Source organism: Columba livia, chromosome 2 (genome assembly GCF_036013475.1).
Source record: "Columba livia isolate bColLiv1 breed racing homer chromosome 2, bColLiv1.pat.W.v2, whole genome shotgun sequence".
Classification (NCBI taxonomy): Eukaryota; Metazoa; Chordata; class Aves; order Columbiformes; family Columbidae; genus Columba; species Columba livia.
In genome coordinates this window covers 86932752-87004205 of record NC_088603.1, presented here as the reverse complement: position 1 = coordinate 87004205, position 71454 = coordinate 86932752, and the positions used below count along the sequence as shown (strand labels likewise).

The 71454-nt window shown below is 42.8% G+C and overlaps 4 protein-coding genes across 8 annotated transcripts in view; all 4 read right to left on the bottom strand.

The window, feature by feature from the left end:
• Positions 1-5388: 5388 nt before the first annotated feature.
• On the bottom strand, positions 5389-16907 carry LOC102090835 (serine/threonine-protein kinase SBK2). The gene is given in 5 exon segments (XM_005502948.4): positions 5389-7303; positions 7570-7772; positions 8523-8712; positions 16772-16870; positions 16872-16907. Coding segments are annotated over 5 exon segments (1059 nt in total). The 5' UTR covers positions 16884-16907; the 3' UTR covers positions 5389-6748.
• Positions 16908-37080: 20173 nt separating this feature from the next.
• On the bottom strand, positions 37081-47783 carry LOC102089053 (carboxymethylenebutenolidase homolog). Of its 2 annotated transcripts, XM_065052674.1 has the most exons (7): positions 47284-47783; positions 45609-45737; positions 41983-42205; positions 41090-41197; positions 39849-39991; positions 38290-38381; positions 37081-37338 (listed from the first exon to the last, which is right to left on the bottom strand). In XM_065052674.1, exons 3-7 carry the CDS (start codon positions 42195-42197, stop codon positions 37159-37161), a joined length of 738 nt encoding a protein of 245 aa, XP_064908746.1. In that variant the 5' UTR covers positions 42198-42205; positions 45609-45737; positions 47284-47783; the 3' UTR covers positions 37081-37158. The 2 variants fall into 2 exon arrangements, with proteins under 2 accessions (XP_064908746.1, XP_064908745.1); XM_065052673.1 differs by lacking the exon at positions 45609-45737 and having other exon boundaries at positions 47284-47781.
• Positions 47784-49000: 1217 nt separating this feature from the next.
• LOC102088614 (carboxymethylenebutenolidase homolog) lies at positions 49001-63019 on the bottom strand. The gene is made up of 7 exons (XM_005502936.3): positions 62571-63019; positions 59776-59878; positions 58447-58592; positions 56929-57020; positions 55119-56254; positions 50506-50632; positions 49001-49010 (listed from the first exon to the last, which is right to left on the bottom strand). The coding sequence occupies exons 1-5, from the start codon at positions 62761-62763 to the stop codon at positions 56075-56077; spliced, it is 714 nt and encodes a 237-aa protein (XP_005502993.2). The 5' UTR covers positions 62764-63019; the 3' UTR covers positions 49001-49010; positions 50506-50632; positions 55119-56074.
• A 6657-nt stretch (positions 63020-69676) lies between these two features.
• LOC102088428 (carboxymethylenebutenolidase homolog) overlaps positions 69677-71454 on the bottom strand; it is a 9212-nt gene continuing 7434 nt past the window's right edge. For all 4 annotated transcript variants that reach the window (XM_065052671.1, XM_005502935.3, XM_021288224.2 and 1 more), the window contains one exon: positions 69677-70082. In XM_065052671.1, coding sequence (XP_064908743.1) covers positions 69903-70082 — 180 coding nt within the window. In that variant the 3' untranslated portion in view covers positions 69677-69902. The remainder of the gene's footprint in view (positions 70083-71454) is intronic.

Sequence of the window (71454 nt, the reverse complement as noted above, 5' to 3'; positions counted from 1 at the left end):
CTGTGAGACTCATTACAGCACTCTATGGGAAGAGACTAGTGGCAGGTCTCTTATGGAGGAGCTCCGAGGAGGGCTACAGTCTGCTGACTGAGGTGGTGAAACACAGAAAGCCCTATTGAAATTCTTCGTATGTTGCTGAAATCATGGAGTAGTGGAAACAAACAAGAAATATTGGTTCTGACCTCTGGAGACAGTGGGGTGTTGGCATAGACAATGCAAAAGTGATGGCAACTGCAATGCAGGCAGACCAATGAGTCCAGTGAATTGTAAACGGAAAACAAGGTGTAAGGAAGTCAAGGCTTTTGTTTCAAAGAATGCAGTCCCAAACTGAAGTCCAAGGGGTGAAAGCTAATGGTAAGAAGGGAAGGGTGGAAAGGAAAATGAGAACTCAGGGTCAGGGCTTCTGATTCCTTGCCTAATTCTGGGAGAGCCATGATATGTTTGCTGGTTAAGGAGACCTGAAGTCAGGATTACTGAATACTGTTTCCAGCTCCTACCTACTGGGTGACCTGTGTTGCAGCTCAGGACTTTCTGTCCAAATTTGTCATCCATTGAATCAAACTGATTCTTGGTGGTGGGTGGCCGGTTACCTTCCCCTCTTAAGGTCCCATCATTCCTATGGCCACTGACACCTGGTAGCCCCCACATACCACATGACCTAAACTCATCTCTCTCCCACAGTGACAGAAGGAAAGGTAAGGACAGGGGCATCTGCCAGCCCTGTGCAATTCCTGACATGCCCTTGTGCAGCCAGGAACCTAGTGGGAGGGTGGCAGGCTACTCAGGGACAGGGCAGAATCACTGCCTATCATGGTTCCTGCTTAATTCTCAGGTTTCCATTATGGAGCAGTCCAGAAGAGGCCAACTGGTTCAGCAGATCCTGGGGTAGCCCAGCAACAGTAAACTCAGAGACTGGCGATGGCTACTTTCAAAGACATGCAGTGTCACCAGGAGGTCCATCTTCTCTCTGCCCTAACCTCCTCCAGCACTGGGAAGAAGCTGTCCAACCTGCCTGCTGAAGTCAACTCCTACCCTGCTAGCAACAGTATCCAACCAGCAGCTGCTCTTCATGCAAGTGTTTTCTTATCTTTCCAGCTGAGCGATGAGCAGCCCTGGTGAGATAAAGGTGTTACAGTCTTCTCTGAAGTTCTATGAGCAGTATGGATACGAGGGAGGGAAACCTGAGGACATGAGTACATGCTTCTTCTTGCTACAGCTCCCCAAGTTAGCGGTGCAAGGAAATTAAGTTATTCAAATGAGACATGAGTGAAAGAGACTAGCACCACTTGCAGCTGGGTGAAAGGAGATGTTGAGTTGTACATTGAGCATAAAGTCTTCCAGGGTTTTTATCAAGGGATGATTATTTTGCAGCAGCATGACCCCCATGAAGGTGAAATAGTGGATAGGCAAGTGTTAGGGAAACAGGATTGAAGGAGTGAGAAAGATGGAGCAAAGAGCAAGAAAGGGAGGGAAAAAAAACAGTAGCACACAAGGAAGGACCTGAAAGCTCCTTAGGAGCTGACAGAGGAAAGAAGTGCCTTTCTTCAGCATGAAGGATGTGAGTCTATAGCAGCATGAGCACTGTAATGTTACCAAAGCCTCATATACACAGAGCAACTCTCTACTCAGCTAAGGTAACTTATACCTTTGAGCATAGCAAAACTATGACTGTCTTGCCTCCGTTATATATGTATGGCTATATGCAATAACACTGCAGGTCCTGGGCTAGGACAGTCTCGTGTCTGTCTGTGGTCAGATTGATGGCATAAATCTGGTGTATAGTGGAACTCCTGTGTTCAATCTGTTTTTTACTAGTCTAAAGGTATGGAGGTTTACCATCTGCTCATCTAGCTCAGTTTCAGGGGTTCAGGCATGCAAGCACATCCACCACCATAAGCCTCTGGGAACTGACCTATAGGTCACACAGGACTTAGACTGGAGAAGTCTCTGGGGAGACCTTATTGCAGTTTTTCAGTACTTAAAAGGGGCCTGTAAGAAAGATGGGGACAGACTTTTTAGCAGGGTCTGTTATGATAGCAAAGGGGTAATGGTTTTAAACTAAAAGAGGGGAGATTCAGGCTAGATATGAGGAAGAAATTTTTTACAATGAGGGTGGTAAAACACTGGCCCAGGTTGCCCAGAGAGGTGGTAGATGCCCCATCCCTGAAGACATTCAAGGCCAGGTTGGATGGAACTTTGAGCAACCTGATGTGGTTGAAAATGTCCCTGCTCATTGCAGGGGGCTGGACTAGATGACCTTTGAAGGTCCCTTCCAGCGTGAACTATTCTATGATTCTATGACTCCATATCATAAAGGTACAAACAAGTGTTTTGGTTCCTACCATGAGGACCGAGCCACCAGAAGTTATCCGGTAGCTTCATAGAGCGGTTCAAGGTAAAGTGGAGAGAAGCTCTACAGAAGAAAGGGTCAGAAGTTAAACCTGCCCAGGATAACCCTGTGGAAGATGATTGTGTGTTATCTCTGTGTTTACCAGTCTCTGCAAGATTTACTGTCCTGAGAAGGAAGATGAAATAATTTCTCGAGGCAGAGTGTCAGCTGCAACAACTGTTAATGGCAGAACAAGTAGATGTCACTTTTTCCATCTCTGGCTTTGGAGAGACCAGCTGCAGCAGATGTCAGCCAATGCCTGCACATTGCTGTCCTTGCTCTGCTTCCACCTCCCACTCTGTCACTGAGGCAGGCACAGAGCAGCATTGGGGACAAGGATAGGGGACTTGGAGCTGCCTGCTCAAAAAGCTGTTTGCAGACTCCTCAGCAACCTCTAACCATGGTAACAAGACTGCTTTTCCTGAAGCCAGCTCTGTATAGCTACAGACCAGATACACAAAATAAAAACCAAACTATTTTATCACTTACGATAAATTTTATCATAGGCAAATAGATAAATGGTTGGTCAGAGATCATCTTTCTCACTATCCCCTAAGAAATCTGTCAGCAAAGCTCAGGGGGAAGCTGTACACAGTCAGAGTTAGCACACAGAAGGTGACTAGCAGGGCCCAGCATGAGAGCAGGAGCCTTGTGTGATTCCACCCTGAGACACAGGAGCCAGCCAGAGACATGAGTCCTTGGTGGGGGGCAGCTTGTGAACAGCAACGAAGGGTTAGAAGTGCAATTAGTCTGTGTGACAACTGTGACCACCTTCTGTCACCACCCTCAGCTAAGCCAAATCCTCCTTCCTCCCTCTCTTGCACAAAGCTGGAACAAGGCACAGGCCTTATAAACATGCCCAGCTGCTTGTCAGCCCAGGGGAAAAAACAACAAACATAGCCACAGCAACCCGCAGGCCTGTATATGGGCAAGCACAGACTACTGGCAGACATGGCTGGCTCGCATGGGCCCTAAGTAGGGAAATCTAAGATACTGGAGAACCCTTACGGGATTTAGTAGCACTCAGTCTTCTTCTTGTGGTTAATACTAACACAGGTAGCCCAACACAGCACAAAGGAGACTTAAAATTATAGTATGGGTACCAAGGTACTGTGCAATCCAAGCTACAGGATGTGGAAAACACTGAGACAGTTCCTTTGATATTTTTGTGTAAGGCATTTCCGTCTGGTTCACAGATCCCCACTCAGGGATGCATTATATGGGAAAAAAAACGGCTGATGGCTGAAACTTCATGAGCTACTGCATGTCAGGGGCCAGGTATCTTCAGATCCAGCAAGCCTCAATCCTGCACGTCTTGGTCCCTTAACATGGCAATGGGGCTTTATGATTTCTTGTGGCTTCTCAGCTACAGGCAAATCTAGAAGACATCAGCTGGGTTGCAGTTATTGCTGATCTGCCGCTACATAAGTAAGAATGAAAGGTGACAAATTGCCATCATCTGTATCCCTCAGCTATTGTATTTCCACCCCTGTGCTCAGAAGGACACTTGTTCAGAACAGGGTCATATTTTGTGTTTTTTATCAAAGCTCTGGTGTGCTATGTTTTTGAAGTGAAAGTCAAAACTCCAGAACAAGCAGTGTGGGAGGAGGCAGGCACTGACACTATGCAATCTTGCATCTGCCCTACCATATTCCCTGACCTGAAATTATTTCCCCCACTAATTTTTGGCATTTGGTGCTCAGTCCCTCTGCAGTCTCAAGACCTGACATCTCTGTGCAGAATGGGAAGGGTCACACAGGAGACTCAGTATGCACTCTTGCTCAGGAGTCAAGGCTACTAGACAACTCTGGGGAATATGCAGGATTAGTCCTTTACCACTCTTCCTAAGAAATATCAGTCATTATCTTAGCGATGATACTTAGCAGGGTTTAAGTGAGTAACATAGTGTCAGAGTCGACAAGGCAAAAGGAATACTGTATGTTGCAAGCTTCTAGAAACGACACCAGAAGCCTAACTGGAGAGGTCATGAAGGCTGGACCTCTGCCCTGCCTTAGGTCACTGGATCAGCCAGTCTAACAGACTGACTTTCCTTAGTCTTCCTGTAGAAGAAGATGGCACTAACCCGCTGTCCAACCTGGTCCTATCCTCCCTTTTGTGTCCTGAGTCCAGCCAGCTCACAACGTGTTCTATATGTTGGAGGTATTGCTGACCTGTGGTTAGCCCAAATAGTTTGCCTAAGTGCTCTCTTCAATAATCAACATTTTCTTTCTGAGGTGACTCATCTATGGCATTGTTGGACCATTATCCCAACCTAAGGCAATGCATGTCTGCCTGCACTTTCCCATCTCTGCTCTGTTCTAGTAAACAACTTCCACTTCTTCCTGCCAACACTTCCTAGCTGGGAGGATTGTTATGACCAAGGGCTCTGTTCAGCTAACAGATCCAGGCTCAACCCATCTCCCTGCCACTGCAACTCCGAAGTGCTGGCCCATGCCTTCCCACACCCTGCAGCCTCTGGTCTGCATTGCAGTCCCCAGGCTGCTGCTGAGTATGACTATTCAGGAGCCATGATGAGTGTGCAGTGCAGAAGAAGGAGCAGAGTCCATAGTGAGCTGTGTAAGAGGAACCAGCAATATAGACCATGCGTTCTACCACAAGCCATGCGGAGTGTTGCAGGCACCACTAGGGCCTGGATTCACACTTGGACCACAGTCGCTGCAGCCAGACCTCACATAATGCAATGTGTGATTACTTGATTTATCTCTTCATTCCATCCTGAAGAGGAGTGAAGTACTGCGTCTTTCTCTTCCATCTGGGGCCACTTGATGCCCCTTCGGGGATGACATCAGATCCATCCCATACCTCGTGCCTACATGAGCTGAAATGTTGCCCTTTAGGGTGTCAGGCACATGGCCAGCCCCACTGCAGCCCGTGCAAAGCAACAGCATTTCTGCACGCAGCTCCGTTCCATTCAGCCTCTCCCAGCAGCTGCTGTGGGGGTGATGGGGACAAGTGGATCTTTTTTCAGACCCCCTGGGGACAGGTTTCAACAGGTCTGTTTATTCATTGATTTAAGAAATCCAGATGAAATTAAGATTAAGCCACTGAGAAAAGGAGCCCAGGCTGCGCACTTGGCTCAGGGCAGAGCTTTTGTCGCTCTACTCACTGCTGTGCTTGCTTCATTGGAACCCTTTCCATACCACCATCAAGGACACAGTGCAGTCAGAGTGCTGATTTTATCACTTAGCTGCATATCACACAACTTTCCGGCAGCAGACACTCCCTCTGCCTAAGTCTCAAGGCTCTGTGATGAAGGAGATAGAGAAACAATCCTGGCCATTGCCACTGCTCGGTGACAATAGCCTCTGCCACACTGTCTTCTTTGGGCAGCACTGATACTCATCAGCATGATTGGCTCCTGCAAAAGACAACCTTGGCCCTGATGGAATTGGATAGTTTGATCTGTTTTCCCGAAGATGTCGGTGTTCCACCAGTTCAAGTCTGCCTTAGTTTGGAAATAAACCCTAAAATCTTGCTAATCCTTTCTTGTCAAGCCAGTTTTGCATCTTGTGCCCAGCTCTGCTGAGACCACTTCCTGCCATGCTGAACAGTTGCAAACCGGAGAAGCTGGGAGCCCCATACATTTCCAGTTGCAACACAGAGTGTCCTCAAACTAAAAAATGTCGCAGAATCACAGTATGGTTGATGCCGGACAGGACCTCTGGAGGTTGCCTAGTCCAAGCTTCTGCTCGAAACAGACACAGCTAGAGCAGATTGACCAGGGTCTTGTCCAGTCAGCTTTTGAATATCTCCAAAGACAGAGACATGACAACCAATCTTCCCATGTATGTTTGGCCACCATCACTCTAAAGCCATTTTTCTTATGTTTGAATGGAATTCCCTGTCTTTCAGTTTGTGTACATTGCCTCTTGTCCTGTCACCCAGTACCACTACGAAGAGTCTGTCTGTGTCTTTTTTTTTGTACCCACTCATGGGTTGTTTATACAGATTGATAAGAATAGAATAGAATTAGAATAGAATAGAGTAGAGTAGAATAGAATAGAATAGAATAGAATAGAATAGAATAGAATAGAATAGAATAGAATAGAATAGAATAGAATAGAATAGAATAGAATAGAATAGAATAGAACAGAATATATTTCAGTTGGAAGGGACCTACAACGATCATCTAGTCCAATTGCCTGACAAATTCAGGGCTGACCAAGTCAAAGCATGTTATTAAGGGCATTGTCCAAATGCCTCTTAAACACTGACAGGCTTGGGGCATTGACCACCTCTCTACGAAGCCTGTTTCAGTTTCTGACCACCGTCTTGGTAAAGAAATGCTTTCTAATGTCCAGTGAGACCCGCCTTCCCTAATCCCATGGGGAGTAGGGTCTAGGGCTTTGCCATAGCATCTTCGTTGCGCCAAGGGGAATTGACATAGTGCAGCACCCCACTGACAGGGCCTCGCTTGGACGGATCTATGGCCAGCAAGCTCCGCAGCATCAGGGCAGCCTCAGCCGTCAGGCGTTTCCAGTGTCGGGGCAGGTCCTCCTCCAGGCCCGTCTCCTGCCACTGCATGAAGTCCTCAAAGAAAGGATCATCTGGCAGGCTTTGCTCCCAGGGGAAGTAGCCAGTCAGCAGGCAGAAAAGCAGCACGCCGAAGGCCCAGGCGTCTAAGCTGGTGTCGATAGGCACGCCCTGGGCATCAGCAGTGTTACTCAGCTCGGGGGCAGTGTAAGGGATTACCCCAGCCACCAGCTTCAGCTTGGTACCCTTGGGCCGCGTAAGCCCAAAGTCAGTTAGCTTGATGCGTCGGCACTCGGGATCAAAAAGCAGCACATTCTCAGGCTTGACATCACGGTACACGAGCCCCCGGCTGTGGATGAACTCCAGCGCACTCACGAGCTGCTTGGCACACTGCTTAGCGGCTGGCTCGGGGATCCCATCCTGCAGAGGGAGAGAGACAGGCGATACAGAACACGCAGGGCATCTTGGCAGCCCTGCCAGCTGGGCTCTCACCTGCATGCTCTGCATTGGGGAAGACCTCTGCATTACTGGTCTTGCAAGCCTGAAGCTGCTTCAACGCTGTAGACCCCAGAGATGAGAGGCCCACACAGCCCATTACCTTTATCTCCCTTCCCTCCAATCCAACCAGCCTGCACAGGGGCCAAATGCTACCATCCCAGTCCCCATGGCCTTGTAGCAGCACTCACCCGGGGTTTGATGATAGAGATGAGGTCTTTGTGCAGTGCTGGTTCATAGAGGAAGCCATAGTACTGGCTGGACTCAATGGCAATTCCAAACATGCTAATGATGGCGGGGTGGGTGGTGAGGGAGAGCGCCACACAATATTCATACAGGAAGGTGTGCAGCTTGGTACTGGCTTTGGGTAGCAGCTTGAGAGCCATAGGAGTACCTGCAGATGGGGAAAAGTGGGTTAGACTCCTCTGAAAGTCACTCACATCAAGGCAAGACAGAGAGGGCACTGAGCAGCTGTGAGTCCAGACACAGCCACAGGAAGGTCTCTGGCCCAAAGCTTCATGTGGATATGTCCCATGGACACCTGATCTGGGAACAGGCACTGCCACTGGCGTGAGTTTTGAGCCAGTCAGTGCACACAAATGCATAGAGGAATGGAAATTCAGGCTATGTGGGCTCATCAGTCTGAGCTGAGACTACTGGGAAAGAGTAGCGTCAGGGCCCTGTGGGCATTTGTAGGCCTAAATGGCCTTGGCCAACGCCACCTAGAACCTCCACTCACACCCTCTGTCCAGAGGGCATCATTGTAGCTCAGCCTTGGGTGTCCACTCCTTTCCTGAGCTGCATGACGGAAATACTGGTTTCCAGCTGTATCACATCCATGTCAGTGCTTAGCCATGAACTCTATTGATCCTGACTTGTGGATTTACTTCCTAGCTTGACCTTCGACCTGCTTCATCACTATAACCTTGCCTGATGGTCAGAGCTGCCACCTGGCATCACCTGCACCCTGGCTGGGTTCAGTGGGATGGTCCCTGGCTTGGGAGGTCCCTATCCTGCCAGTCTCCCTGGGGACCCCACGTCATGCCTGGTGCAAAGCCCCAAGGAGTCACAAGGCCACCCAGCACCCTGGTGAGTGGAGAGGAAGCAAGGCACAGTAGTTTGTAGAGAGAAGTTGGTTCCTTACCTCTCTGCCTGTGGGTCACTAGCATCACGTGGCCATACTTGCCCCTGCCCAGCTCCCGAATAACCTCGTAGTGCTCGGCCACCTCCGTGCGCACCAGGCTCTGAGCTGTGATCTCCAGGAGCTCCTCTAGCACAGTTGGTGCCACTTTCCCTGTCGCTGTGGCAGCTGAGCTCTCGGCCATTGCTGAGGGCTACAGAAACACCACAGCCCAGGTCAGGAAAATCACAACATGCACAGAGAAAATGAAATTGGACATGCCATGCAAACTGTGCTAGGCAGGGTGTGTTTCTGCCAGTTGGAGCCTGAGCATTTTCACAGCTGTGCTAGAGCTGAGCTTGTGCTTTTTGTACAGTACACCTCCAGGCAAAGCCCCTCATCATATAAAAGATCCCTGTACAGAAAAGAACCTCCCTCAGCCCTCTCATCTTTTCTGGCCTTCAGACAGACGCTTGTCTTTCTCTAATTGTAGTCCCTGGAGCCTCCAACTTCAAAGATCTGGAACACCTTTCTGTGTCTGTACTAAAGCTTGGCCTTCCAGATCCCTTCTTAGTTTACTCTCCAAGGTGTTAGGCAACAAGCAAAACATTAATAGAGCCCCAGATTATCAAGTGTGACCCGGTTCTCTTGCTCTCCCTACTGGAGAAAGACCACATCTCTCTACACAGGAACCCACCCCTACTGCTTATTGAAGAAAGCCCTTGAGGTAGCAGCAGCGACAAACTTCCCCCTTAGGCAGAGGCACAGCTAGCCCATGACAAAAAAGGGATTACTAGTGAGAGTCAGTGTGCTCTGAGCAAGCCAAAGGGAGCTCAGTACCTCACATGCCTGCTGACATTTCTGACCCAAAGTCACTCCTCAGTGCATCTGAGAAACTGAGGCAGGAAGGAAGCTTGGACACCACTGGCGTTTTGAGCTACAGCCAGCTGCTTCAGACCCATTTCAGAGAAGTGCTTTTTTCAGCCCACCCATCCAGATACAAGTTAGCGTTTTAAGGAACCTGTGGCAGCACTCCCTGATTACCTCCCACTGCTCTGAACACAGGCACCTCAGACCTGGGAGTGCCATCTGCCTTCAGAGCAAGGTTGTAGAACCAGAGTCACAGGATGGTCAAGATTAGAAGATCACCAAATGCAACCTCCTGGTCAGAGCAAGGTTAACTAAAACAGGTTGCTCAGAACTGTGTCCAGTCCAGTTTTCAGTATCTCCAAGGCTGGAGACTCCGTAACTGCTCTGGACAACTAGTTCCACTGTTAGATCACCTTTGCAGTAAAAAAGTTTTTTCTTATGCTTAAGTAGAAATTCCATGTTTCAATCCATGCCCATTGCCTCTTGTGTTGTCACTCAATATCACAGAGAAGACTCTGGCTGTGTCTTTTTTACACTTTCCCATCAGGCATTTATACACATCAATAAGATGATCGCCTTGAGCCTTGTCCTCTTGAGGCTAAACAAGTCCTAGCTCTCTGAGTCTCTCCTCATATGAGAGATGCTCCTGTATCTTAATCATCTTCATGGACTTTTCCAGATTTGTTCCAGTATGTCCACATCTCTCTTTTCCTGAGGAGCCCGGAACTGGACCTGCTACTCCAGATGTGGCCTCACCAGTGCTGAGTAGAGGGGAAGGTCGCCTCTTTTGACCTGCCGGTAATGCCTTTACTAATACAGCTCAAGATGCAACTCAAGAGCCTGAGGGTTGCAGCATCCTTGGGTATGTCTTAAAGAGTATGCAGTAAGACAGAGCTGTGGTGTAAAACAAGTGACTCACCTCTGCATATAAAGTCTGGATCTCTTCCCATGAAATATTCTGACTCACATGACACCTTTTGGGAGAGTAAAGTGATTGGTCCTACATTTCTGCAAAGGCTTTGGCTTGGTGTGAGCAGCCAAAGTTAGTATAGTCTGCAGGGAGTTCGACACTGAACAAGTGCGTGCATGGGAGGAGATGAATGGAAGGCTGGGGAGAAACTCATAGGGAAAGTGTTTTAGAGATTTTGCAGATTGCTGCCTGGCTGGCACAGCTTGAAAAATTGCACACAGCAAGGGCATTGCAGAATCCACAAACAGACCCACTCTGCCACTAACTTTTCCAAACTGCTGTTGCCGCTTTTAGGTGTCAAAAAGAATAGCTGCAAGAGTCCTAGCTACAAATAAAATTAAAATGTAGCAGACCGTTGAAAGACATATAACTCTCCTTGATATTAGATAGGTTAAAGCCACACTAAATAGGGAGTGGAACAACTGGAGAGATATCTGCTTGTCTTGTGCGAAACACATTAGATTTATATTTGTGAAAAAAATATCAAAAGATCTCTTTTGTAAGACAGTGTTTCTCTTATATCAAATTCATGGTCACACACAAGTTCTTGTCAGCAAATGGTCCACGATCTTCTCAGATAACTTAATTTCTCAAACTTGAGTTAGATAAAATTTCTTCCCTTCTAGCCCAACCACCTGTTAGTGCTATCTAATCCAAAGGTTAGAATCTTCTCACTGTATCCACTTAACGTATTATTCAATAATGATATGATTTTCAAATATCTATTAATTAATCTGGTTTTGTTTATATTGAATTCTTTATTATATGGCTTATCTGGTTTTTATATGATTCATTATTCCTCTCCTATTTACTGTCTGAAAACTTGATTTATGAATGGGGCAGTATGCTTCTCTGTATATTCCTCGTTCTCACTCCAGCTTTGGGAGTCAAAACACTTCAGTCCATAAGCTTTTTCAATTGAAAAAAAAAAATCAAAAAAACTCTTGTGTCCTTCCACTCCACATTTCAAATGAACTGCAATACAAATGGCAAGGACCTTTACTTCCATGCATAACCCCACCAGTGTGGGAGAACAGATTGTCTGGGTACAGAACAGAGCATCAGACTGAAATAGCCAGCTTGGAAAAACAGATAGCCAGAGAATATGGGTAGGGTGTCTTGAGGAACACTGACAAGCCTGCGTATCTGATCATGGCTCCATATGAAGGAAGCCCCTGCTGCAGTCACTCTAGAAAAGTGTGCAGGCTTTGGCCGTTGCTGCCCTTGAGGAAACTGATTACAAGACACAGTCTATGCTTCAGGAAATAGCCAAAGTTGTCAGGTCTTTCTCTGAGATGCCACCACCATTAGCTAGCAAGCTAAGTGACAGCCAAATCTGAGTCACCACTGAGTAAAATGTGCCTGGGTTCTCTGCAACTACCTCAGTTACCTCTCAGAGTGCCATTTGTCCTTTGCAGAGTGACAAGACTGGGGAGGAGGCCACCAGGACCCTGGCCAGGGTGGACTCACCATTTAGCTGTGCTGTAATGAAGGCAGCAGGCAGGGTCATTTTCAAAACGGTTCTTTCCTCCACTATCCTTCCTATGCTTCATCCCTACTAGAAGTACTTGTTCCAGGCTGTCAACATGTTAGAAACTCTGATTCCCTAAAAGAGTCTCTAATTATAGCAGCAAGAAATTCACATCCTTTCCACCATCAGGAGATGCTTCTCAGCTTTCTGAGGAGTTGAGGGGCAGCTAGCCTATGGAGATACAGCGTCTTAGTCTAGGTAATGTTATTATGGTTCTTCAACCAAAATGATTAATATATTTGGTCCAGAACAGCACTTCATACATGTCAACAGCCAAAGACAGTGCAATCTCTGTATAACAGAGATGGTGCTATGATGACAGAATCACAGAGGTGTTTAAGCTGGAAAGGACCTCTTGAGATCATCTAATCCAATTTCTCTGCTCAAGCAGGGACAGCTAAAGCAGGTTATCTGGGAAGGTGTCCAGTAAGTTTTTTAATACATCCACAGATGGAGCCTCCATAACCTCTCTGGGCAGCCTATCACACTGTTTAGCCACCACAACACCATGATTAAAGAAAAAAAAAAAAAAAGTTTTCTTGTGTTTAGATGGAATTTCTTGTGTTTCAGTTTGTGCACGGTGTCTCTTGTCCTGCCAATGAGCACTGTTGACAAGTCTGGCTCCCTTTTCTTTATTCCCTCTCATCAGGTCTTTATATATACCGATAAGATCCTCTCTGAGCCTTCTCTTTTCCAAGCTGAAGAGATTCAGCTATTGCAACCTCTCCCCATGTCAGAGATGCTCCACTAAAAATGGCCTTGAGCATATGGCATGTAAAGTATGTTTTCTCATCTGCGCTTCTACAGAGCTTTAACCCAAACCAGATAACCAACAACATTTGGGGCATCTGTCACAAAAAGTTGGTCAGACTTGATCCAAAGACAAACTTTGGTCATCTATAAAAGCAGGTGTTAATATTCTTGCTGTTACATATTTGTAAGATATCCTAATCTGAATTTACCTAACCTGCTGCTGAAGTTTCTCAACCAGAGAAAAGAGTTTTTTAGTACCTATTGTATTTCTCCTGACTGTTGCAGGCTTTACATGTACTATGATCAGAGGCATGACTGCAGCCTATGATAACGTATTTTGAACTACTTAGATTGAATAAAACTAGCAGGGTACAGTCTAAAACTCAGGCTTTGTATCCAACCAACATTTTACTCAGGCTTCACAATCCACCTGGTACACTACTTCTGCAGTGCTCACATCAGTTAGTTTTAAAACAGATAGGATGCTTCCAGAAATCGTAGTCACATTTTGAACAAACATCTCCATGCTCTCTGATCAAGACACCTCTTAGTCTTCTTACTGATTAAATGCCTTCATCAACTTCTGTCCAATTCTCAAACCAAAGCCTTTTGTCCAACTCTCGAATCTGTTTTATGGTCCTTTTCTAAAACCTCAGCATTTTTTTCAGTCCCCCAAGTTAAAACAGACTGCTCCTGGGGGAATGCCTCCTGTGAGGCACTGAGCCAGAGTTGCCTTCTGCCTCAGGTTGTGGCCCCAAGATCTCTTTCTGAAAAAACACCACACTGAGAAGCAGCACTACCTTATATATACCCATCATGATTCTAGAGCTTTCACAAATTACTGTTTTTCTGGGGAAAACTCCACTTCTCCATAGGTATTCCTGGGTGCCTTGTTTCTACCTGAATACTCTTCCATTGCTTTTAGTAAAGCACATTTTGTTCAAATGGACTTAGTTTATCAAGTAATTCAGATCACTTAGTGTGTCTGTTGTTACCAAATAATTGGGTTTGTTTTTGTCTAGAGTCTGTGTAAGGATTCTATCTGAAGGGGTTTCCCATCAACCTCTAAATTGTTGACAGGAGTTCAGAGCAATTGCCAGACCAGTATTGGTTTATTCAGCATCTTCCAGAAACATCCCATGCACTGATCGTTCCCTGAAAGCTATCTGTAGAAATTAATCCTGATTTTGGTCAAAATCAATAGGGCATACATTTATAATGGATTGAAAAATAAGTCAGCTATTGTGGAAATCATCATATTTTACTGGTGTCCTCATCCTACACAATTAATTTTGTTAAGTCCTGACTCTGTTATAATACTTTGTCAATGATCTAGAAGACAGCACTGAAATCATCCAGAAAATATTTGCAAATGATACAAAATGGGTTTGGGTAGTGTCACGGTTTAAGCTGAGCTGGGAATTCAAAACCATGATAGCCACTTGCTCACTCACCTCCACCCCCAAATAGGGCAGAGAATCAAAAGGGAAAGGAGAAACTCATGGATTGAGATAAATACAGTTTAATAAAATAAGAAAATAACACTAATATACTACTAATAATACCAATACATATATAAAATGGAGAATAGAAAATAAATTAAGATATTCGATGCAAATCCTCACAAACTCCATCCATGCCGAGCAGCCAGTCGCAGGCAGCAGTACCTGGACCCAACCTCCGATCCCAGAGTGAAGAGAGAAAAAGGCAGGAAGGCCCAGAGGCCTCTGCAAAACGGCAGGATGGCAAAAGGCCCAACTAAAGAAACTCCTAAACCGAAATCCATCAAAACAGAGCAGAAATCAAAACGAGTCTCCTTCTCTGTCTTCCTCCTCCCTCCTAGCTGGAAAATTCTGACTCTCCTTAAATTTGAAGCATGACACTAATGGGATGGAATACTCTTATTGCTCAGTCTGGATGTCAGTCAGAGTCTGCCCCATCTATGCCCCCCTTCCCAGCTGCCTCACACCTGTGGGCTGAATGCTCAGAGGCCTTGGCTCCCAAACAACAACTTAAAAACATTAACTCTGTCCCAGGGTGTTATCTCTTGTTCTCAAACTAAATCCAAACAATAACTGCGTTAGCTATGAAAAAGAAAGGTTTCTAACTGCATGAAAAAAATTAACTCATTTTCAGTCAAAACAGCACAGATACATAACACGTTGCTTGATAAAAGTAGTGCATGCACATACACACATACAAAAGTGTTTCAAATGACCAAAGAAGCCAGGAGTTTAGTCTGGCACTGAGTAACCATAAAAAAAAAAAAGAAAAAAAAAAAAAAAGAAAAAAGAAAATCAGAGGAATCTAAGTTCTTCGTGCTGCTTTGTACATAAAATGTGCATTGTGTGAACCCAGAAATGTAGGTCTGATATAGTCTCAGTCTCACTTCCTTTGCAGACCTTAATATGTAGGATGATACAGAATTGCACTACAAATAATCTACAGTGATGCAGATACACATCTTAGTGATACAGATTGAAGTCTAAGAGAATAACTGTACAAGGGTTACTGATCTTGCAGGTTCAACTCTTGCATTCGTTCTGCTGAAAAGAATGTTCAAAAAGCATCAGATGCAGGAAATATCAGCAATGAGATACAGACTCGCATTTTCCAGATGCTAAATTAGGAAAATAAAATTCACTTTAGAAAAAATAAAACAAAAAAACAAACAAAAAACCCCCCACACAAACAAACAAACAAAAAATCTGCTTTACATAGAGTAACCTAGATAATAATGAGAGATTTGTTCTGAGACAATGTGCTTCTTATAGTTCACTGTAGTTCCTGCCGAGGTTCTTACAAACAGATGCCCTGAGACAGTCTGAAATTTAATCTCCAAAAATCAGCTGAGTTAGTAAAGCTGTATTTCTAAGAGCTGGCCACCTGCTAATGACTTCTGCACAAGAATTGAGAATATCGTGCATCAGTGGAATTTGTATTATTAGAAATGCATTCCTTCCATTTGCTCTGTTTTGCATTCTTATTTATCTAGTTTTATGTTATGGTTTTTAGAACGTTAAGAACCTATTTATGTGAAAGCCTTGTTTCTCTAGGGTAAATTTTCTGAACTCTTTTGGTGGCCAGTTGATGAGTCACCACAATTAGCTATTGGATGTTTTCTGTATTTTTAATGGTGAGACCACAGTTCAGCATGTTAGTGCTGGTTTCCACAATTTGACAGAAAAAGGCGCAGAGAAGAACTACAAGAATGACAACACAGCAGACAGTTACAGGGAAATCTTAGAGGGGAGCAGTCTTTTTAGTTCATCAAATAGACAACGAAGAAGTGACTCTGTCATTTGTATGTATGTTTGTGGGTACTACAAGTTCACTAAAGAGGGCATTATAATAAAGCATTATAATAAAACCAACAGCTGAAGCTGAAATGAGGCAATTTCAGAACTCAGTTGTCATGCAGTTTTTGTGAAGAAGGATATTTGCCCCTAAAAATCTCACCGAACAGTATGGAAAAATACCCTTCCATCTCTGGAACTTTTAGCTCAAGAATGGCACCTTTTCTTTTTCCTCAAAAGGTATACTTTAGTGCAAACCACTTTTAATACAGGCAAGAGATCAGAACAGATTATCGCAGTGGTTGTTTCTGGCCTTATTGCTGATAGATTTATGAGCTTCTTTCTAAAACTGGTCAGCAGGCTAGTACTGAATCTCGCTGCAAAGAACGGCATGACTGTCCCCTTAGCAGAACTGCATATTGATCTTCTGAGGAAAAAGCACCTCGCAACCTCCCCAGAGAGACCCCTGCCAGCCTCTCCCCAGCAAGCAGGACACCACTATCTCCATGCAGCGGTCTCCTCGGATGGAAATCTGCAGCAATCTTGCTGGGACCAAGCCACATCACACCCTCCTCCCAAGCAACCAGCCGGTACCGCGGCACCATCCCACTGGACATAACCGAACACAAGGCGACATTTTGGGGCAGAGCCATCTAACAAGCTCACCATCAACCAGACGTGGAAAATGGGTGCACTCCACGTTGTGCCGGCACACTATGACAGTCTCCAAAAACAGTTTGCAAGGGGTGGGGTCCCAGTCATGCCTTTTTACATGCCTGTCCGCTCTCCTTCATCCTGCCATGCTGTGACCTTTCATCCCACACTCCCTCCCTGTCTGTACCAAGCCTCTCACCTTCTCCAGCAGCGCAGCACTGCCGGCCGGCTGTGGACTGCCTGGCTTCCCCGCGGCAGCCTCTGGGCTGGGTTCAGCCTGTGCCGAGCAGCCGGAGGGGGCTGCCAGGCATTACGGGGACAAGCGTGACGCTCCGCCCCTTCCCCATGTCTCTGGTCCTGGGGGCAGACTGCCTCCCTGCTGAAGGTCACCTCTGGGGGGAGGAAGAAAAGAGGGGGAATGGGAGGAGGTAGAGGGCTATCTATCTGCCCTGTTTGTGGAGGGAGAGGTGTTGCAGGGATCAGGGCGGGGTTGTTGTTTCTGCCCTAGCCATATCATCATACACCCCAGGGACCCTTCAGCAGACCCACCCTGTTCAGCCCTTCCCTCCAGCCTGGGCTGTCACTATATCTGAGGGAGCAAAGCAGCTCCCCAGGCTGTGACAAGTAAGAGCACATCCCTGATGGCAGATCTCAGAACAACTGTTGGCTGCCAACACTTGCTCTTGGCCACCAAAGGGGCTGAAGACATGTCAGCCACAATTGGCTGTGCCAGTGGACACAAGAGACCAGGCACAAGCCATAGCTGGTTGAAAGCCCCTTCAGAGGGCCAGGCTGCTCACACAAACCAGTACTACAGAGCATTACGGTAACTACAATGACTTGCAGTCGTTTCGCCTATTCTCAGTACCTCCACCAAGACTTTATTCCTGTGCCAAAGTCCTCTTTCTTCCACCCAAGTGTGGAGAAGAAAGCAACTTCTGGGGACATAGAGGCCATGCAGGTCTTAGGTCTTGGCTCTGAAGCACTGTTTTTTTCTTTCACAGAGATGGATCAACTTCTGTATCTGAAGAAGTGATGCATGCAGCTGTGATGTAGGAGTGTCACAGCACAGGTCCACCGTTCCCTAGAATTGAGGCCACTCCGTGGACCCGTAAGGCTTCACCTGCCCTGATGAGGCTCTGTGCTCCCTCTGGGGGCACAATATGGTGAGGAAAGCTGAGAGGGGACAGAGGTAAAAAACAGTGTAACAGGAGAGAGCAGAGCAGCCCCCATAATCATAAGTACTCTGGGTCTCTAGCACAGGGCTGAACCTTCTTGCTTGCTCTCTGAAGGGAGGGTAACTACACCAAAGGCTTGTCACTCAGTGCTCTGCCCTCCATAGGCTCAATAAGATGAAATGCACTGGTTCACCATCACAGACCTCTGAAAGCTGGTCTGCTGCCTCTCAGAGATGGTGTGAATCAGAGGGCAGGGGGAGTAGCACAGTCAGGATCCCAGCTGTCCCTGTGCTTCTGGAGGAAAGGTGGGGAGTGAGGTTGTGGTATTGATGACCTAAATGTCTTGTGCCACTCAGGGCTGCTCCATCACACTCATTCTTGAAGGATACTCCAGTGACTGGGAAAGGCCTTCAATGCACAAAGTCTCTTCAGGCAGGAACATTACAGCTGAGTGTGGCGTAAGTTTACAGGAGAAACCTATCCAATATCCAAGAATTCAGCACTAGGATAAATGGTGTAGTCTAACCACTGCTCCCCAGGCATGTGGCCCCTGTATTATCTAGTCTTCTTGGGCACAAGAATGAGTGAGGCTGTTGCCTCTACTTGAGACACAAGTCTGAAGTTGAACCGCAAAGTCTCCCTTAAGACTTGTTTGAAGTCACAGTTACAAGTCAACTCTGGGAAAGGAGCCAAGATTCCCTGACTCCCCAGTCTTTCTCCCCTCCACTGCCATCAGTAACTCAAAGCTGGTTCCAGATCTAGGAACAAAATACAGTAGTCATCCTGTTTTTTCAGATAATTTTTTAAGAGACAGATTCCCAATGTTTTCCATTCCTGCTGAGAGTGAGACATGCTGAGTGGTTTGGCTTAAAGAAGAGACCTGTTTCACAGACTTACCTGCAGTCCAACAAGAAGTAGCAATTTATTCGAGGGCTGGTCCCCTTCCTGGAGTTCATGTGCCATGACATCTGCAGGGCTTGTCATGCATGCCAATGACACAGGGAAAATGTCACATACTGTTTATCACACATGCATGTGAGACTCCCCGCTCTCTATTCCCTGAGGATTCAGCACAGAGCAGCTGTGTTGGAGGTCCTAGGGCCTGCTGTCTTACTAATGAAGTTGGCATTTGTGCATTTCAGGACTTCTTTAATTTAACACCTACAACTATCTCACCCATGCTGCGCACATTTTGTCCTGCTGGCAACCAAGATATTGGTCAAAGTCAACACTGGCAGAGCTGGAAATATGATGTATCCAAGATTGCCTTTGTCTTTCAGAAAGCTGGTCCCAGGCTGTGGGCTTGAGGATACACTGTCTCCAGTCATGCAGAACCATTTGTCTTCAGCACTATAAGCAGACCCACAAAGAATCTTGAAGCAAGTCAAAGTCAGTTGTGGATGTCTACACATCCTTCACGAAAACTCTGTAGGCAACCATTGGAGGTGAAGAGGAAAAGTGGGAGAAATAAGGAATTACAAGTATGTATTATTGTCCACTGCTAAGACTCCTTTCAGATGAACGTTTAAATTTTGTGACACACAAGCATGGGAGATGGCCTATGATATCTAGCAAATAATTAAGAAAATGCATCCTTTTCCTCCTCTGAATTATTGTTGGGTTTAGCATGATAAATATCCTGTCTCTTGCATGCCTGACACAGAATAGGCAATACAAATTAAAATAATGGAACAAGAACATTACCAAGGGCCAGACGTGGCAACCGGTGTCACAAAGTCATCACAGTGACAACCGCATGAGGAACAGCTGGAACTAAAGCAACTGCAGTGAAGGGACCTAGTCAAGGAAGAACTCTCCCACACCTCTTTAGTCCTTGATTTACTTCCCTTATCCCTCTTCCTCACCAAACACACAACAGTCCATTTCACTCTCATCAGAACATCAGCAGTTCTTCAAGTACACGCCATATATAACTCTAAAGTATTGGGGTTGAATTCCTGTTAGTGAGTGCTCTACGTAGGGTAATGCCAGAGGTATGGCTGCAGCTGGAACACTAAGGGGATTGGCTGTTCAAACACACCTTTAACAGGACACTCAGTTTCTCAAGTGTTTGCCTTAGTGTTAACTCTTTTTCACAGTATCCCTGGCTAATGACTCTGGTGATTTCCACAGAAGGTAAGTTGGGTGAGGAGGTCTGTACTCCTGTTTCAGGGTTGCCCAACCCCACATGGCTCTTTAGTTTCTATTTTCTACTTTGAGAGGCAGCAGCAGTGTCTAAGGTGATAGAAGATTTGATGCCATTTGAATCCAAGAGAACACTCTTTGGTGGTATGGAGGCTTATCAGCAGGGATATGTGTGAGAGAAAGCTGCTGAAATATGAACATCTAGCTCCTTTACTTGGACTTAAGGTGGCACTGCTCTTTTAATATTGTAGTCCATGGCAATACTCAAGTTGCCCATATATATTCAAACTGACTATAAGCACTTACCCAGAACATCACTGAAGACAGCTTTTCAGAGCAGTCATGATTCTCTCATTTCCAGCACTCAGTTTTGCTCAGCCCTTTTCAGAACCAGCTTTGTGCATGATGCCAAGTTTGGAGCAAATCTTTGACTTTCCCCATTGCCTTCGTACTTCTTCTATTAATAATGCCGTGAGCTGCCAACATTTTCCTCCCCTCCAGTCTCAGCAGGCAAGTAAGCAAGCCAATCTGCAGGGTGCTACGGGGTGGGGGCTGCCTCCTGGCCAGAGAGCTGGGGCCCTGAGCTTTCCTCTGCACAGGCAGGGTGATCAGAGGAGTCCACCAGCTGCGCAGACCATTTGTGCTCTGAGGTCATTCAGAGCTACCCCATCGCTGAGGAATCCGCTGGCTGCCTTCCTGACAGTGCCGTACAATGTCCCACCTCGCCTGCCAGCTAACACAACATGCTCATGTTGAGACCAGGCCCTGCTCCCCAGGGGTGCTTCCCAGTCATGTTCCCCAGCTTCAACAGAGCGCCTCGCACCCAAAACCTCTTCCTGTCACCCGCTGACTACCATATCTGCTTCAAAATGCCCTGGCCAGTCCCATTTCAGCCTCCTCCCTTCATGTCGCTGTTGGGTGCGTGGGTGCAGAGTGGTTGCAAGAGGCAGTACTAAGCCACTGGGATCCATAAGCACTGATCCCTGTGCCTCAGACAGATGCTGGGATTGTGTTGTTCCCCCCTAGCACAGGGACAGGGACTCAAAATAGCTCTGTGATTGACCTTTTCCATTGTGATCTCCCTCAGCCTCTCCTCCAGGATTTAAAAGGATATACAATATCCAGGATACACATCAGCCTTCTCGCTGAAGCTCAATGGCTTGTTTATCACCACGGGTACAGCTAGGTACTGTCCAGGTGGCAGCACACCTTGGGGCACCCACCCTAGCCTGGTGAGATGGTCGCCATCACTGCAGGCTGAGTTGGCTGGGGCTCTGGATGGCTTAGAAACAGATCCTGGGGAAGGAAGGGTTGTGGTGGGGCTTTGCAGGAGAAAAGGCTGGACTTACGGAGGAAGAGTGGGATCTGGTTGATGGGGCAGGGACAGCATGTTTTGCTGGGAAAGCATTTTTCTGTCAGGGCACTGGGAGGGTCCAGATGCTCCTAAGCAACAGGGAACTGGGAGACAAAGGAGATAACAAGGCTGGCAGCTCAGGGGCTTGCCAGCCAGGGCTTGTCTCACAGTGTCCCACAACATGGGAGCAGGAGAGTCCCATGGATGGGAATTGGGTGAGAGTCCAGATCATCAGGCAAGTTTGTAGTGACAAAGCAGGTCCAAGGTTCACTTGAGAAGTTGATCTGTAGGTCAGGGTCATTCTCAGTGGTGGTAGTCAGTGCTAGACACAGGCCAGTGATTGCCAGGCAGGTCTGAGGTCAAGCCAGGAAAGCAGTCCACATGTCAGTCTCCAGACAAACAACCTCTTTGGCCAGAAACAGCCACAAAAGAGTGGAGACAGACCACAATACAGCTCAGGCAGGGACTGAAAGCCCAGGGCTAAGCTGAAATGGGGTTCTTGGTCCATGGGCAAAGGTTGCAGATGGAGGCCCAGGTGAGGCTGGTGGAGGCCATCCAGTGCCCTCGGGGAAAGGCAAAACAATGGCTCCTGCCTACCTCTCAATTTTTCAGCGGATTCACATCTGCCTTTTGCAATGGACTGGAAATCAAAGGATACTCCCACTCTCTGAGGAAAGCTGATCCCTCCTGTGCTACCTCACCTCATTTCTACAGCTTCATCTGTATGGGGTAGGAGGCCAGCACCCTGCTAATCATCTTCCACCAGACAGCCCCCAGACACCTCTGATGCTGGGACGTTGCCTCCAGTGATGGTGTCTCTCTGCACATGGGTTTCTCCTGGGGTCATCCACAAAAACAGGAGGGAGATGTCCCCCATAGGGCATCAGCAGTGAGCACCTGCTTTCTGACAGGTTTGGGTAGTCGGGGGTTTGGGAGAAGTTGTGGGTGCATGTTTACAGCACACAAGTCACCTGGGCTCTGGTGCTGGCTGGGGGCATTGCACCATCACAGTGCCAGGAGGTCTCTTTCATCACCACTTTGTGTTTCCTGGTGCCCACTCTGGGGCTGCTTCAGCCAAGGTCATCCCTAGAAAAAAGTTGTGTCCAATTTTCTCTGAAACATTTCCACTGATGTGGGGTCCCAACTGCCTGCAACACTGTCTTCTTCTCTAAAGAAAACAGAGGAGGGAAGTTGTAATAGCTATAATAAATAGATATAATAAAACCTTGAAGGGAATAAATAAGATAAAAATAAATTACTTTCCACTGACTCTTAAAAAGACAAGACACAAGAACTAGAAGCAGGTCCAAAATAAACAAAAGGCTTCCTCACAAAGCATGCCTTCAGCCACGGACATCTTCTCCCAGAAGACTGTGGGTAATAAACGTTTATGTGGTTTCATAAAATAACTGGATGGAGACACTGCAGAGGAAAAGCACAATTAAGTACAAAGATTCAACATCTGTCTCAGACTGCTGTAGGCTAGGAGAATATTAGGGGGATTTACTACATACTTCCTTGCTCTTACGTCTTCCACAAGGAAATTGCCACCGGACAGTCTCACAGCCAGGATATAGCATTAAATGTTTTTTTTTTTTATTCTGATTTGTTTCAATGTTGCAATGGACTGGAAAGCAAAGGATACTCCCACTCTCCCACTCCATTCATTCCACTAATGAAATGCTGTGGTGGCAGGAGTATGCTGCAGCACCCCCTGGCAAAGCTAGCAAGGCAATAAGTTTCATGGCCCTGCTCTGCAACCACTCCTCCCAAACAGCCCCATACCTGCTATTTAAGTAGCTGGCAAGTGATTGTCTTTCCTGGGCTAGCTTGTCACCTTTGCAGTCTGTCCCTGCCAGGGTAACAAATTTCAGATGGGTCAAGGAGGTAAGATGAGAGGGAGTTTACTTTGTGCATGTAACAGAGACCTCAGGACAGAGGGTTTCCAGAGAAGGAGTGGATGCCAGCCCTAAGTAGTAGCATCCTGGATTATTCGTCTTTTTCTTAAAGGAACACTTGTGAGACCTCTGTGGGTCAGTGTCGGAGGAATGGCAGTGAGACAGCGTTTTAGAAAATAACTCTTTGGTAACTGAGGTAACCTCTCAGCTTCATGTTGCATAATTTGGTGAAAGATAGATCTGCATTCACATTATCCAATCACCTTTGAGATTTTATAAACCTCACTCATACACTTTGGCTCTTGGCCTTTACTCAGCTTTCATTCCATAAAGAGACCTTTCCTCCAAGCCTATAATAACTTAATTCCTTTAATAACTTCTGTTGAGGAACCTGCCTGTCAATGGCTTTTTGGAAGTTCAAATTTAATATATCCTGCATCCCCTCCCCTGTGCTTATTGAGACCCTTACAAAACCCAGCATGGCAAAGACACAGGCTTTCCCTTTACAGAAGCCTCACCAACTCTTTCTTAACAGACTACTATTCACATACTCATCAGTCTTACTCTTTATTATAGACATCACTCTCTTACCACAGATGGAAGTCAGACTCACCAGTCACTTTTTATAGTGGGGGTGTTACACCGACAATCCACCAGTTCTCAGGCACAGAGACATTAATGACAGGTCATACAGCCTGACCAGCAATTCGCAGTGCCACATTTGAATTCCTTCAGGACTTTCAGGCAAATGGCATGCAGTCCTAAATATTTATTAACACTCAAAGTATCTGTCTAGTCTTACTTCAAACTAAGCTGTCTCCTTTGACCAATCTACTGCAAATATGGCATCAGGAGTGGAAATCTCCCCAACAAACAAGACTCTTCTCTGCTGGAAGGTGGAAGGAGCAGCTGGATCCCAAGGCTTCTCTCCCAGACAGACATGAAAGAAAGGAGCTCTGAAGCTTCTTCAGGTCCCTGGGAGAAACATTTGAAGTCTGATGTCTTGGCAAATACTCTCAAAATCTGAATTCTCATGTTTCTTTCCCAGAAGCATGACCACCAGGGTGGATGTTGCTGCATCTGCAAGGTGATTCTATTGAAGGACAGAGGCAATAAATCAAGACTGGTCTAGGAAAATACACGTGGGAACTGGACCCAAGTGTCACTAGGAAGTGATATTAAACTAAGGAAAAGTGCATTAATTGCATAGATTCATTCAGCTACTTTGAAATTCAGTTCTGCAGAAGCAATCTGTTACATCTAAGTCCTTCATTCCTTCATTTTTTCTGAACCAGGGACCTTCCAGACTCTGAGTTTCAGCATTCCTTGTCACTGGTGTCCAATAATCCATCTCTGGTATGAGGTGACACTACGTGAGTACATGGATGGCTGAGGACCTGGGACAAAAGTGGATAGGGAAGGGACATGTAAATATGCAGATAGAATTCAAAAAAAAAAAAAATAAAAAAAATTTAAAAAAAAGCAGAAAAAACTCCTTAATCTGATGAGATGTTGTTGGATGGACATGCATGGGGTTTTCAACTTCAACATCCCTGCTACCACAATTCTTCTGTCTCCACAGAAAAAGGAGGCAGGAAAATTTTGGCTGTCTTCAGGCAGCCCTTGTTTCCTACTGGCTTGGGTTTACCTTCATGCTATCCTGCCCTGCAGGAGCTGTAGGACCTGTCTACTGCTGTGGACTCTGGAGATTATTTAGTTTGCACAGCCCACCCAGCGAACTTCCTCTGAGGGATGATCTGCAGGCATGACAGAAGGATGCCCAGCTGTGCTCCATTCCTAGGGGAGCTCAGATGCAGCTTGAGTCTTCCAGAGAGGAGATTTCATCAGCCTCTGTGATCACACGAAAAGAGGCTTCACTCATGGGAGGTTCAGAGTCCTTCCTCATCAAAGAGTCTGAGAGAGCTGCTGGTGCAAAGATTTTAGCAGGGATTGTTCCAGAGATGAAAGGAAATGATCCTCCAGATGAACCCTGATCTACCTTCCCTTTATTGCTTCACATATATGGTAAAACACTCACATGCTTTGTGGAAAGGCTTTCCTCTTCTAATCCTCAGTTCCGAATCACAGAACAAGGCAGAAAGCATACATCCAAGATAAACACTTCCATCTTATTGTGTCCTGAAACATTCAGATTGTCATCTTGTTTGTGTTACCATGCAGTGGAAAGTTCTTCTGAGATGATTTTTCCACACCAGGAAGCTCAGATATTAATAATTATTTTTTTTTTCAAAGTCTGTAGTTTTGGCTTCTTGAGTTGGACAACCCGAGCCTAAGCATCCAAGCTGCCAGCATATCATGGTGCACACTAGAGGTGAAGACAGCAAACAGTGCTCAACACTCCCCAAATTCAGGCTCTGGTTGTTCACAGCTGGACTCCAAATCTGTGCTCATATTTAAAGATCTGAACATCAGAGATGTCATGTGAAGCAGTAACATATTACTGTTTCTGCTATGTGGCAGTGCAAACAGAGTTGTGAAAGGATATACTGAACAGGTTTGGAAAAGTCCTGGACTTGTGAAAAGCATTTGGCACTGTCCCACATGATATCCAGAACATGGATTTGACAGATAGACCACTGGGTGGATAAGGAATTGACTGGATGGTCACACTCAAAGAATTGTGGTCAATGGCTCAGTGTTCAAGAGGAGAACAGTGATGAGTGGCATTCCTCAGGGGTCAGTATTGGGACTGGTGTTGTTTAACATCTTTGTCGGCAACCAGGACAGCAGGACTGAGTGCACCCTCAGCAAGTTTATCGACAACATCAAATATAGGCTGGGCAGAGAATGAATGGAGAGCAGCCCTAAGGAGAAAGGACTTGAAGCTGTTGGTTGATGAGAAGTTCAACAACTTGGCAATGTGTGCTTGCAGCCCAGAAAGCCAACTGTATCCTGATCTGCATCAAAAAGAGTGTGACCTGCATGTCAAGGGAGGTGATTCTGATCCTCTGCTCTTGTGAGACCCCACCTGGAGTACTATATCTAGCCCTCAACGTAAGAGGGACATGGACCTGTTAGAGTGAGTCCAAAGGATGGCCATGAAGATGATCAGAGGGCAGGAGCACCTCTCCTATGAAGACAGGCTGAGAGAGTTTGGGTTGTTCAGCCTGGAGAAGAGGAAGGTATGGGGAGACCTTGTAGAAGCCTTCCAGTACCTAAAGTAGACCTACAAGAAAGCTGGAGAGGGACTTTTTCCAGGGAGCATGTAGTGATAGGACAAAGGGTTATGGCTTTAAACTGAAAGAGGGTAGATTTAGATTAGAGATAAGGAAGAAATTCTTCACTACGAGGGTGGTGAGGCACTGGAACAGGCTGCCCAGAGAAGCTGTAGATGCCCCATCCCTGGAAGTGTTCAAGGCCAGGCTGATCAGGGTTTTGAGCAGCCTGGTCTAGTGGAAGGTGTCCTTACCCATGGCAGGGGGTTGGAACTAAATGATCTTTTAGGTCCCTCCCAACCCAAACCATTCTACTGTTCTATGATTCTGTGAATTGGTTTGGCCAGTAGGAGTGGACATTCCAAGATGCTAAATCAAAATGTATTAAAGCACAAGTCTTATGAAGAGTGGCTGGGGGAACTGGGCTTGTTTAGCTTTGAGAAAAGGAGTCTGAGGGGAGACTTTATCACTCTCTACAACTACCTGAAAGGAGGCTGTAGTCTCTCCTCCCAAGTACCAAGTGACAGGACAAGAGCAAGTGGCCTCAAGTTGCACCAGAGGAGGTTTAGGTTGGATATTAGGAAAGATTTCTTCATGGAAAGGGTTGTCAGGCGTGGGAACAGGCTGACTAGGGAAGTGGTGGGGTCACAATTCCTGGAGGTGTTTAAAAGACATATAGATGAGGTTCTTAGTGACAGTTTAGTGCCAGTGCTAGATTAATGGTTAGACTCAATGATATCGAGGGTCTCTTCCAACCAAAATGATTCTATTATTCTGTAATTCTATGATCCAACCCATGCAAAACAGAGAACAGAAAAAGAGTTTTTGGCCTTGAGTCACATCTTTTTCTTTTGTTCCTCCATCAATCTCTAGTAGTAGTTAGTAGCAGTAGTAACTCTACCAACTACAACAGAATTGCTTTGATTTGTAGCATATTTTGTCTCAAATTGCACTTCTATTTCAAAGAAGATATGTTCAGAATTATTCCAACAAAGTTATGTGTAGTATGAACAGAAACTAGACATAGAATTAAAAATAACAACAACAACAACAGCAACAACACACACACAACATACAAGAAAAAAAAAAAAAAAACAAACAGAAAAACTATAACACAAAATAGTAAGAACCTGAATCTGCTGTTCTTTTTTTAAAGGTTTGGGTTTTTCTTTTTTTTCTGGACATGAAGACATTTTTAAAAAAACTTGTCTGGTTGTTGTCCACAGGCTTTCTAAAAACCCAAATGCCAGTAATTTCTGGAGGAATCCTGAGCACTCCAAGTGACTGTGTATCATTACCCAACCATTGAGTTTCCTGAGATAAGTGACATTGCTGCTCTTTACCATTGTGCATGTTTTGTTCAGCAACAGCTCACTTCTACTGCGAAAACCTTGCAGCACAGTTGAACTAGCAGAGATCACAGGCTTGTGCTACAGGAAGCTGGTCTTCCCATGTGGGCATATCTATGTAAGTTCACTTAAGTTGTCACTACCAACATGAGCCTTTTGCTCAGATGAAATTCAAAGTGCTTTTCTCTACTGTCACAGACCGAGACTTGTGAAATTGGCCAGCTGTCAGTGATAAAATCAGGACATTAAGTAGGTATTTTCCTCCATTAGGAAAGACACAGATCAAAGTATCTCAATATTTGCCATATAAGATATTTAAAAGCTATCCATTTATTGAGGTCCCTGCACTGTATTCCACTATTCCTTCAGAGGAGGAAATGGCTGGGTTGTTTGTGATGATATGCTGGAGCACGAATTAGGTGCTTCTGTCTAATGTTGCCTAATGTTGTCTAATGTGGCTCTCAGCCACAGCTTGGAAAGCTGAAAGCTCTCCAGCTAATGCATTATTTTCTTTCAGTGATCTCATGTTTAAAGCATCATTTCCTTTAGTCTTAGGCTCTCCCAAGGGGTCAGTAAATTCCGTATTCAAATAAGATTTTAATTCCTTCTTGAGTGACAAGCTGGAATTGCAATTTGAGTCCTAATCCCTCTCTTGAGTGGTGAATGGAGTATCTCATCATTAGTACATCAGACAGATGCTATCAAAGATACCATGGGAACAGCAAACACCAGCAATATGAGCCAGCTGGAAAATGACAGAACTTGAGATGGTCCCCTCTGCACCCCATCAGCCTCCAGAGGTTTTTGGTGAGCCCTCCCTGCCTCTCTTCTGCTGGTATAGCATGATACAGTGTAGGCATCTTTATTTTCCTTTCTCTTCCAGATCTTTTCCTTCCTTCAGACTCACCATTCCCCAATGTGCTTGAGAGAAAGTAGGAATTAATACTCAAAACTTGTTCTTCTTTATTCAGTCCTGGTTTATTTCCTTCTCCTTTGAATTGCTTTCCAGTTCCTTGTCTTTCTGCCAAAGCATCCGGACATGTTCCTCTTCAACCCCCTTTGTATGTACCACCTGGCATCAGCCCAGCAGAATAAGTATATTTGAGGACACAGTGAGCTTAGGGTTCAGCAGGGGAAAGGAGTGGGTGAGATCCCAGAAAAATCGCAGATGCCTATTTATCCCCAAATTGCTTTTATCTGACTGAAAACTAACTTTCATCACGGGACTGACTGTGCTGTCTACTTCCTACCGTTATCCTGGGTTCAGCAATTCCTGTGAATTTAACTTTGCACTTTGGCATAAGATCTACAAATCACCCAGCAACAGCCATGAAGCAACACAAGGCCACCTGTCTCTTACAGTGACATTGCTGGCAGTGTGATGGAGAAAGGCTTAGGGACAGTGAGAGTGTTTGTCTCCTCAAATCTCTAGGGCACCTGGAAATAGAAATGTTCCCTGCTTTGCCTCTCCAGTGCTGACCCACTGCCTCTTCTTCGAAGCAGATCTCCCTTTATCTCTAGCCACAGAGGGGCTTTACCTGCACTTTGTCCCACTGGCTTTCTGCTCCTCTCTATCTGAGGTACCTCTGCTAACATTAGCTAGTGTTCAGCCAGAGCTGATTTTTGGCCCATGAAGTCAGGGAGATGGAGGGGACATGTGGGATACCTGTGACTTTCAGGAAGAACCATCACTGCCAACTTCTTTCCCTACCCAGATACCCCACTTCAGCCTGTCCTGCCTTACTATCTGCCTCCTACACCTTCTACTTGCCTATTTGTTTTTTCACCCCTCTGGCCTCGCGGGCAGACAAGACCTCTTCAAAAGATTCTTGTCAAGCAAAACCGATCACACAGGTGAGATGCATGTGGACTAGTGAAAGTGGACCCCAAGGGTCATCCCCAGGTCTCTCTTCCTCTTGTTCACAGTGTTTCTTCCTTCTCTCTGAGGTCCTTGAATCCTATGATTTTCCCACAAGTCTCTGATTTTCAGCAACCAGCACCACTTTCTGCTTCCTTCAGTGCCCAATTCCCACACCTTTCCCTTTCACAGCCAACCATGTGTTCTGTCTTCATCACACTTGGTAACGCTTCGCTCTTTGCCTGTTCCAGTTTCAGCACTTCCCTGCTCTACTGGAAAGACCCTGAAGCTGTGCCATCTCTTCCTGTTCTATGGCCTCTGCTGCTCTCCCTGTAACCACCTGCCATAGGTAGCTGCTTGCAGACATTTAGTTGGGCAAAAGAAAAAAGTGAGAAAAGTGCAAGAGTGAGGTGTTATACAGATAGATAATTAGGGCTGGGCCTCAGCAGTATTTTGCAGAGGCAAAAAAGATGGGATTAAATGCACACTAGCCATGTTGCCAGCCACCACAGTACAAGCCCAGTCCCAGCTGTAAACCCTTCAGCTGTGATTAACGATTTCAATCTGATATAGCCTGGTAAGATTCTCTAAACAAAGCAGCCTACTAGCAATGCTGCGCAGCTTTAGCCTGGCTCAGGCTGCAAATGGAACAAGTTGATCACTGCTTGCAACAGCCTTGACAAAGCCAAACACAACAGTGTTGCTCTCTGCCTTGATGTTATGTAGCAAAGTGACACCAACAAAGAGGGAGCTGAAAAGGACCTGCAAGAAATAACATTGATGCAGGGCATTGTTGCTTTTGTTTTTCTGTCTTGAAGTGATTTTACAGTTGCACTAGCTAGGGAAGTTCATACCACCATTTTATTTATTTAATTTTCCTACCACTGTTTATTGCATTCTACATTTCTCTGATTATCACATCTGAAAATACAGATGTGACATACATCCGGTGTATATCAGGCATACACCTGAGCAGGAGGTGAGCTCTGCTTTACCTTGCCCCGTGGAGCCAGAAGTTGATTTCCCCTGTAGTGGATAAGAGACAGGAGTGAGCCTGCACCTTTCATCCTGATCCAGGATATCTGTGTCTGTCCAAAAGAAAAAATCTGAGCAAAGCCAAAGTTAAATCAGCTGGCTGAGCAAAACAGGGAAAACCAGGGCCATAGCAAGCACTCGCCTTGTTCAAAACATTTGATGGGATCACCTTATCTTGCACTGCTAACCTACCCTGAACTCTAGCTGCTGCACACAGCGATTCACAGCAACAGCAACAGTCCCAGTGACAGGGAGAGTTACAGTTGCTCACTACTCTCTAAAGCAACATCACAAAGCACTACAAGTACAGTGTTTGCAGATATATACACCAACATGTAAATTACCTCTTCCCCTGCATCTCTTTCCCCTTGCAAACACCAGTTCCTAAAAATTACCTTCAGCTTTTTGCTCAAAGGAGTCAGAGGAAGCAATAATGTTTTCTCTCACCTTGTTTTGCTGAAGGACATGGGGTTTTTACTTGTAGCTGGCCACCTGTCTAAGGTATCTTGGCTACTTCCTTAATTTTTTAAGTACTCTGGAAAAAATAAAGACCTTAAAGAAATCTTCAACAATCTGTAAGCTCAACACCTGGAAGAAAAGCTAAAGAACAGTTTTATAGTCCAGTTGGAAAGATTTCCAATCCCCTTAACAAATAACATTATCATAGCTTTGCTGAAGTTCATGGCAAACTACCAGGCCAGATGCAAAATTTCCCAACCAGCATTTAATAAAGCAGTGGCAGGAAGGAAAGGAAATGTGTTGCCACAGGTGCTCCCATCTGCTCCACAGCCTGATAGGGGAACTTTGTTTTGGAGCTTTATTAGCCTATTCCACTCCCCACTTTCTAAAATCAAGCATTCTGTTATGTGCTGGACTTTGATATACTTCAGTGCCAAAGACGAGAAGCAGGCAAGTAAGTAAAACGTGCTGAGGGAGGTTTCTGAAGGCATACAGAGGAGACAGGCACCAAACTCCCATCACTGTTCTCAGAGAGCTCTGCAACAAAGTACTCTTTGTGAGTCTGCCTTTAGTTTTTCTTATCTTCCATGAAATAAAGCTAGATTGCTTTGTGTCCCTGTGACAAACCTGTTTCCCTGAAAAACAGTCTCCTCACTGCATCTTTCTAGAGGCTAAGCTACCACTCACTGCCTGTGGTGAAACACATTGAAATATCATTAGCTAAAGAAATTAAGTCCAGTTTGATTAAAACCTATGCTAGGTAGGCAACTACAATCCTAAATAACAAGTTTAGTATGCCTGTGGATGTGGCAAAAATGAGTTACAATAAGACCTTCAGATGAATCTATGGGTGTTGTCACTTCTACCACATCTTCCATCAATTCCCCAAATTTCATCAAGTTCAAATTCTGGTTAGTCCTCTACCCCCGAAGCCTCACTAATCCAGCAGAGCAATCATTCAGCTCCTTCTCTAAAGCCTCCTCTGAAGAAGGCTAAGTCAAAAAAACCCTCCAAGACCTAGCAGCAATGTTCCTTGGAGACAGAGGTTGCAGCTGAGGAAGGAGAGCTGCTTCTCACACTAGTAAAGCTGGCACAGTGCAGAGGGACGTATTTTCAAAGTAAGTGCCCAGTCCTTTATAATCTAGCAAAAAGCACATATGCCATCCTGCCTGCAGCCCAGAACCTATGAGGTATATTTATACTGATTGAGTGCACATTATTTTATGGGAATATTGGCACTGCTGTGTACACATGCACGTGTGTGGGGGGGCGGGGTGGGGGAGTGCTTTTCTTTGTTCTTGCTGATTATGGACTGTACGTTGAAAAGCCATTTCTGTTCGGAGTTTAGGAGTCAGATGAGAAAAAATATTAAGACACCACAGTAAAAAACAAACAAACAAAAAACAAAACCCCACCCCAAAACAAAACAAAACACCAAAAAACAACAACAAAGAAAACCCACTAACTCGACAGAGAGGAATACAGAAAATGGAACAGAGTTTAAGAATCACCTTGATCTTGTGATCTTGTTGGTTGCCATAAAGATTAAACTGAAAATCCATCAAAGAGCTCCCCCACTCAATGTGTAAAAAATATATATATTAATTAAAAAAAAAAGTAAGCAAATGAAAAAGAACTAGAAGTCTGTTTAGTATTAAACTGGTGAAAGATATCAGATGCTTCCAAAATACTTGTGCCATAGAGCAGAAATCAGAACCTGGATTTCAGCTTCCAAGAATACAGAGGATCCAGTGGTCCATATTCAAACTGTGGTTTCAGCAGCGGACAGGATATTTGCTCTTGTTCTTCAGGACTCTTATCTCACCATGTTTTATTGCCCTATCTATCTCCAGTCTCTGAGGGTTTTCCTCTGAAAGACCTCTTTCACTACAGTCCATACAACTTTCTTCACTCAAGCATCAAGAATTCATTGCATGCAGGCCATGACCCCTCCTCAGTACAACGCTTTCTTAGTGACCAAAATCCCACTCAGTCTACATACAGTGAGATTCAGGCTCTTCCAAGTTCCCTCTTCTATTTTGTCCACGTACCATGTGATGGCTCCCAAATAAGGTCTCAGTTCCCCGTATCCCATGGGTTACCATCAGCCCGTTCCCTCTGCCCTACTGCTCCCCTGCATCTCAGTTTCCCCCTACATTTCCTTAGTCTGCTTCCCCCTCTGTCCTTTGACAACCCCTATGCTAGCAGTTCAGGCTTTCTGTGTGCTGACTGGCCAGTTGACAGCTGGTCAATGAGACAAATGAGACAAATGAGACAAAGAACTGATGAATCCACACCACGCTGTTTTGCTCAGTGCAGTGAGTCTGTCTCCTCTCTGCTGGATTTTCTAAAAGTGCAGAAGAACTACATAGCACCAAGGACCTCACTGTTTTGTCAAATTTGTTAGGAATTGATCAAAGGGCTCTGAAGTTACTATGAAGGAACTGACAAGGCAGCACAATGCCCAGGGGAACAAAAGCAGCTGCATGAGGTTCCCTGAACAAGCTTTCCATATGACTGCTCTGTTTATCCTGGTGTTTTTTCTACAGCTAATTTACCTTGTCTCAAGTCTGCTAGGTTTGGTAGGATCAAACATTACAAACCTGAATTCGTAATGTCTAACCTATACACCCATATGTCAGTGTTCTCTAGACACAAAGGATATTCTCAAATGCAAATTTCGATAAGGAGTGGGGGGGGGGGATTTAGTAAAATAAATGTTAACACTGGCAAAATTCTGAGATTAACATTTTAAATGCCATATTTCTACAAAACATATAGACATATTTCGACAAAAACAAATACATAATGAAAGGCAATACCTGTCCTACAGCAAGCCACTCTGAGTTCTCCAAGGACAATGAATTTTGACAAAATACTCCTCAGTTTCACAGTCTTCGTCTGTCTCAGGGGAAATTTGGCAAAGCTTACCCCAGTTCCCTGAGATATCTGTTCATTCACATGAAAAAAAAAAAAAAAAAGAAACAAGCTGTAATGGTATGCCAGCCAAGATATTACCTTTTGAGAAACCAAGGCTCTTTTATTTAAAATCCATGTGAGACAATAGTTACAGGGAGTTCAGTGTCATCATTTGTGTTTGTTCTCATAGCAACCCTGATAAATTGGGTGTGAATGCATAGCTGGGAAATGAATTCACACTTCACAGTCTATCTGATCCACATACCCACGTTGTTTTCTTCTGGGAAGGTTTGTGCATTGTTATCCTCCTGTTACCCCAAACTGCTCAGGCACACACACCAGATGTTCCTGCACCAGCGACAGGAGGTGTCTGGAGTTCTCCCATGTCAAAACTCTTTCTGCTTTATGTGCTGAGTCCAGAACCATGCCAGGACTGGCAGGAAGCACAGAAGTCACTGTCCGGCCCTTCACCCTCTCTGTGCATCACAAGGAAGCCACACAGACCCAGCCCAAGCACAGAATTGTAGAGGGCATCAGGAAACTGCTCACCTCCAATGTAGAGTGTTAGGGAATAGACTGCCTTAACTTACTGAATTATTTGGTGTACTGCTTCTTATAGAACTTGGTTAGAAAATGATTATATAGATTTCATTTGGCATAACTAAGTTTTCTTGGCATAACTTCTGCAAGCTGTGAACTTTTGAGCCTTCTGCTTCATTAAGCAAAAAAGGCCTCTGAATCTTCAGGCTGGAAGATCAGGGGAGCTATGACCCTGGAAATAAGAAAAAGTACCAAACAGTGCCTAGCAGAAGAACGTTTTGGCTATTACTGAGAACTTATTACCTCCAACTGTGGGTGAAAAATAGCAATTGAAGGTAAGAACTTTAATTGACAGCCTATCTAACAAAAATAAAGATATCCAATGAAGAACAGGGAGAACTCGGACTCTAATTTTGCAATTGGCCTGGAGTGACATACAGGGTGGCTGTGGGCTTGGATTGTGAGGGTATAATTGTCCAAGTTTTTTTCTGCTGAGGTTCCCTCTTCAGAAGGCACCAAGGTCAAGCTGCTCTACTACAGTACCATGCAAATAAATTATTTATTTAAGAAGAATCTCTGGAATCTATGTCTGAGTCTCTGGTGTGGGAAATCTAGGGAAAAGGACATTCCCTAACACAGAGCGACTGTTTCAACCAGCATGACCAGCATGACTCATGGCAGTGAGTCCTCCAAGGCAAAGGCAACAATGTCCTGCACACCTGAAGAAGATTTCTCTCAGCTGGCTAGACCCACTAAGAACAGGCTCATCTTTCCTGAAATCAAACAGCAAGGGGACGGGAACACGATGTGCAGAGCCTCAAACAGAGAACAGCATTAATCGCTGACTGAGGGCGTAAGCCAAGGAGCAAAGGAAGCTTTTGCACTTTCACCTCAGAGGTCTGTATGCAATAGTTTTGAAAGACAGGAGAGTTTCTTCAATGTCAACTCTGTGGTGCAGGGAGAGCTGTTTTCTCATGGGAGATACACAATGAATTGCAGGAGGAAGGGGAAAGAGCGGCATGAAGGAGGAGTTTGAGATGGAGGGATGGCTGAAGAACTGCTGAGAATGTGGGACCCACCTGGTGGCAGACTCTGAAGAAGAGGCACTATGGAGTTCAAAGACACTTGTGAGGCTGCAGCTCCATCACAGACCACTTAGGCCTGGCCTGGCATGTGCTCCTGGTTTGCAGGGGAGCCAGAGGGAAGGTGACTGAGTGAGGGAGCTGCCAGGCACGGCTGGCAGAGGTGACCGTGAAAAGAAATATATTGTGGGGGCAATGGAAACATCTGAGGGGCTGCACCTCGAAGGATAATATTCTGTGAAAGCTGAAGGGAGTCCCTGGGCTCACAAGCATTTCACTGAGGGGAAACTGGGTTGGGCTCAGTACAAAATTTTAGCTATTCCTTCAACATCACAGATGCAGGAAAGGACTCACCACCTGATTACAATGAAACACACTGAGAGGCACTGAAGGAGGATAACTGCAGTGATGTTCCCCTAGTCACTAGGGATGGGCTGTACCTTACCAATCCTGGTACCTCATTAAATCACAGCATAGAGAATCCTGAGATGATACTGTAAGGATTGTGGAGGTGAGGAGACAATGTTGTCATCCACATCGGTTTAGATTCAACTCTGAATGAGGATGGGGGGTAGGGCAACTGCCTGAGTCCATGAGAGTTAACAGAGGATTTGCATTGAGCTGGTTGTGAAATGATGTGATGCATTTTCCTGAAAAAAGAAGAAGGGGCAGCATCAGAAAGTCATCTGGTGCTAGGGCTTCTGATGAAGATAATGTGAGGGAGAAAGGAATGAAGGACACTGGTGCTTAGCAAAAGAGACATTATTAAATGTCAGAGGATTCTGATGCGGGTGAAGGTCAGACAGCCTAGCAAGAGGCCATTGCAGCTTTGTCCAGAGGTCTGTGAGTGTTTCAGAATCCAAAAGGAGGCTTAGAAATGGGGGAAACACAGGCATGTGCCTGAAGACAAGCATAAAGGAACAACACACCCCACAGACAGGCTAAGGCAGCAACATAGCTTACTGCCATCAAGTGACACTGAACTAGGAATAAAAATATTTGTAAATGCATCAAAAACGAGAGAAGGGTCCCTTTACAGTCTGCATACATTTCTTCTCATTGTCCTGCTTCCCTTCCCACTTTCCGGCATTATGTTGGGCTGGTTTTATGAATTCTGACTAGGATGTTCTGTTTCCAAGAAAATGTCTCGGCCTTCCAACCAGAACTGTATTTTCCCCAAAGCTGAAAATCTCAGAGGTCTTTATAAGAGCATTTCTAAAGTGTAGGGAGAGTTCCAATGATTTTTTATCATATTGACATTAATATAAAAAAGTGAAAATTTCAGATTCTGTTTTAGAAATTATCACACATGAGATTCTCACAATATTAAGATAGACAATATTAAATTCAAATATCCTTTTTACATTAAGATAAACAAGGTGAAATTTAAAAATGCTTTTTACATATATGGCTTTTAGCACTTGAAAAGCCATTTCTAAGCATCGCCTTAGAAAATAAGTGCAAGTAAGTAGTGTTATTGCAGAAGAGTTCTACAAAATATTTTGATTCTTTAAGAACTTTTTAATCAATATAGTATTTATTATTTTCTGATGTCCCACAACACTTGGCTTCTTTTATGGGCATTTCTTTATGCTAAAGGTATTTATTCAGCCAGTTGATCATATCCTTTCTTGCTTCTTCAATGAAAGGCTTATCTTGAGGATTGATATCTTCTCTTTTGCGATGTACAAACCCATGAGTCTGTCCAGGGTAGATTTTAACTTCATAATCAACTTTGCAGTTTTGTTTAAGTTTCTGCTCCAGTAGGGTGACCTGTAACAGAGAACGTTCCATGTTGGCTGAGTACATACTTAAAGCGTTTTATATTTACAGTCCACAAATTGTCCTGGTTTTTTGCTGTATGGGAGATAGAGTATGTCCTTGACATAATTTTCTCTTCTACTAATTTTGTACCCAAATGCATTCCTGTTACTTGGGATACTGTAATGATACCTGATAAAGATAACAGCACTTCTCAGTGTCATAAGAAGGACAGCACTGCACAAGTTACTGTTGACAGACTTCACAAAAAAATAGGGTAAGATGTTGTATTAATTAGAAATTTGAATTAATATGAAAATGAGGGAGGAGAGGCACAGATACAAAAATGGCTCTTCCAAGCTAGTGGCGTTTTTGGCAGGAAAATTAAAGCAAACAACACTCAGCGAAAGCATGCCGCCTTCTTTGATCCCTTCGGTAGATAATCGTCTTTATCCAGGCATTCTCTGCCCATGTTCCCCAAGAGCTCTTGGCAAGTGTACCAGGAAGGAGAAGGTCTGCAGCACAGCGGGGGAAGGAAAAGGATAGTCATAAGATTTTTTCAGTCTCCTGAAAGTACTGATTGCACTGGTACAGTTGGTGTCTTTAAGCTGATTTTTTGTAATATCAGTACGATTAAAGAGTCTGTCCTGTCTTAAACCTAACTGAAGTCTTCCTTTGACTGCCATATGATTCTCGATAGTTTTCTCCTTGGAACTCCCATACATAAATCATCCATCTTTTGCAACAGAAACAAAAAAAACCCAACATTTTTGGTGTCACTGTAAATATTTTTGGTTTGGAGATAAACAACATAAATTTGAATAGAGTTACATTTGTTGTTAGGCTTAGTGGAAGAGGAAGAAAAGGTAAATGAATATTTTAGTTTATCTTAACTAAATGCCAAATTACAAAACAAGCATGAAAAGAATAAAAACCTTCAAACACTTCTGATGGGAAACTCACCTCTTCCAATGGCACATGATCATCCTTTTCAGCAAAAATGAAAAAGGTGGGATGAAGCAAATTGGATCTGCTTTCAAAGTACCTGATCACTCCTAGGGAAGCGAGAAACATATGAAACGTGTTGTGCTTCATAAGGTGGTTAAATCGCTACTAAAGCTATACAGTCAAAATAAAAGATATTCTGATCAGTTAGAGATGATCGTTTTGTAATAAAATTAAACACATTTTGCTTCAAAGTCCCCTTTGTTATGAGAACTTTCTGTCTTTTGGGATGTCACTGAAGATAGAAAGACCAGTTCTGTCCAAAAAGTAAGAGAATTATTATTATACATTTACCCCATTGTCATTTCTCTTTGGGTGTCTCCTTCTGACCACTGTCAGAATCAGGGTCCTGTGAAAGACGGACACTTCAGAGCTGCTGCCTCTAGCCCGGTATGGCCATTTTTCAGATAATTGTAAATATTCATCATTTCAGATACCTGGCTAGGATTTCACTGTGCATATATTTACACTGACAAAAATTCAGAACAAATTCTGTTTTAATTTTGACTATTCAAATATGTTTGAATTTAAATCTCAAGAAAATGAAGTAGCTACTGCCCTGGCCACTCTTTTCATTATTGGAATTCATACAACAGAAAAGTAAAAATATAGCAAGTATTATAGCATTGATGAATTGACTCAACTGATCAGCAAATCATGCAGCAAAACATTCCCCATAATCTTTCTGGGAAAATACCTTCAACCTCCTTTCACCTCAAATGTATATAACTTGCTTTGGGTTATACAGAAGTACAGAGGTTTATGACAAAAATATTAAAGGTCACATAAATACATTAAGAATGGAAGAGTAAGAGTGCGATGGTTAAAACGCAGAGTTAAAAAATGGTTCATACTAATAATGAGGGACCCCTGCCAGCAGTAACATTGAGAAAAAAAGGGGTTCATGTCATGACCTGAAGCTCTGCGGTCTGTGCAGACCCCAGCTCCGGCGACTCCTTGGCAAAAGCCCTTGTACTCTAACAGCAGCAGAGCAGAAAGGCTACAGTGTGTCAATGCTGCCATGTCTCTTCCTGCAGGTTAAACAGGGCAACAGGGTACAGACAGGTTCTCCAAACAATGAAAAGTAGACAGTGGGCGGGAACCTGTCCTAAGACTTGTGCAGGCAGAGCAAGACACTGAGGCAAAGATTCACCTCAGAGTTACTGGTGGCTCCTAAAAGAAATAAAAGTTAGGTCCAGAAACCATTTTTATATCACGAGCCAGGAGGAACCTGACTTACAGTGAGGCCTTGGCAATTGTCCCTTCTGTGCTATGTTGCACTGAAGTGATCCTGACTGTGCCAAATGATCACATAGATGTTACTGGCTATGGTTATCTCAGTGCAAGAATGTGAGCGTGTAAAATCAAATTGCTTGAAGAGTTTGTATTACTCTCCTGTATTACACCTCCTTCTTCCATAAGATGTCTCACTGAGTTTTGTTACAGTAATACTTCTACAGAGTAAGTTCCTGCCCTGGTCCCATCTGCTCACATCATAATGGGCATTTGAGACTCACCATAGAGGGACACTCCAGTCTTCATATGAGGATTTTTCAGCATCAGATGTTGTACTGCTGCTCCACCCCAGCAAAACCCAATGACACCAATCTCCTTTGCACCACATTGTTCCCTCAGATACTTCAGGACGACAGCAACTTCCCTGAGACATGTGAATGAAAGTGAATTAAGACCCCATCTCTGTTCCCCTGGCCTCCTTTTCCTCCCTTGCTGCTGCCCAGAGACTGGCTGGACATTGTTCTGCTTGTGGGAAGTGATGACTGACTGCACTTGCATCACTCGTGTTTTTTCTCTTGCCTTCACTTGTTAAACTGTGTTAACCTCAATCCATGAGTTTTCTTGCTTTTGTTCCTCCTGTTCTCTTTCTTCCCTGTCCCTCTTGGGGGAGCAAATGAGAAGATGCATGAGTGTTGGCTGCTGGCTGGAGTCAACCCACAACTCTAATTTACTATTATTGAGCTTTAAAATATAAAGGAAAATCCAGGGGACAAGATCAGTCTTCCAAATCACTGTTACGAGAAACTGAGGGGATTTATAAAGACCAGTCCAAGTAACTTTATAAATGGCAACAGTTGTCTTAAAGGTTAACATAAATAAAAGTTTGAGACATGTGGCCAGTGAAGAACATCCCATTCTCACAGATGTGTCTATAGGTAAACTGTCTCTCATAGGGAAGACCAATGCTTTATGCAAATGTGGAAGCAAATTTGAAATTGTTTCAAAATCAGCAGTAACGTAATGCAATTAAGTTACATGTCAGATAATAATGGGGAAAAATACAGTGAGAAGAATGACAAAGTAGTAAGCTTTGAACTAGCTGTAATCTGATAGGGAGTAGGACTAATTTGCCTTGGCTAAACAGTATTTGGTGGCTACGTTTGCAACCTCGTTAAAACCCCTAGATGTTGTGCCTGCCTGCAGGAACTGAATCAAACTGAAGTGGGAGGAGTGAGTTCAATCTTCTAGCCTTTGCCTGTTCTTTTCTTTTGAGTCATTCACCTCACTTCTACTCTCTGCACAGGGAAACAGTGGTCATTTATTCTTGTTCAAAGTTCTACTTTTCTCCAAAAAGCACCTCTCATAACCATGAGCTTAACTCAGGAACTGCATGCAATTTCTGTGGACACCCAGCTGTATTTGACCCATTAATAACTTAGAATCTAATTTTGCATGTTTACTGAAACAATAACTCCTGCTACAGAAGGATGACCACTCTCTGGACAAGGAACAACAGTTGTACTTGTCTATTTTGCTGGCCTCTCGAGTTTTCAGCCAATCCTTGAAAATTGCCCAGTCATTAGAAGGTTTCCAAGCTTCTTGGCCCACAAAAAAGTCTGGGCAGATCGCTCTGCAAGAAAAACAAAAATATTTTATGCCTATTAAATCATACTGAGAATGGATTAAAGGAAAGTCCATCTGCACTATACAACAAATTTTATCTGTTGAATATGCACAGAATTCAATCTACATCAAAGCACTGTACAAGCCACCCTTATTCTTTTCTGTGGCTAATAAGGAGACTTAGCATAACTTCCAGATACATTTTGCCATGTTTCGTACATTAGCAGTTTCGTACTGGTTAAAAAAAATACAGCCCTACAGTTTACATGGTAGATGTTTTTGGTGAGAGGGAATGCTAGCCCAGTAACACAGTAAAGAGAATACCCAATTGTTTTTCATGTATTTGAGAACTTGTTTCTTTCCTTGACACAACCTGGTACATGGTACCTTCAAGGAATCACTTTGTCTTCTCTGGAATTTTTACCGTACCAGCAAAGTTACAGAGACACTACATCAGGAGGGGAAAGCAGGCTGCTTCAGGCTATGGAGGCACTCCAATAACCCAATGAACAATACAAGATAAGATTTTTCTATATCTCCCCTCTTTTCTTTTGTACTTGCCTATTGTCGTGTTATGGTAGGACTACTCAGCTATGTTAAACTTCTGACACTGTTTTAACAAACAGGAACCACGTTAGAGAAACCTGTATGTGAAGCCTATGAAATTATTCTCACTTGTATGGTTTATATATATGTATTTAAAAAAAAAAAAAAAAAGAAAAAAAAAAGTAAATAATTGGTTCAACAATCTTTCTTATAAAAAATACGTTTGAAAAAAGTAGAATTTCTTACATGTATCCATTAGTTGTCAGCATATCAGCTATGTATCTGGTGTTTGGGAGTTCCCATCCAAATATATCATGAATCACAATCACAGCTTTTTCCGTGCTGGCAGGTGGTTTGCAAACATAGGCCTTGATGTGCTCAACTTGCACTTCCTGCCCACGGCCTCCGTAGTCAAACCTGTCTCCAATATCACATGGACAGGGCCTCAATTCGTTCGCCATGTGTGAGACTGAAGGACAAAAATCATTCAGTTGAGAATATTCCAGCATACCATCATGAAAAAGATCCAAACACAGAGGTATCATATAATAGACTGCTGAATTTTTGAATCACTACAGTAATATTGTGAACATGCTGATTACTGTTAGAACTAAGATGAAGAAGTCCATAAGCCCCCTGGGTGATATTTTATAAATAATAATCTTGTTAGAGTTTCTTATGTTACGAACTCTTCAGAGGGGACCTGGTACATAACCAGGATTTCCCTGCCCTACAGTAAGAAACAGAGCTGTGACCAACTAGCTGGGAGTCACCACAAACTATTTAAATAATGATGAACCCAGTTCTTTCACTCTTCATCATACAGAATCATAGAATCATTTCAGTTGGAAGACACCCTCAAGATCATCGAGTCTAACTATAACTTAACTCCAGCACTAAACCATTTCCCTAAGAACCTCATCTAAATGCCTATTAAACACCTCCAGGAATGGTGACTCCACCAATTCCTTGAGCAGCCTGTTCCCATGCCTGACAACCCTTTCTGTGAATAATTTTTTTCCTAATATCCAATCTAAACCTCCCCTGTCACAACATGAGGCCATTTCCTCTTGTCCCATCACCTGCTGCTAGGAAGAAGAGGCCAACACCCTCCATGCTACAACCTCCTTTCTGGTAGTTATAGAGAGCAAAAAAGTCTTCCTCAGCCTCCTTTTCTCCAGACTAAACAGCCCCAGTTCCCCCAGCTGCTCCTCATCACACTTGTGCTCCTGGCCCCTCACCAGCTTCATCACCCTCCTCTGCACTCTCTCTAGTATTTCAATGTTGTTCTTGTGATGTAGAGCCCAAAACTGAATGCAGTATTCAAGGTGTGGCCTCACCAGTGCTGAGTACAGTAGCACATTCACTTCTTTAGTCCTGCTGGCCACACTGTTTCTGATACAAACCAGGATGTTGTTGGCCTTTTTGGCCGCTTGGACACTCTGCCTGCTCATATTCAACCGGCTGTCAGTCAACACCCTCAGATCCCTCTCTGCCAAGCAGCTTTCCAGCCACTCTTCCCTGAGCCTGTACTGCTGCCTGGGGTTGTTGTAACCCAAGTGCAGGACCCGGCACTTGGCCTTGTTGAACCTCATGCAATTGACCTCAACCTAATGATCCAGCCGGTCCACATCCATCTGTATGGCCTTCCTACCCTCCAGCAGATCAAAACTCCCACCCAATTTGGTGTTGTCTGCAAACTTACTAAGGGTGCACTCAATCCTGAGCATCCAGATCATTGATAAAGAGATTAAACAGGACTAACCTCACTACTGAGCCCTGGGGCACACCACTCGTGACCAGCAGCCAATTGGATTTGGTTCCATTCACTAGAACTTTTTGGGCCCGGCCTTTGCCAGGAATGCGTAGCTTTCTTTACTATAGACTGTAAAGACTTAATATAGGACTCTGTGTTCTGAAGAAAAAAAAATGCTACTGTGTAGAAACAAATAATCACACTTAGATTAAATGTGATATTTTCCTGCAGAGATTTAAAATGTTTCATAATAGACTTTTTGAGTGTCAAGATATCTTTTTTGAAAACCAGTTTTACCCTCAGATGTTACAGACTTTTGAAGGAGGATACTTAAGGAAGGTGCCAGGAAAAATACAACAGTGAAAGCCAGAGTAGAAAATTATATTTATTTAATAAGGAAAGCATCTGAACTCCAAGATAGGAAAAAGAAAATCTGAGCATAAGGAAAAATTTATTGAGTTAAATGCTTTATGAACAAGCTAACAGTATGGTACGATTAATGTTTTACAAACTATTATTTAAATGAAAATAAACAAGTAAATCACAAAGGTCAAAAAATACTGGCTGAATCTAACACAGATACATGTAGCTCCTCGTCCTCAAGTTAAAAATTTTATGCCACAGGCCGCAGGTTAACCAACTGGGTAAACCGACTTCCTATTGCTGCAGAATGATCCAAGTAACTTATTTGAATATGCATAGAGCATCTCCAAATTATTAAAGAATGTGGAGAGAATTTAGATAAATCTTTACATAAACTCTCTGCAGATAAATTGCTTGCACTGTCTAAGAAACCTTCATTAGTATAGAAATAAGGACATTCAATCTTGACTATGCCAAATGCTCTCACAGAGAGAAACGGGGAAAAGCAGGTTACTGAACAGCCCCTGAACTAGTGGGATTTCAATAGCTGTGGCACTAAAGGGACACCTTTAGGAAAACAAACAAGCAAACAAGCCTGCAGCCAGGGGATTTGCACAGACTTCCAGGGACCAAGATGTTCTGGACTGTAAAATTCAGCATATCCCCAGCAGCATTAGCAGGGCTAGTGTTGAACCTCCTGAGGTATTTCATTTTCACAGACCAATTCAAGACAAGCTGTATCTTATTTCGAAGCTATATTAACTTTAGGAACACATTTATATAATACTAGTCCTCTATGTTGTAGGTTTTGTTATTTTTTTTTAATAAGCCATACCAACCCATATGAGTTTGTTTGGGTTTTTTATGTGTGTGGGGGGTTTTTTGTTTTGGTTTTGGTTAGTTTTTGTTTTGGTTTGTTTTTTTGTTTTTTGTTTTTTGTTTTTTTTTCACATGTTGTGGTCAAACATATAGGACTTGTAATTTAAAACAAGTCTACCAGGAAAAAATGAATTATTAGGTCAACATACAAGACAAAAAACAGCTTAAATATATAGTGATAAAGAGCTGATAACTGATTTTCCATTCACAAACTGTTTTCTTTTGATTACACGAAAAACACAAAATAGAATAAAACCCAGCACTTGAATATTAAATAAACATATATTTCAGAGCTCCAGAATCACAAACACAGTGCCCTCACCAGTCAGTATATCCTTGAAGTTTTTAATTGCAAACATTTCACATTATCTGATAAAATGTAAAGTAAAATGTAAAACATGAAATATTTAAAGATGCAGATACAGCAGCTGATGAAATGATATCCAGACACAAGCCTGTGAACAGCAGCATTGGCTTGAGTGTTTTATAGCCATATAAACTCGCAAGCTTTTCATGTAGTCAAAATGTGACAGTGTTTCTACATTTGCTGTAGAACGTGTTTCATACTAAGTGTTCTGTGGCTCTTTCACTTTCAACAGATTCTCCTGAGTCCTCCTGCTGAGAGGTCTTCCTCACCTCGAAGGGAAAATAAAAGAATTCTGAACTATTATCTCAAACAATTTGGGAAAAGGGTAGAACCCTGGTGGCATTTGAATGAGCATGCACTCTTTAAGAAAGCATGAAGGTAAAACGAAAGTCCCCCAAACACACCAGTCGGATCTCAGCATCCACTTGTTTAAAAACAAACAAACAATCAAACAAAAAACAAAACAAACCAGACAACAATGAAAAAAACACCACCCACCACACATACCTGTAGCACAGCAAGAGTGTGAGACAGCAGAGACAAGTTGCAAGAGCTCAGCGCAGATTGTTACCACTGAACGAGATCCCAAAAGCGCCGACTCATGAAACGCAATGAGTGCGTGCAAGGATCAGGTTTCTACAGATAAGAGTTACGTAAGTTACTGCCTTTACCTTTGCATATCTCGGAGTCACAAAGTTAAAAGTTCACTCTTTCTGTAACTGTTATTTTTATTGCCAGTGTCAGCAGGGTGTGCTACTGTGAGGAGTACTGCTATAGCTGAGTACCAACCTTCTTTTTAAGTTACACAAAATGGTATTAAGCATAGAAGGTCTTTCCTTTTCACCTTAAGAAACACATTCATGTAGATGAACACGAACATGAACATTTAGTCAAAACATTTTTTTTAAAAAAAAAAAAAAAAAAAGGGGCGTTCCTAGTACTAGGGTGTGGTATCGCTTTTCAACATTACATTGGCATTATTTTATTTCCTTAGACTATTCATCCATTGGTAAAAAACACATCTGAAGTCATCAGCAGGGTGAGGTACTGAAGTAGAGACACAATTTCAAAGATCTACGCAAGACAGAACTTTGGATCCAAGTGACTGCCTGATCCTTGTATCCCTCCCATTCTTCTGATTTTCTTTTTATTGGATTATTAGGATTATCCTTTGAATAGCATTTTTTAAGGATATTAGCAATCAAAACTATTTCACTGTTTCCTCAGAGGCACATCTGAAAAGTAGCACTAAATCTACATTAGTTCTACCACACTTTTGTGTTGGGAAGGCTACCTTAAGATTTTGTCCTGATGTATAAGCTGTATCCCTGTATTGTAAGTAACTTTGTCAATGCTATTTATTTACAATTCCTAAAAGGAAGTCAAACAAATGAAAAATAAGTGTACCAAAGGATTCCAGTATGAAATCATGGTGTTCAAAATGGGTTCTTGGCTTTTCTCACTCACGTACTGCAAAGAATAAATTATACCACACAGGGAGCTTAGATACTCCACAGCTCCTTCAAAGAAGAGCAGAAAATTTGTACTTTAAATTTTGTTTTCCTTTTTGCTTAGTTATGGTGTTAGAGTCACAGCACACATGCCATTTCAGTATTTTGGACGACTGCTGTTCTCTCTAAATATATGACCTGATCATCCTCTTGCACACCAGCTAACCTTCTGATACTAATGGAACTCCAGGAAAGCAGAGTCATCCAGGCTTCACACTGGGGTAATCAAGGTACAGGAAACTTCCAGACCTCGACATTCTTCTCCCAGAAAAGATCTGTTGTGAGGGCTGTATCACCCAGATAACAGCTGGATTCATACTTTACATATAGATGGTATCATGAAAAGTAACAACTAATTAGCAGTCACAGGCCAGAATTCTCTGAAGACCTCCCCCCGGGAAAGATGAAGGTCCATTAGCAGCATGTAAAGAAGGAAAACACGGATGGGAAAAAGAAAAAGAAATTAAGATCCCATCAGAAGAGAGATGGTTAATACATACTGCTGACTATTTTTAAACGATACATCACAATGTGTGTTTCTCTGATAGGATACAAGTCCAATTTGAGAGATTGTCATTAGTAATATTAAGCCTTTCCAAAATTGCACTTTCTTCCCATTAAATCACATAGCAATCTTTTCAGTAGCACTGAGAAGGTGAAAAGGGACATACCTTCTTTTCTCTCTGGAAGCACCAGCCCTCAGTGAAGATCCATGGCAGTTGCTTTCAAACTACAGAACACAGACCTTTCTCCCCAGGAAATGTAATTAACCCATGGCAGTCACTGTCACAGGCTGCACCGGAGGCCAAAACTGCCAGCAGGTTCAGAAACAGACTGGCAAATCCACAGCAGCTCAGTCCATCAGATGCCGTGTGACACAACGTGCCAGCAGCCACATGCAGCTCAGGGCTCCCCAGAGTCACTAGGACATGGGGTGAGAGGGAAAACTCCCCAGGCAGCTGCCGACTGAGACTGGGTGCTGAAGGCAGATGCAACCTTGAGTTGTTGCGATGCAGAGATTTGTGTCATATGATCAATGGAAATATTATGTAATGACATACATTATGCAAAACCACATGGCATTTCTTATTTAAGCAGTAACCATGGTTTAATATTTTCTTTTAAAAACAGGGGACATTTCTTTTATATACAAGGGCTGCACCTTGAAGGATAATATTCTGTGAAAGCTGAAGGGATGCCCTGGGCTCACAAGCATTTCACTGAGGGGAAACTGGGTTGGGCTCAGTACAAGATTTTAGCTGCAGCTATTCCTTTCAGCATCAGAGATGCAGAAAAGGACTCATCACGTGATTACTGTGAATCACACTGAGAGGCACTGAAGGAGGAGAACTGCAAGAAAAACAAAAATATTTTATGCCTATTAAATCATACTGAGAATGGATTAAAGGGAAGTCTATCTGCACTATACAAAAAATTTATTCTGTTGAATATGCACAGAACTCAGTCTACATCAAAGCACTGTACAAGCCACCCTTATTCTTTTTCTGTGTCTAATAAAGAGACTTAGCATAACTTCCAGATATATTTTGCCCTGTTAAAATCCATTATTTAATTTAACAAATTGTTAACCACAAATAAAAATATTAGCGGTTACCTTCTGGTTAAAAAAAAAGCACCCTATAGTTTACTTGGTACGTGTATTTGCATCAGAAGGAATGCTGGCCCAGCAACACAGGAAAGAGGATACCCGGTATGCTTTTCATATATTTGAGGAAATATGTCTTTCTTTGGCACGAGCTCGTACATGGTACCTTCACAGAATCACTTTTATCTTTTCTGGAATTTTTACTGTACCAGCAAAGTTACAGAGACACTACATCAGGAGGGGAAAGCAGGCTGCTTCAGGCTATGGAGGCACTCCAATAACCCAATGAACAATACAGGATAAGATTTTGCTATATCTCCCCTCTTTTCTTTTGTACTTGCCTATTGTCGTGTTATGGTAGGACTACTCAACTATGTTAAACTTCTGGCACTGTTCTAACAGACAGGAACCACTTTAAAGAAATCTGTAAGTGAAGCCTACGAAATTATTCCCGCTTGTATGGTTTATACATATACATATTTAAAAAACCAAACAAACAACTCTATGAAATAATTGGTTCAACAATCTTTCTTATAAAAAATACGCTTGAAAAAAGTAGAATTTCTTACATGTATCCATTAGTTGTCAGCATATCAGCTATGTATCTGGTGTTTGGGAGTTCCCATCCAAATATATCATGAATCACAATTACAGCTTTTTCCGTGCTGGCAGGTGGTTTGCAAACATAGGCCTTGATGTGCTCAACTTGCACTTCCTGCCCACGGCCTCCGTAGTCAAACCTGTCTCCAATATCACATGGACAGGGCCTCGATTCGTTCGCCATGTGTGAGACTAAAGGACAAAAATCATTCAGTTGAGAATATTCCAGCATACCATTATGAAAGAGATCCAAATACAGAGGTATCATAGACTGCTGAATTTTTGAATCACTACAGTAATATTGTGAACATGCTGATTACTGTTAGAACTAAGATGAAGAAGGCCATAAGCCCCCTGGGTGATATTTTATAAATAATAATCTTGTTAGAGTTTCTTATGTTACGAACTCTTCAGAGGGGACCTGGTACATAACCAGGATTTCCCTGCCCTACTGTAAGAAACAGAGTAAAAATAAAGCTGTGACCAACTAGCTGGGAGTCACCACCAATTATTTAAATAATGATGAAGCCAGTTCTTTCACTCTTCATCATACAGAATCATAGAATCATTTCATTTGGAAGGGACCCTCAAGATCATCGAGTCTAACTATAACTTAACTCCAGCACTAAACCATGTCCCTAAGAACCTCATCTGAATGCCTGTTAAACACCTCCAGGAATGGTGACTCCACCAATTCCTTGAGCAGCCTGTTCCCATGCCTGACAACCCTTTCTGTGAATAATTTTTTTCCTAATATCCAATCTAAACCTCCCCTGTCACAACATGAGGCCATTTCCTCTTGTCCCATCACCTGCTGCTTGGAAGAAGAGACCAACATCCTCCATGCTATTAATACTACTACATGATACTAATGTTCTACATTATTTTTATTTTTATTATTAAGCCACATCTATCCATTAGTGTTTTTTTTGTTTCACATGTTGTAGTCAAAGACATAGAACTTTAAGATAAGTCTACCAGGATAAAATGAATTATTAGATGAACACATAAGACACAATACAGTTTAAATATATAATGGGAAAGAGCTGATATCTGATTTTCCATTCAGAAGCTGTTTTCATTTGATTAGATTAAAATCAGACAATAGTACAAAAGCCAGCACTTGAATATTAAATAAACATATATTTCAGAACTCCAGAAACACAAACACAATTACCTTGCCAGACAGTACATCCTTGAAGGGTTTTATTACCAATATTTTACTTTATTGGGTAAAATGTAAAGTAAAATGTAAAACATGAAATATTTATAAATGCAGATACTGAAGCTGAGGAAATCAGCTCTAGACAAAAGCCAGTGAACGGTAGCATTGGCTTTTGAAGTTCATAAGCCATATAGACTTACAAGCTTCATAGTGTAGTCAAAATGTACCAGTTTCTACATATGCTGTAGAATGCATTTCATACTAAGTGTTCTGTGATTCTTTCCTCATCTCAGAAGGGAAAATAAAATTTTCTGCATGATCATCTCAAACAATTGGGGGAAAAGGTAGCACCATGGTGGCATTTAAATGAGCATGCACTCTTTAACAAAGCATGAAGGTAAAATGAAATTCCCCCGAACATGCCAAGTCAGACCTCAGAATGCACTTGTTTTACATTTCTCAGGAGGAAAAGCCAAGAAAACAAACAAACAAACAAACAAACAAACAAACCACCACACATACCTGAAGCACAGCAAGTGTGAGACAGCAGAGACAAGTTGCAAGAGCTCAGAGCAGATTATGACCACTGAATGCAATCCCAAAAGTGCCGACTCATGAAACTGAAGGGGTGCGTTCAAGGATCAGATTTCTACAAATAAGAAATATGAGTTAATGCCTTTACCTTTGCATATCTCGGAATCACAAAGTTAAAAGTTTTCTCTTTCTAAAATTGTTGATTTTATTGCTAGTGTAGGCAGACTGTGCTACTGTGAGGAGTACTGTTATACCTGAGTACCAGCCTTCTTTTTAACCTACACAAAATGGTATAAAGCATTGAAGGTCTTTTCTTTTCACCTTAGGAAACATGTTGACTTAGCTGAGCAATTAATTTAGAGAGAACTTTTTTTTTAAAGGGCGTTCCTAGTTCCCATAGGGTTGGGACTGGTCTACAGATCCAAAAAGCAGACCTCCACCTAATTCTGTAGTGTTCTAGGTTTGATACATGGTGCCTTCAATGCACTCAGGCTATGGAGTGTGAGGGAAGTCAGATGCCAGCAGGCAATTGCCATGTGACTGAGATCTGACTGTGGAGCTGAAAGGAGGTCTGTGTCTCTGTGAGATAAAAACACTAACTTTGTGAGGATTATGGTTTTCTGATGCTCTGGAACAATTAATTGGTCTACAGTCTGCTCCTTACTACTGTGTTTTCTGAGGACTTGACATCCCCTATTCTGCTCCATGATTGGAAGTATGGTGTTCTTGTGACTGAATGCAATAATTCTCAACACGAGATTGGACGTACACCTTTCATGCTGTGCAGGATATGGGCAAAGCACTAGTATGGCAGGGTGCTCCCTTATTACAGGAAGAATTGCTCAATCACAAGTACTCAGTGTCTGATGAACTGGTATTTCTCCATAATTCCTGTAATTTTTCCTTGTGATTCATTCCATGTCACACTTCTTTTTGTAACACCTTCTTTCCCTCCACCCGTAGTGCTAATAAATCAGTGGTGAAGGGAAGAAGGTTGGGGTTTTGTCCTGGTTTTGTTAAAAACAAGTTTCTCTTTCAGTGAATTTTGCATGTCAGCTAAAGCCTTCATATTAACTGCATTTTCCTGGAGAACCAGACACATGTTTTGGTAAACATAGCAATGGAATGCAAACTTATTGATAAGCATGAATGGACATCTCGGGAGAGGGGCAACGAGAAACAAGTGACCAAGAAACTGACCAACTGTGTATAACATCCCATTCACTTCATATAAAAGTGGGAGATCACGAGGATCTCGTCCCTTTTCCCTTTTGCCTTTGCTTTTTCCCTTCTGCTTTATGGCCGACATTAGGAGAGGACCTTGCTAGTCGTCCCTGTGAACTGAGGCCTAGTGAGAGACTGAATCCAGCTCTCTTTGGCTGCAGAGTCCAATCCAGGACTTTGGGTGCCGGTTCTGCAGTTGCTGAGACTTTCAAGATTGGTTTTGTATATTTTGTATTATTTTCTCTATTCTTATTAGTAGCATTAGTAAAACATTGTTAATTTTTCCAACTCTCTTCTCTCTGTCCTTCTTTCCCTCCCGATCGCCTGTCCTGAGCGGGAAGGGGGGAGAGGGAGGGACAAAAAGGGGGAAGTGGGGGGGAGAGGGGGTTAACAATACATCTGCCAGGGTTTTATTGTCACCCCGCAATCTTAACCCTCGACAGGTTTCCATTGCTCTAGGCAGGAGGAGAGCTGAGAGTTTTCAGGCAGCTGTGTCTGAATGAAGAGGGTCTGTCTGTGTCTTCCCTGATTGCTTCAAGATGCTTCTGCACTGTAGCACCAATATTTTTTGAGAGGAAAATAGCAGGATTTTTTTTCTTAGTGCAGTATGGGATGAGGAGCTGTAAGACCTGTATTTCAGAGACCACATGAAGACTGCTGGCTTGTAGCATCTAATCAGGCTAGCATGAGTGGGGAAGAACCTGTTCTTCTGCATGAGCTTGGGAAGGTTCCTTTTCAAAGCAATATGTAACCTTTCTAATGGGTACTTAACCAAAGGCAGTGTAATTTTGCCCATATCTTTCCAAACACAATAATGTTGTAATGTCAGTGTTTTTTCACAGAAATAATCAAACAAAGTAAAAGAAAAAACAAAACTTGCAACATACTTTGGTCTGCTTTAAGCCGAACTGATCGAGCCATATCACCATGTTCACAGAGATACACAGTATGTGTCTGAGAAGGGAGAGATCAAAGGCATTTAATAAGTGAAAGAGGAAAGCAGATTGCCAGGGAACCCATTGCTGCCCTGTGGGCTGATCTTGGGAGAACACACAGCAGCACCTGGGGGTCACCTCGTGATGGCAGCTTCCTGAGTCTCTGCTTGTTTCCTTCTGCTTGAGGAGACTGTATTATCTTCTAGTGATTGCACCATCACAATTCTGCTGCTGGTTGTGCAACACATTTCAGCCGAGGTCACCCCAAGCCAGGGTTTGCACACCCCCTTTAGTGCTGAGTGGACTCTTACAAAAAAAACGACAACAGCCAAATTGGAACACAGCATTAGAGTCCAAAGTGCAACCAACAGTATGTACCGTACAGAGATCGTGAATGTGCTGAAGTAAGTCTGGACTTCTAAGTAGGAAAGCTGAACAACTTGTTCAGCAAGGAAGGGGGAATCAATACAAAATTAAATTAAAACCTGTTTAATTTATGAAGTTTGATGTTAATATTAAGGTTATGGGGAACAGTCTTATGGATAAGGAAGAATTTCCAGAGCCACAGTCCTGTGACTAAGGGAGTGGAAATGTGGTTAAGCAGCTCTAGTGGAGATAAGGTTCTGCAAGCATTGCTGTAATTTCCTAGGAATTGTCTAGAAATGCTTCAAACTGCCAGTTTTTCTTGCATTAATTTTACTACTGTTCTTTGAAGGAGCTGTGGAGTATTTAAGCTCCCTGTGTGGTATAATGTATTATTTGAAGTATGCGAGAGGGAAAAGCCAAAGCCCAAATCAAAACAAAAGGGCTGGGTTTTGAATATTATGACTGCATTCTGGAAATCTTTGGTAGAGTTTTTTTCATTTGTTTGACTTCATTTTAGGAATTGTAAATAAATAGCATTGACAAAGTTACTTAGAATACAGGGAAACAGCTTATACATGAGGACAACATCTTAAGATCACTTTCCCAAGACAAAAGTCTAATGTGCATTTGGTACTACTTTTTAGATGTGCCTCTGAGGAAATAGTGTTCTGATTGCTAATATCCTTAAATAAAGCTCTTTAAAGGATAATCCTGATAGTCCAATAAAAAGAAAATTAAAGAATGGGAAGGATACAAGGATCAGGCGGTCACTTTAATCCAAAAGGAAAAAAATGTATTAAATGTCCTGTGTTATCATAAAAATGTATCAACATAATAAACATTTATTACAATGGTATGTACAACAATATACAGAACTCTTAGCTTTTTACACATTTTATTTTCATTCTGAAAGAGAAAATATTTTTCCTATGATTTATAAACTCTGTTTTGCGTAGAGCTTTGAAATTATGTCTCTACTTCAGTACCTCGACCCACTGATGACTTTAGATATGTCTTTTACCAATGGATGGTCTAAGGCAGTAATAACAATGGCAATGTAATGTTGAAAAGTGATACTACACCCTGTGTGAACTAGGAACACCCTTTAAAAAAAGTTTTGTCTAAATGAATTGTTCAGCTACATCAACGTGTTTCTTAAGGTGAAAAGACCTCCAATGTCTAATACCATTTCGTGTAGCTTAAAGAGAAGGTTGGTACTCAGCTTTAGTAGTACTCCTCACAATAACACACCCTGCATACACTGTCAATAAAAATAAAAGTTATAGAAAGAGTGAACTTTGTGACTCTGAGATATACAAAGTTAAAGGCAGTAACTTACATAACTGTTATCTGTAGAAATAATCTGTGAAATCTGATCCTTGCACACACTCATTACATTTTATGAGTTAACACTTTCCTGATCTCATTCAGTTTACTTGTTTGTTTTTGTTTTGTTTTGTTTTCCTTTTTGCTTAGTCACGGTATTAACGTTACAGCACACATGCCATTTCAGTATTTCGGATGACTGCTGTTCTCTAAATATATGACCTGATCGTCCTCTTGTACACCAGCTAACCTTCTGATACTAATGGAACTCCAGGAAAGCGGAGTTATCATAGTTTTACACTGGCATAATCAAGGCACAGGAAACTTCCAGACCTCAACATTCTTGTCCCAGAAAAAATGTGTTGTGAGAGCTGTATCACCAGATAATAACTGGATTCATACTTTACATATAGATGGTATCATGAAAAGTAACAGCTAATTAGCAGTCGCAGGCCAGAATTCTCTGAAGACCTCCCCCCGGGAAAGATGAAGGTCCATTAGCAGCATGTAAAGAAGGAAAACACGGATGGGAAAAAGCAAAAGAAATTAAAATCCCATCAGAAAAGAGATCACTAATATATACTGCTGACTATTTTTAAATGATACATCACAATGTATATTTCTCAGTATACAAGTCCAATTTGAGAGATTGTCATTAGTAATATTAAGCCTTTCCAAAATTGCACTTTCTTCCCATTAAATCACATAGCAATCTTTTCAGTAGCACTGAGAAGGTGAAAAGGGACATACCTTCATTTCTCTCTGGAAGTACCAGCCCTCAGTGAAGATCCATGGCAGTTGCTTTCAAACTACAGAACACAGACCTTTCTCCCCAGGAAATGTAATTAACCCATGGCAGTCACTGTCACAGGCTGCACCGGAGGCCAAAACTGCCAGCAGATTCAGAAACAGACCGGCAAATCCACAGCAGCTCGGTCCATCAGCTGCCGTGTGACACACCATTGCAGTGGCCATATCAAGCACAGGACTCCCTCAAACCGCTGGAAAGTGGGTTGAGAGGGGAAAATCTCTGGGCAGTTGTCATTCGAGACTGGGTGCTGAGGTAGATGCAACCTTGAGCTGATGCAACACAGAGATTTGTGTCATAAGATCAATGTAAGAACTACGGAACAACATACATTATGCAAAAACACGTAACATTTCTTCTTTAAGCGGTAACTTCGGTTTGTAAGCCGTGCATTAAAACGCCAGGTTTGCACATTGCATTGTACTTTTGAATTCCTAAACTGACCAGGTGATCATCTATCGAGTTTCACAGAATAGGGTACACATCAAAAAAAAAATAGTTTCTCAAAATGTGCTTCACCAAATAATGTATTTGCATCCTTAAACTTTGGGCTTGTGATTTGTTTAGAACTTAGATGAACATGGGCCATAATACACACATACATTAATGTACCATTAGTCTAACTTGTTTCAAGCCTTAAGATAAACCTCAAGGAAATTGAGTATATTTCACAGCATATTAAAACCTGACACTGCTAGGTGCAATCTGAGGCTTCTTCAAAAGAAAGCAATATGGAAGTACCAATTAGAATCTACTGACAAAATATATCTAAAATACTCTGTTTGCTTTTTTTTATTTAATTTCAACAAACTCTCCCCTCCAATTTTCTAAAATGTGTTAGTGAAAAACTTCAATGTATTATATAATTGTATTACAAATTAAGTTTCTTGTTCTTCTATTAAATGTATTTATTCAGCCAGTTGATCATATCCTTTCTTCCTTCCTCAATGAAAGGCTTATCTTGAGAATTGATATTCTCTCTTCTGCGATGTACAAAACCATGAGTTTGTCCAGGATAAATTTTAACTTCAAAATGGACTTTGCAATTTTTCTTTAGCTTCTGCTTCAGCAGGGTGGCCTGTAATATAGACCACAGTAGTAGCTATATTAATATAGCCATATTCCATTATGCCAGTCCTCATCTTATTCATAATTCAACTCCCTAATTTATCATTCAGGCTAAGCACTAATAATGAAGCTCCATATGGGCAAACCAAAAAGCAAAAACCAAAAGAAAAGACACCTTTACAGTAAGTGTCTAGAAAAATTGTTAGAATATAAACGCAGGACCAACAATCTGCACCGATTCGGATATAACAAAAGTATTTCCTGCCTGTGAAATACATTACAATGCTAAATACACTACAACTGAATAAAAAGCTTCTAACAGACATCTATGGATGCAATTTGGCATATCCTACACCATTCGTGGGTTCCTAGGATCAATAAAAAACAAATCCATACAGCAAATAGTAGCTCCCAGATGAGAGTACTCCCAAATAGCAATGGGATTTTCATAGAACTTTGTTACCTGCCTTACTAGTCATGCTGTTTACAAAAGAAATAGACTAAATTTTTTAAAATCTAGTTTTCATTCTTTGCCTAGGTTACATTTGCCCTTCTATGTCTTCTATGTCTTTTCTGCTTATTTGTTGAACTTCAAGCACTACTATGAGGCTGGGGTTTTACTCCAAATTCAGGATGGAAATTTAAAGATAAAGAAATGAAAGAACATGGAGGTTATCAGCACACTTGATGCAAGGGAATGAAGTCATCTTTTTCAGCAAAAATGAAAAATGTAGGGTTCAGGAGATTGGATATATCATCAGAATCATTGATTAATCCTAGAAAACGTTAAAGAAACAAAAAACTCTTCAGCTGACTCTTAAGGTGAAATTCAGATTCAAATAGAGCACTCTGCTTCTGCAGTGAAAAGCTTTAATGTCTCAGGCAATATGCAACCATAAATATCAGCTTTACTTTCAACCTACTGTAACCATGGCTCCTAGAACACTGTCCTAGATTAAAACTCTATTTAAGCCAGTTTATTAAGATACATCGAATATCTGAATAAATAAGACTTGAAAGATGTTTTTGTGCATATGAGCTTGTGTTCTTTTTAATTGACTGGGAAAGTCAATGATTTAGTAAGTAAACCAAAATTTACGTTCTGAGAATGTCAGCAAAGGGCAGCTTTAGCTATCCCAGCTTCTTGAGCAGAGCGTAAATAGAAAGCTGGTGTTAAAATAACCACAATCTAACTTTAGAGAGCAGCTAGATCAAAAATAACACAGTCTGCTCCCAGGTGAAGTTCTAGCTCTGCAGCATGCAAAGCAGTACCAAACAGGAAAAGGGAGCTATTAATAAGTTGGAGAAGGTGACCAAAGGACAACATGTGTGTCTGTCCAGACCTGAAAAAAAGACATGGCTGCTGTGATCTATTCTGAAACTAGGAATAAATATCCTCACCACCATCTTCTTTGCATAATACCCTTCCTACTCTGCTGAAAATGAAGGGGAGAGGAGAGGAGGGGAGAGGAGGGGAGGGGAGAGGAGAGGAGGGGAGAGGAGGGGAGAGGAGGGGAAGGGAAGGGAAGGGAAGGGAAGGGAAGGGAAGGGAAGGGAAGGGAAGGGAAGGGAAGGGAAGGGAAGGGAAGGGAAGGGAAGGGAAGGGAAGGGAAGGGAAGGGAAGGGAAGGGAAGGGAAGGGAAGGGAAGGGAAGGGAAGGGAAGGGAAGGGAAGGGAAGGGAAGGGAAGGGAAGGGAAGGGAAGGGAAGGGAAGGGAAGGGAAGGGAAGGGAAGGGAAGGGAAGGGAAGGGAAGGGAAGGGAAGGGAAGGGAAGGGAAGGGAAGGGAAGGGAAGGGAAGGGAAGGGAAGGGAAGGGAAGGGAAGGGAAAAGAAAATATTTCAGTTGGAAGTGACCTACAACAATCATCTAGTCCAACCTCTTCATCTATTCAGGGCTGACCAAGTTAAATCATGTTGTGAAGGGCAGTGTCCAAATGCCTCTTAAACACTGACAGGCTTGGAGTATCAACCACATCCCTAGGAAGCCTGTTCCAGTGTTTGGCCACCCTCGCAGCAAAGAAGTGCTTCTTAATGCCCAGTCGAGACCTCCCCTGGCACAGCTTTGATGTATTCCAAGGCAAAATATCTCTCCTTATCAGCTGACAACCTGATTTGAAGAAATAATGCTATATCAAGTACCTAAGCTACACAATATAGATATGCATATGTACCTGCTTGTATTACATCCTTGTATTTACCTACCATAGAGAGATACACCAGCCTTCAGTTCTGAGTAGGTCATCATCAGGTGACGTACAGCAACACCACCCCAGCAAAAACCAATGACCCCTAATTTCTTTACACTACACCGTTCCTTTAGATATTTCAGGACAGTATCAGCTTCTTTGAAACATACAAACAAATGCAAATTTAGCAGGTACAGTAATACCAGTACTTGAAAATATGAAAAGAAAATGCAGAGATGCATATAAGGCTCCCCATATCATTTTGCTACTACATTTTCTTTCACATACTTTGAATAAATCATTAGTTCAGGCAAATATTAGGGGCTGCTAATCTGAACAGACTATATGACAAGTGAAACCTCAGAGACAGGAGGTCTCTGGGAATGATTCAGTTACATCTCCCATAACCTTCTCATCAAATACAGAGAGTGTTGTGGGGCAACCACAACAAGTCTGACAACCCGTCTCCTGTGTGAGATGCTTTAAGGCTGAGGCTCTGCCACTCAGCTTTGCTTGCCCTACAGCTCCTGCTCTGTCACAGCTGTGCCTGTGCCTGGCCACAGGCCCTGTAGATCTGTACCTTTGTCCAGATCATGGAACCACAGACCAACCTCCTGACCCGGCTTTGGCCCTGCCACATCACTACAGACCTGCCTGGAGATCACTGGACTGTGTCTGATGCTGGTTAATGTGTCTGGACCTGCCTCAGACCCCGACTGCCTCATTCCCAGCTTGAGCTCAGACCAGCCTCCATTGGCCCTGGCTGACACCCAGATCCCTGCCCTGCCCATCTTTGTGGAGGACCCTGGGATGGGGCCCTGGCAGTTCTCTTGGCTCCCAGCACTCTGCCCCCCAGAGAGCCACCAGCCCTCACTGTGCCCTGACAAAAGACCTGGCCATCAGCTACCTGGGGCCACTTACACCATGCTGAGCAAGTTACTATGACACTATCAAAAACTCTTTTCTTCTTTCCGTAGAACATCTTAAAGGATCAGTCTGTTGCACTCATTGAGACTCAATATGTGAATTATGCTTTCTCACTGCTTGTGTCACCAGTCATTTTTAAACCATGCTTTTTGAGGCAGAGGAAGGAATTAGCAGTCTATGGTATCAACATCAGATGACAAAACACTAAGCCACTACTGAAAGAGTTGTCCTTGAACTCTGTTCAAGGCAAAATAAAAAGGTCACCGATTGCATCCACTTCTAAGGAGTCATTTTAAAAGTCCCCCTTCACTGATAGATTAGCTGCATCCAAACTCAGAGAAAATAAAAAGGTGGAGGCAGGAATCAATATCTGACAGCAGCAGGCAATGCCGTATCCAGCTCCCTGACATCTTACTTGTTTATTTTCCTGGCATCTTGAGTTTCCAGGCAATTATCAAACTTGGAGCAGTCATCAGAAGACTTCCAAGTTTCTCTTCCTGCAAAGAAGTCTGGGCAGATGCCTCTGCACACCCAGACACACACACACAGACAAATGAAAAAATAATAAATTAATCAAACACTGAATGTGTTTTTTTTGTAATTCGTAACATGGAAAGTTCCTATGCAGGTGTAATTTTGTTTTGATTTCTTTTTTCCTGAGAAAGTAATATTGTTAAGTATCACTGTTAACTATTCCACAGAAATGCCTACAAGCATTAGAAAATATTTATAGGTTTCCATACAGGCTATTTTCAATTACTAAACCATATAATACAATTCGTGATACAAATCTAGAAAATATAAATATTTTTTATCCCTAGTATTTTACCTGCTTTGAGTATTTAATTTGAAGTTATACACAGCAAAACAATACACTATCTTGTAAAAGATGACCAAACTAGGTCCTGATTACAACCATTTTAGATTTTGCATACAACATAATACTGTTTAACATAAATCCATCATTAATGCATCCCATTTAAACAAAGACAATTACGTAAAACAGTTATTTTCTACAGAACGCGTCATGAGACTTACTTATGAGACAGAAAAAACAAACAAACAAACATACAAACACCTGGTGGACTGAAGTCAGAAAAGAACAAGTGAAGGTATCACATGTGGGAAGAAAGGGAAGAGACATAATTTGGTGACTAGAGAAAGGGAAGCACAGTAAGAGTCCACTCAGCACTAAAGGGGGTGTGCAAACCCTGGCTTGGGGTGACCTCGGCTGAAATGTGTTGCACAACCAGCAGCAGAATTGTGATGGTGCAATCACTAGAAGATAATACAGTCTCCTCAAGCAGAAGGAAACAAGCAGAGACTCAGGAAGCTGCCATCACGAGGTGACCCCCAGGTGCTGCTGTGTGTTCTCCCAAGACCAGCCCACAGGGCAGCAATGGGTTCCCTGGCAATCTGCTTTCCTCTTTCACTTATTAAATGCCTTTGATCTCTCCCTTCTCAGACACACACTGTGTATCTCAGTGATCATGGTGATATGACTCAATCAGTTCGGCTTAAAGCCGAAATTATGTTGCAAGTTTTGGGTTTTTTATACTGTGTTTGATTATTTCTGTGAAAAATACACTGACTTTCAACATGCTTATGTTTGGAAATATACAGGCAAAATTACACTGCCTTTGGTTAAGTACCCATTAGAAAGGTTACATATTGCTTTGAAAAGGAACCTTCCCAAGCTCATGCAGAAGAACAGGTTCTTCCCCACTCATGCTAGCCTGATTAGATGCTACAAGCCAGCAGTCTTCATGTGGTCTCTGAAATACAGGTCTTACAGCTCCTCATCCCATACTGCACTAAGAAAAAAAATCCTGCTATTTTCCTCTCAAAAAATATTGGTGCTACAGTGCAGAAGCATCTTGAAGCAATCAGGGAAGACACAGACAGACCCTCTTCATTCAGACACAGCTGCCTGAAAACTCTCAGCTCTCCTCCTGCCTAGAGCAATGGAAACCCCAACCTTCTTCCCTTCACCACTGATTTATTAGCACTACGGGTGGAGGGAAAGAAGGTGTTACAAAAAGAAGTGTGACATGGAATGAATCACAAGGAAAAATTACAGGAAGTGTGGAGAAATACCAATTCATCAGACACTGAGTACTTGTGATTGAGCAGATTCTTCCTGTAATAAGGAAGCACCCTGCCATACTAGTGCTTTGCCCATATCCTGCACAGCATGAAAGGTGTACGTCCAATCTCGTGTTAAGAATTATTACATTCAGTCACAAGAACACCATACTTCCAATCATGGAGCAGAATAGGGGATGTCAAGTCCTCAGAAAACACAGTAGTAAGGAGCAGACTGTAGACCAATTAATTGTTCCAGAGCATCAGAAAACCATAATCCTCACAAAGTTAGTGTTTTTATCTCACAGAGACACAGACCTCCTTTCAGCTCCACAGTCAGATCTCAGTCACATGGCAATTGCCTGCTGGCATCTGACTTGCCTCACACTCCATAGCCTGAGTGCATTAAAGGCACCATGTATCAAACCTAGAACACTACAGAATTAGGTGGAGGTCTGCTTTTTGGATCTGTAGACCGGTCCCAACCCTATATGGATATTTGCAATGTATACTGCAAATGGAGTACCTTGCAGCATATACAGTTATTGCAAAATGTTGCTGCATTTTGGAATATAACTGCTCTACAGCACGGAAAATGAATGTGAAAGATTTGCAGGGGGGAAGAGATTGTATTTAACACCCCATGTGTGTATATGAGTCATTCCTATGCACATATTTAACGTTCATATTCAATATCATATTCAAAATATATGACATTCATTCATATTTCTGCTGATAACTTTTTTAAACGTGATTATAAAATTTAGCCTTAATGGCTGCTTATTTTAAAAGACTTCTAAAAACAGAATGTTTCAGAATACACTATTTTTTAAAGCCATTGCACATTGTTAGGAAATTTAGCAGAATCACTTTTTACAGCATTGTGTTTTCAATATTCTATGAGGTCTATGTGTGCCATTGTTTCTTCCGTAAACAGCACAGTATGGAGGAAGCATGTTGTAATCTGCAACATTTCACAGCAATGTTCCTTTGTGCTTTTTTATTATGAAGACATATAACTCAAACTGCCCTTGTAATAGTTTCCTCTCATGTAGGGGAATAACTGTTCTAACATAAGGCTATAAATCATAAAAAGTGGGATTTCTTGAAGAATAAAATCTTTCTTACATGTATCCATGTGTCTGGTGTTTGGGAGCTGCCATGCAAATATATCATGAATCACAACCACAGCTTTGTCTGTGCTGGCAGGTGGTTTGCAAACATACGCCTTGAAGTGCTCAACTTGCACTTCTTTCCCACAGCCGTCACAATCAAACCTGTTTCCAATACCACATGGGCAGGGCGCCGATTCATGCGCCATCTAGGAATCTGCAAGAGAGCAGAAAGGACAAAGAGTAATATAATTTATTTATTTACAGCAACAACTGTGATCATGAGTCATTTTCATGCAGTCCCCACAGTTCCTCCAGACAGCTAGTAATACCCGCTTGGTACTGCAAGGTTAGAAGTGAAAGCTCCAGGTGTTTATTATAAACAGGCGGCTCTTGACACCTAGTCCTGTCTGGTGCCATAAATATTCATGAATTCCAGGTCAGTCAGCAGAACCCAGGAGTGCAGTGAGGCCAGAAGAAGGGTTTATGTCAGTCCACCATTCCTGGCTTTGTGCCTGGAGCAATCCAGCATGTGATAACTACATTTCCATGTGATGTCCCCACACACTGTGCTTCATGACTACTCCTCTCATCTGTTCTTACAGCTCCTCCTCACAGGCTGGCACCTGGTAGCTCCTGCTGTTACTCCTGTGAGACCTCTCCAAGTTTTCATTGTGCATGTCCCCCTTCCCTTCCTCTATGGGGAATCCAAGGCTGCTGCATACCTGTACTTTGCTGGTCCCCTTGTATCCCCTGCTGCCTACAGCCCTTTACCAAGGGACCCATCATTAATTGACATCTCTAAAAGTTCTAATAAATCAGCTAGAAGATGGCAAATCAGCAGAGGGTTTTCTCTGAGTTACTCTCGATGTAATCTGAACTGAGAATGGTCAGAGGAACACAGACATACACCAGATCACAGACATGTGACTTCTCTAGAGGTAAGCAGTTTAAGGGACAAATTAGAAGCTACTTTATTTCTCAACTCAAGAGGTTTCTGAAGCATTTATGACCAAAGAGGTCTCCTCAGAAGGATCCCTCAGCTCAGTTTAATTTCCTATTCCTTTGACCTGGGGATAGGCCACTTTAGGATCTTTTTTAAACTCAACTAACTTTTGGTACCTCCTACTCCTCCTCCCCACCAAGCACTAGGTGGTCATAATATAGCCTTTTTTCCACCCCAGTTTGAGAAGCTGTTTAACCTACTAATAGCTCTGCAGCCACTCTTAACCAATCTAAATGGCACTGTTAGCTTACTAAAAAGAACTAGTTTTTCTTCCCAAGTAAATACATGTACTGGAATGACATTCCTTGGTCTGGCTGGTCCCCTTGCTAAAGTGAAACACAGCATGTTGGCAATAAAAAATGAATGCACCCTTCAATGCTTTACTGTTTTTTGTTAGGAGTATATATTAACCATTTAACCCCTTCTAGATTTTCTAACTAATTCAAACAGACCTTTAATGCACTTCCAGTACTCCCTCCCTTCTTCAATTTCTCTGCTACAAATGTGTGTATCAGGGTAAATGGTATTAAAAACAAAACAGGAAATTACAGTGAACAACAAAATACTCAAAATCCTGCCTCTTTATAGCAGTTATGCTCTTTTCACAGGACAGCACACTTTGGGGCGATACACAGAGGTGTTCCCAGCACTGAGAACTGTCTCTCTCTAAGGATGCCTCTCAACAGTACCTTCTGTGAACAAATTTGGCCTTTTGAAATCAATCACCACCCAACCTCCAAAAGACGCAGCTGGAGTTCAACCTCCCAGACTTGACTCCAGCTTTGCCAGCATTACAATGAAGCCGAAGTACCGTTTCTGAATCCCATGCAAAGTAAAGGCATGAGACTTCAAATGCACTCTGTATAACTGGCTTGACTTAGAACAACTCTCATACGATTGTGCTCGCCAAGTGTTTTTCTTTATGAGCAGTTCATCTGAGCAGTAAGCTGACAATAATTGATTTCTATTTAAGTAAAAGACTTGTTTCTTTAAAATAAATCTGTTTAAAAATACATGTTAAAACACAAGCTGTGTATAAACAAAGCAGCAGCATTGCCAAGGTTTATTAAACACAAACAACACACTGCATCAGTAAGTTCTTTTAAAAACACAATGACTTGAAGAATGTTTATGAATTATCCACAGAAAGGGGTAAATTGTCTTGCATTGCTGAGGCTATCCTTAAAAACAGGTCAAAATTCACAGCATAACCTTTTAACAGAGTGATGGTGGTGAAAAATACTAATTAACCTGTCAAGGATGCAGATTTTCACTAGTATGTAAGAACAGTTCACCGAAGGGATTAATAGAGATGTTGAGCAGACCATGAACAAAACACTTCTTTTCCCCCCACACCCTGCAGAATTTATCTAGTACAGCTGAAATAGATTAAATAAAAATTGCAGGAACTTAAGATTTTAAAAGTTGTTTATTAATTGAATTCTAATTTTCACCTATATGTAATTCAATAACCACAAATTTAATGAGCAGAAGATTGCTAGTTTAGGAATCTGACTGTATTTGTAGTTTAGATCAGTTCTTCGCACTTGCATTTGTGAAACTTCGTCTGAGGCTGCGACACATGAAAAATTTTTACATATCAACTAGTCAGGTTTGTTCTCCACTTCAGAAATCAGCTGCATTGCCATCTCTTTTGACTGTTCTTTCATAGCTTTCTGAAAAGTGATTTTCATCATGACTTTAAAGAGCTGCATGGCTTGCCTTTTTTCAAAAAATTACTCACTAAATGTTACAGTCTCACAGTTTTAGAAGCTTTGTCACATTTAATCAAGCCCTCACACAGCATATTTACAGCCCAGATCTGGCATTTCCATTGCCTTGATTTACCTTTCCCAGTTTCAAGATTTAGGCTACCACATAAGCCTCTTCTATAAAATAAAACCAAACAGTAAAACAATTTTGGTAAGACCCAGTTTAAGCAAAGAGTCTGATCTGTGAACTTCTAATATTGTGGCCATAGCACAACAGCATCTGTGCCCTTGTCCCACCCACAGCAGTGAGCCTGGGGCTACAGCATCAACACAGAAACAGGTAACAAGACTCAAACCAGCTTCAGTTTGAAACACTTCTGTGCCTTCTCCTTCACCCCTCTATTTATTCTTTCCATTGCTCAGAAAACCTCAGCAGCCTTTTTCCTGCTTCCTTATGGCATGTCATCAAGGTTGTAACTCTTGTCTTCTCATCCAGCGAGCTCTGATCTTCAGGTGACAGGAGCAACAGACATGAAACTGGAAAAAATGGTCTCCAGAACAGTCCACACTATAGCAGAGGCTTCTCCTACCTTTATTGATTGCTGGTGATGCTTGGATAGCAGAAGTTCAGATTTACTAGTTGTTAATCTTTGAATGCTTTGAATGCTACTTCTTCTGTGATATATATTTGAGTTGTCTAAGGTCCATCCCCCTCCAATTGTGCTTTAGTTTGCTGAGTAATTTTAATGTGACTTTGCACTATTTAGCCAATGAAGTTTAAATAACAGAGAATTACACAGAGATTAACTCAGCATTCTGGAACTAATACTGTTTGTCATGTGTAAAATGCTCTTATACAGCTCAGTATACCTCTACTTACATTTGTTTTTCAAAAAACAAAATCTCACTCATGATGAGCAAGCATAAACAGAATACCCTCAGGGTGCAATTCAAATCGTGCTTCTTCCAACTCATTGGCTTATCAAGTTTTAATGATGTCCCAAGGCAATCTGATTTTGCCATGTACAGGAGATAAATCGATAAACATTCAGCAGTGCAAACAAAATGTAGGGTGTGACAACATTGTATCACAACCAGGGCTCCCTCTGAATAGCTAGAGAGTCCTAAGGAGGAGGTGACATTCTACATTTTATCATAGTGCAGCAGGCTACACTGCCTTGCTGCACGGAGACAACATTCAGCAGCTTTGCTCGCTGCAGCTTCCCACTCACTGAGAAACCTGGTTCCCCCGCTAGTGGTGTGCACTTACTGCAGGATTTGACAGGAACTGTTCAGAGTGTCGATTATTCCACTTAGAGACAAACCCCCTAAAAGTCTTCATGGTGACAGTCAAGGAGATGGGCCCCATCTTGTGGACATTTACTTGGGCAAGTACGGCTGGGAAGCTGTTGAACACAGTGCTTTTAATGTGGTGCGGAAAAGCCAGCTCTGATAGCGAGCTGCGACAGGTCCTGCCTAAATTAGAGTTAAGGCCGGGCTGAGTGGCATTATGTGCAGAAAACATCCGCTTTCTTTCTCCCGAGGGAAACCATCCTCCCCTTTCTGCAGGTGCAAGGAATCTGGTCTCAATATGTCTTTTAAAGACCTGGAGGAAAGTTTATGCTCTGCCTTGCAAACTCCTTACCTATGCACTGAGGGTCGACAGCAGAGGGGAATGAACTGGTATGAGGTCAGGGCAACCACCACTGCTGAGGTCAACCAAGCAAACCTGGGAACAATTTAGCAGGAGCCCCAGAGGCTGTGGCACTCGTGGCCATGTGCTGTGAATGGCAGGAGAGTCTGGATCCCCAAGCACAGCTAGAGACACCCTGTGCCACTCATGACAACCCAGGCTCAATGCATTCGAAAGAAGAGTACAGGCAGGCTCTCATACCTCTTTTCCACAGAGCTGTTTACACAACCTGCAGCTGCTTCCCACACGCGTCATCCCACAGATACAACACCCACCTCATTAGCTTAATCTAAGGAGGCTCCCCACTGGATACTTATTTTTAAGAAGCTGTGTAGTATGTGGGAAAACAAACAGGAGAAAGCTGCTGCACCTGTGATGTGTGTTTCTAGCCTACTTTGAACAGGTTTTTAATGTCAAAAATGCAACTGACATTTATCAATTTGGGCCAAGCTAAAGCAGATATTTCTTTACCAACTCCCTCAAATTTGTATTTTTCTGATTAGCAAAAGCTTCATTGCATTCACCTCCTACAAAAAAAAAAATGATATTATGTATGGTGCTGCCTTCACAAACAATACTTGGAGGATTTTTCTGAGGTCACGAAGGCATAGAGGGACAGGAGTGGTGCCAAGGGCCTGGAGCTCTCCTTGTGGTATGCAGGAATGCTGCAGGGTTAAGGATCTGGATGTCTGGCTACGTGAGACCTCATACATTCCTTTGGGGACCCAGGCTAACACAGGCTCGAGTCATAATGCAGAAAGCACCAGGTTGGTATGGAGATGCTGGGGGGGGTGTCAGAGGAGCTTTGGAGTTGAAGGTGTCCCTGGAAACCACCACGTCCAACCTCCCACCATAGGCCAGGATGGCTTTTAAGCCAGACAGAATCACTCAAAGTTTTACCCCAAGGGGTTTTGAAACTCTCTGAAGGCGGAGATCCTATCACTCCTCTGGGCAGCTTGCTCCAGAGCTTGGGTGTGGAACAGTCGACCTCTTGCTCGGGAGTGCAAAGGGTGGTGTCAGCGACTGGGATCCGGGGTGGGGAGGTCTCTGGGCAGCAGCCAGTGTCGGGTCACAGGTGCCTCACCCCAGTGGGGTGCAGAGTGGTCTGGTGCTCCCCAGGCACGATGGGACCACCTGGGGGGAGCCACTGGAGCGATCCAGCTGGGAGGGTCACTGGTATTCAAGAAAAGCCTGGACAACACCCTCAGACACACAGTGTGAACTGTGGCGTTGTCCTGTGCCGGGACAAGAATCATACGGAATCACAGAATCTTAGGGATTGGGAGGGACCTCAAAAGATCATCTAGTCCAATCCCCCTGCCGGAGCAGGAACGCCTGGATGAGGTTACACAGGAAGGCATCCAGGCAGGTCTTGAATGTCTGCAGAGTAGGAGACTCCACAGCCTCCCTGGGCAGCCTGTTCCAGTGCTCTGTCACCTTCATTGAGAAGAAGTTTCTTCTCAAATTTAAGTGGAACCTTTTGTGTTCCAGTTTGTACCCATTACCCCTTGTCCTATCATTGGTTTTCACCAAGAAGAGCCTGGCTCCATCCTCGTGACACTCACCCTTTATATATTTGTAAACATTAATGAGGTCACCGAGTTGGACTCAATGATCCTTGTGGGTCTCTTCCAACTCAGGACATTCTATGATTCTGTGATATATTTTTATTTTATCCCTCTATCTCGATGTCAGAGGAAATGTTGCTGAGCAGCATATGGTTTGTACAGTGTCTTTAAGCTTGTGACTTCTCACAGCCATAGTTCAAAATCCTCAGTCTGTTGAGGTGAGCAGACAACCAGCAGACTGTGACCAATTAGTTGCGCTGACAGGATAGCGATGTGCAAAACTGCCAAATGTTCCTGATATGGAAGGGAAAGCAGGGTCCGTGCAGTAGCCTTGATTTATGGCTACTTTGACAAGGAAACAGGGTAAGAGATTGACAAATGTTGAAGAAAATAAAAATGGATGCAGGTCGCTTAGAGGATTTCTGACTAAACACAAGTTGCCAAGTCATTGCCAAAGCAGTGAATTTTAAAAAAAGAAAAGGGGATGGGGAGCAAAACTAAAGCCAGTGTGGTAAGAGTAAACATGGCTATTTATTGTTGTTTATATGTTGTGTACTTGCGAGGAGGTAAGTGTGATAAAGGGGAAGAACTTGAGAGAGGAACAAGGGATAAAATGTTATAATGTAAAGCAAACAATGTGACCAGGACTGAGTGGAAGTATGTGTTTGTCAGCCCTGTGCCTGACCACCACAGCATGAACCAGCACAATAAACCCCCTGTTTCCACAGTGTGTTACTTCTGCAGCCAGGAGGGACTGGTTATGTTTTCCTTTGACATTGATGAAGGAATACTAGACGTGCCCTTCTCAACACTGCCAGGACAATACCTGGGGGTTGCCACCTAACAATATCATTCCTTCCTCACTCCTTAACATAGCCAAATGTTTGTTTCATGCATGGGGAATTCTGCTCAGTACAGCAGTATACCTGAGACAAATGCTTTGTAGTTAGTTGATTAAAGTCTATACGCAAAACTGGGGCATTTCTGAGTTAACACATGTGACCACCAATCACCATACCAAAATAAATCCTGAAACTATTCAGGTAAAGTCAGAATGAAGTCATGCACACTAGCACAGACAAATGGATATATCATTACTACTGATGTCATAATGCAGAATAATGAAACAAATACAAAGCAAGATAAATACAATCGACTTTTAATTCTGAATCGTCCTTTAGTCCAACTTTGGTTTCACAATCTTGTGTAAATTTTGTAAAAAAATAATTAAGAACTATAAATTAAAATGTTCCTATTTTTCTTTTTGACAATTTTCAAAACCAGATAATTTTCTCTTGAACATTTTCTTCTCTAAAAATTAATTAAATCAAATACTGATCTTGAAGCTTAGTTTTACTTTATGCCTTTGTCAAATAAATTGTTTAATCCAATCAATCATATCCTTTCTGGCTTCTTCAATGTAAGGTTTGTCTTCAGGTTTCATATCTTCTGGCTTCAGCTGTGCAAACCCATGAACTTGTCCAGGATACACTTTAATTTTATATGCAACTTTGCAGTACTGTTTCAACTTGTCCTCCAGTAAGGTGATCTGTAAAATAAAATATTTTTTCTATTATATTGTGGCTTTTATTTTTTAAGTTTGCTAAACTTGTTGTTTCTCATGCTGCTACATCTACGCCTTTTCTCAGCTGTCATGCTTGAAGCAGGTTCTGTTGCTCAACAGATGAGAAAACCCCTCTTTGGAATGTGACAAAGAAAAGTTTTTTAATAAGTGTGGGTAAGTCCGAGAACCTCAACAGTTACTGCAGAGGTGGTTTAGTAAATCTCATTGCCATAAAGGAACAGGTGCTTTCTTGTTCAGAGGCTTAATATGGCTTGTAACCTAATTTTCAGCTCTGATCTTGAGAACACATTCCCTAAACCCCAGTGATTCTTTGCCCAAAATATTTGGTAGGTTTAATAATAGAGTATGAGAAAGCACAGGGTTTTTAAATTTTACTGTATAATAAAAGACACTTCTCTTCCAGAATCTTTTGATGATAAGTACACATATGCTTACACAGAGTACCAATCATATGATTATGTACCTGTACACATCTGTAGACATTTTGCGCTCATTTCCTTTAAAAAGTCAGGGGGAAAAAAGGGGAATGTTCACTTATTTTACCCCTTCAAGCTTAATTCTACCCTTTGTTCAGATTAGAGGCAGTACTGTAGTTTATTTCATGTTTGCTTTTTTTTTTTTTTTTTTAACCACAGAGCCTGTTGTTCCTCAGTGCAGAAAACAATGTATTTGGTTTGAGGATCTTTTTTTTTAATGCAGGAATTTTTCTTACACAATTTGCACAGATAGTTCAGAGAGAGAGCTTCAGGAGAAAAAGGTATGGTTTCAATGTATAATGCATGATGGAAGAAATGTATTCATGAAAATTGTGCCCCTGGGAAAAAGATGTTTTTCCCATAAAAAGGGGACAGGGAGTGAATGATTTGTTTTCTCATGCAGAGGAGACACATATTTGAGGTGCAGATCAACATACTGAATAACACAATCAGAAGTAAATATTGACTGGCTTCTGCATTTCCAGAGCACACTGCCAGTTCCTCAGTTAGGCCCTACTCCTACAGAACAAACTATGCTAGAGGTGGAATGTTATCCCTGTCACTGAAGAGGGCACCAGTTTCCTACCCATATATTTATCCAGCCTCTCAGATATGCTTACGGTAGAGGTTATATGAGAATATGGACGGCAGCCAGGAGTGAAAACAGAGTCCATAAGTTGTCATCATCTTGGTTAAAATTCACATCCACTCTTCTGACACAGTTCATTTTGCCTTCTTGTACCAAAAGCAATTAGTCATTGGTCCACATCATCAAAAAGTTCGGTTACTAGGCTGAAATTACTTTTTTATCCATTCAAAGTCCAAATTCAGTGGTTTAACTACCTGTTCTCTCAGCCAAA

Bases quoted from the DNA above. Each gene is read 5' to 3' on its own strand.
- LOC102089053 (XM_065052674.1), bottom strand. From the start codon at position 42,197: ATGGCGAACGAATTGAGGCCCTGTCCATGTGATATTGGAGACAGGTTT. The intron at 41,198-41,982 runs GTAAGAAATTCT...TTTTTCTTGCAG, and splicing joins CTGACAACTAATGGATACAT to AGCGATCTGCCCAGACTTTT. The intron at 38,382-39,848 runs GTGAGTCTCAAA...TCGCTTCCCTAG, and splicing joins GACTGGAGTGTCCCTCTATG to GAGTGATCAGGTACTTTGAA.
- LOC102088614 (XM_005502936.3), bottom strand. From the start codon at position 62,763: ATGGCGCATGAATCGGCGCCCTGCCCATGTGGTATTGGAAACAGGTTT. The intron at 58,593-59,775 runs CAAGTAAGATGT...GTTTGTATGTTT, and splicing joins CAAGATGCCAGGAAAATAAA to CAAAGAAGCTGATACTGTCC. The intron at 57,021-58,446 runs GTAGGTAAATAC...AACGTTTTCTAG, and splicing joins GGCTGGTGTATCTCTCTATG to GATTAATCAATGATTCTGAT.